General features: G+C 44.6%; 1 protein-coding gene across 1 annotated transcript; it reads left to right on the top strand.

Moving 5' to 3' along the window:
* The first annotated feature begins 19,926 nt into the window (after positions 1 to 19,926).
* Positions 19,927 to 61,241, top strand: fgl1 (fibrinogen-like 1). Its single transcript, XM_072570287.1, has 8 exons — positions 19,927 to 20,331; positions 20,473 to 20,551; positions 22,011 to 22,194; positions 33,978 to 34,137; positions 37,088 to 37,185; positions 51,337 to 51,425; positions 52,341 to 52,528; positions 58,172 to 61,241. Exons 2-8 carry the CDS (start codon positions 20,483 to 20,485, stop codon positions 58,332 to 58,334), a joined length of 951 nt encoding a protein of 316 aa, XP_072426388.1. The 5' UTR covers positions 19,927 to 20,331; positions 20,473 to 20,482; the 3' UTR covers positions 58,335 to 61,241.
* Positions 61,242 to 62,092: the final 851 nt, after the last annotated feature.

The following is a 62,092-nucleotide window of genomic DNA, read 5'->3' as shown; positions in this document are numbered from 1 at the left end:
TAGGCCGTTCTGAGCGCTGTCGTCCCGAGAAGGGGTAGTCGGGACGGGCTGTCCTAGAGGTGGTCGAAAGGTGTGTCAGACCAGCCGAGAGCCAGAAGGCACGTATGGGGCAGACTGAGATCCGGAAGGCTTGTGGGCTACCCTGCACGCTGTCGTCCCAGGGAAGGGGACGGGCTGTCCTAGAGGTGGCCGGAAGGTGTGCCAGGATAGCCCACTGGCCGGACGGCGCATCGGGGTGGGTGAGAGCCCAATGGTACGTAGGGGCAGACCGAGAGCCAGAAGGCGGGTAGCCGTCCTCAGCGCTGTCACCCCGGGCAGGTACCGGGGCGGGCTGCCCCAGAGGTGGTCGAAAGGTGCTGAGGGTGGTTAGTGAAGCCGGAGGGTGGGTAGGCTGTCCTGACCGCTGTCACCCCGGGCGGGTACCGGGGCGGGCTGCCCTAGAGGTGGTCGAAAGGTGTGTCAGGGCAGACCGAGAACTGGAAGGGGCATGGGGTGGACCGAGAGCCGGAAGGTACATAGGGCGGGCTGTCTTAGAGTGGCCGGAAGGTGGGAGGGACGGGGACTTGCTGGGTCTGTATTGTACACTGTTTATGTAACTGGGTTGGCTTTTTATGTACAAATGTCATTGTCGCTGACCTTTATATGTGGAACTGGGATTTGGGGTTTGTGCTCATCTCCCTGTAAACTGGTTGAGTGGTAGGGTTTGGTGCCTAGCTTTGCTGCTCCTCTCCCTTGTAACATTTACAGCTGTTTACAACAGCAATTTTAACTGTTTTTTGTAAACTGTGTTTTGTAATTTGGTTAATAAAATAAATTTTAAAAAAAATAAACAGGGGATTCAAGCCCGGGTGTCTTTGGAGAAGGAGCACGCGATGTCCACCGACACCCTGGAGTTGTGACTGGCCACTTGAGTGTTTCCTTCCCTTTGGAGACTGGATCATTCTGTGACTGTGCAAGGACTGTTCCTGTTGCTGCTTGGGGCCTGCCTCCCTGCTGCTGCCTGGGGCTTGCCTTGGGGCCCCTCCCCAGGACTTCCACCACCACCACCACTGCTGCTGTGGCCTGCGAAGAGGCCTGCCTCCACTGCTGCTGCTGCCCGAGGCCTGCCTCTGCCTTTGCTGCCTGGGACTCGCCTTGGGGCCCCTCCCCAGGACCTCCACCACCACCACTGCTGCTGCTGTTGTCTGAGGCCTGCCTTCCACCACCGCTGCCTGGGACTCGATTTTGGGGGCTGCCTGGGACTCGCCTTGGGGCCCCTGCCCAGGACCTCCACCACCACCACCACTGCTGCTGTTGCCTGAGGCCTACCTCCACCACTGCTGCCTTGGGCTCGGTTTTGGGGCTGCCTGGGACTTTCCTTGGGGACCCTCCCCAGCAGGCCTGCCCCCCCACTGCTGTGACTGGAGGAACTGCCTGGGACTTGCCGGAGGCCTGCCTTCCACCACTGCTGTTGCCTGAGGCCTGCTTCTACATCTGCTGCCTGGGACTCAATTTTGGGGCTGCCTGGGACTTGCCTTGGGGACCCTCCCCAACAGGTCTGCCCCACACCGCTGCGACCGAGGGCCTACCTGGGACTCGCCTGAGGCCTGCCTCCACCGCTGTTGTCACCTGAGGCAGGTCTCCACCGTCGCTGCCTGGGACCCTCCCTGCGACCTCCACCACTGCCGCTGCCAGAGTCCCGACTCCACCACCAGCAGCAGAGGATGGCGAGCCCGAAGGTCGCGGGGCCCAGCCGCACCTACGCCGGGGTAGCCGCTGCCTTAGGCTCGGCTGGCCCAGCCCCGGCTGCAAACCACACCCCCTTCAGGCACCTAACAAAACGCCTGGGGGTCAAGGCCTATCCCCACCCGGACATGAGCATCGAGGCCTGCAGCAAGGCCATGGCTAGTGTGGTCGGCCCACTGGCCATAGTCGCTGCAGCCCGGATGTACGGGAAGGCCGTGTTTTTCCTAAAGACCGAGCAGGCGGTCCACCTGGCCGTGGAGAGGGGGCTCGCTGTGGGCGGGACACATTTGCCCGTGGACCCTCTGGAGGTCACGGCCCAGAGGGTCGTGATCTCCAACGTCCCGCCCTTTATTGCCAGCGAGCTCCTTCTCCCCCACCTCACCACCTTGGGGGAGATCCGGTCAGGGATCCAGCCGCTCCTGCTCGGTCTCAAGGACCCCGCCCTCCGGCACATCTACTCCTTCCGACGCCAGGTGTTCATTTGCCTGGCCCGGGAGGAGGTCACGGAGGGCTCGTTTACCCTCCTCCACGAGGGCGCGGCCTACTGCGCCTTCTGGACGGCGGATGGCGTGCGGTGCCACCTGTGCCGCGAGGTGGGGCACGTCAGGAGAAACTGCCCCACCCAAAAGGCCGCCCAGCCCTCACCAACGGCTGCCGGTGGTGCCGCCGTGCCCACCCCCCCTCCCCCAAAGTCAACACCACAGGCCCCGGCACCGGAGCCTGAGCCGGAGGCTTCCGATCCTCCAGCCTCCGGCAGGGAGGGGGGTGAGCGTCCAGCCGGCCGGAAGGCGCTCAGGAAGGCGCGACGCGTCAGGCCCGCCCACGGGGAGACCACCCTATCCCCATCCCCGACACCCAGCCCACGACCTGCCCCGCCCCGGCACGACGATGCCCCTGCGGCCGTGCCAGCGTCGCCCCGGCACGGGAACCCTGACCCCCAAACCCCCGGACCCGTACCCGACCCTGACCCCACGTCTACCCCCTGCCCCGATGGAGAAACCCCTGGGGCTGCGACGCCTGCCCCAGGCCCTGCAACACCAGGCCCCGGGGACCCCGAGCCCTGCCCCGCCCAGCCACACCCTGGCACTAACCTGGGGGGGACCACTGCTGCCCAATCTTCCGCAGCCACCGTGTCTCCAGGCCCCGGAGAGGGAACTGGGCCCCTGCCCCGCCCGCTATCACCTGATAAACCAGGGGCGGGGCAGGAAGTGACACGGCTGACCCTCCCCACCCTGGCCACGCCCCCTGCCTTCCCCCAGCCAATCGTATTCCGGGAAAGGCTGGGGGGAGGGGCCTCAGGCCCCATGACCACCAAGGCGGGCGGGGAGGGGAAGGCCCATAAATCCCCCCCTGTCTCTCTGGGGAAGAGGGGCTGGCCCTTGGAGGGGAGAGACAGTCCTGCAGCGCTGCCCCTCTCCAGGGGACGGGCCCACGGGACCCACCAACGATCCCGCACCGCGGCCTGACCTGCCCAACAACGACGACGAGGGCCGCGGTGCGGGCGTCGACAAAGGACCCTTTACTGGGTCGCCGAGCGGCGGAGGGGAGGTAGGTGTTATCCCCGCTCCTCCCTCCCAGACTGTTTTTCCGGGAGCCTTGGCCCTGGGGGACGATCTTTTCCTGGGGGATGACCTTTTCCCCGAGGAGCCAGGCGTCCCGGTGTCGGGAGGAGAGCGGGGCCCCGAGCCTCCGCCGCCCGACGACCCGAACTCGAGGCGTTCCGGGACGGGGTGCGCCGAGGAAGGTACCGCCGGTGACCCTGGGGGTGGGGTCGCCGGGGGTTCGAGGCCTGTTGGCGGCGCCGGACCAGCCCCCATCCTCTCGGCGGGGGAGGGGTCGGCGACCGAGGGCGACCTCCCGGAGGAGGGTTCGGGATCGGTGGCGGACACCGGGGACGACGCGGACTCCGTCTGCAGTGACGTTTTTGAGTCCCAGGTGCCCCCCGCCGATCTCCCCCTCATCCCCCTCGAGGAACTCCGGGAATTTGTCGAGGAAACTCGAGGTCGCCGGGATAGAGCCCAACTGGCGCTCGACCGCTGGAGCTCTTTTGAGAAAGTTTATTGGTCGGCCCACGCTGCTTGCCAGGCGCCTGGGCTCGACGTCAACGAGCGAAAGCGAGTCAGGAACTTCCTGGGGGCACTCCTGGTGAGGGCGAGGGACTCCTGTGCCCCTCCCTCGTCCTCCCAGTAATTGTACTTGTTTTTTTAACTGTACTGGTGGTGGTAGCACAATGCTTCCGACATGGAGACTACTATAGCCAGCTTCAACATCAACGGCAGCAGGGAGTCACAGCGCAGATTCCAGACCCTCTCGGTCCTTCGGGACGGGAGGTATGCGGTGTGCTTCCTGCAAGAAACCCACACTACCCCGGGAGACGAAGCCACCTGGCTCCTGGAGTGGCGAGGGGGGGTCTACATGAGTCACCTCACCCGCAGATCTGGCGGGGTGGCTATCCTGTTGGCCCCGCATTTTCAGCCCGAGATCTTGGGGGTCAGGGAGCCGGTGCCAGGCCGTTTGCTTCACCTGACGGTTCGGCTGGGGGGCGCGGTGCTTCACTTGGTGAACGTATACGCTCCCCTGGCCGGGCCGAGGCAAGCGAGCTTCTTCGAAGAACTGTCCACTCATCTGGCTTCCATCGACGAGAACCAGTGCGTCGTCCTCGGGGGAGATTTTAACTGCGTCCTCGAGGGCAGGGACCACGGCGGTACCCGCACTGGCTGCGCGTCGGGGAAGAGGTTGGGGGACTTGGTCAAGTCCTTCGACCTGGTGGACGTCTGGCGGACTCTCCATCCCGACTCCATCGCCTTCACCTTCGTGAGGCCTGGGGTCGGAGCGTCCAGAATCGACCGCCTGTACGTTTCGCGGGCGTACGCCTCCTGTTTTCCGAAGGCCTCCACGCGGCAGGTGTCGTGCACGGACCATCACCTGGTGTGGGCGGGACTCCTTCCGTTCGGCGCCAGGCTCGGCTCCGCGTACTGGCACTTTAACAACCTGCTGCTGGAGGACGAGCGGTTCCGGGACTCGTTTCGTCGTTTCTGGGCCGGCTGGAGACGGAAGCGGGGAAGCTTCCCCTCCCTGAGGCTATGGTGGGACGTGGGCAAGGCTCACGTCCGCGTCTTCTGTCAGGAGTACGCGAGGGGGTCGACCAAGAGGCGGAAATCCAGGATCGTGGAGTTGGAGAGGGAGATGCTCGACCTGGAATCACGCCTCGGTCAGCCCGACGCGGACCCGGCCCTGCGCGGGGTGTACGAAGAGAAGAAGGCCGCGCTCCGGGACCTGCAGCTCGTCGGGGCTCGGGGCGCGTACGTGAGGTCGCGGATCCAGCTCCTGCAGGACCTGGACCGCGGCTCCCCCTTCTTCTACTCGCTGGAAAAAAGGCGCGGCACCCGTCAGCAGCTCCTTGTGCTGCTGGCCGACGACGGGTCCCTCGTCTCGAATCCGGAGGGCGTCAGGGCCCACGTCCGAGACTATTACACGGCTCTGTTCTCTCCGGATCCGTCCAGCGAGGACGCTCGCAGAGTTCTGTGGGAGGACCTGCCGCAGCTCGTCCCGGAGGACGCCAGAAGGCTCGACGCTCCCGTCACTTTAGAGGAGCTGACCGGCGCCCTCGACTGGCTCTCGAGGGGCAAAACCCCAGGGCTGGACGGGCTGACTGTGGAGTTCTTCAGGGCGTTCTGGGACGTCCTGGGGAACGACTACGCACAGGTCCTGGGGGAGTGTCTAAATGCCGGACAGCTGCCCCTTTCTTGGCGCAGGGCGGTCATCGTCCTGCTGCCGAAGAAGGGGGACCTTCGTTCTTTGAAGAACTGGCGTCCGGTTTCCCTCCTCAGCACGGACTACAAAATCTTCGCCAGGGTGTTGTCTTCTCGCCTGGCTTCCGTGCTGGCCCACATGATTCACCCGGACCAGTCCTACACGGTCCCGGGCCGGAGGATACACGACAACGTCCACCTGGTCCGGGACCTGATCCATTTCTGTCGACGGGCTGGTCTGCCGAGCGCCTTCCTGTCTCTCGACCAGGAGAAGGCGTTCGACAGGGTCGATCACGAGTACCTGCTCGGGACTCTGCGGGCGTTCGGGTTCGGGACGCAGTTCGTCGCCCGGATCTGACTTTTGTACGCCGCCGCAGAGTGTCTGGTTAAAGTTAACGGGTCCCTGACGGCGCCCTTTCGCTTCGGGAGAGGAGTGCGTCAAGGCTGCCCCCTGTCCGGCCAGCTGTATTCCCTGTGCGTGGAGCCTTTCCTGCGCCTCTTGCGGAGGAGGTTGTCGGGGCTGGTTCTGCGCGGCGCGGGCACGGGGGTGGTCCTCTCGGCCTACGCCGACGACGTGCTCCTCACTTTCACCGACCCGGCTGACCTGGGGAGGATGCGCGAGTGCCAGGCCGTGTACTCGGCGGCGTCTTCCGCCTGGATCAACTGGGCCAAGTGTTCCGGACTACTGGTCGGTCCGTGGCGGGTGGACCCTCTGCCGGAGGAGCTACGGGGGTTCAGCTGGAGCACCACCCATCTCCTCTACCTGGGGGTCTACCTCAGCCCGGCTGAGGAATCCTGGCCGGCCAACTGGCAGGAGCTGGAGGCCAAAGTCTCGGCTCGCCTAGGCCGCTGGACAGGACTGCTCCGAGTGCTATCTTACAGGAGTCGAGTGCTGGTCATAAACCAGCTGGTGGCCGCCATGCTGTGGTACCGGCTGGTCACTTTGGTCCCTCCTCCTGGCTTTGTCGCTGACATCCAGAGAACGTTGGTCGACTTCTTCTGGGACAAAAAGATGCACTGGGTCGCCGCGCAGGTTCTGAGTCTCCCTATCGAGGAGGGCGGTCAGTCGCTGGTGTGCGTCCGCACCCAGGTCGCGACGTTCTGCCTTCAGACCTTGCGGCGATACCTTTACGTCGAGCCTCCTCCTAGGTGGTACGCCCTGGCGACGTATTTTTTCCGCCAGGTGCGTAACCTCAACTACGACACGCAGCTCCTGTTCGTCGACCGTGACGGTTTGGAGGTCGCCCTCAAGGTGCTGCCTGTCTTTTACCAGGACCTGATCACTGTCTGGAACATGGTTGAATCGCGTCGCGCCTACCCTCCGGCTGGAGTAGCGGCTGTCGTCAGGGAGCCGTTGCTCAGGAATCCGCACCTCCGTACTCGCGGGTTCGAGTGGCTGTCGGAGGGGAGGGCCGTGGCAGCGAGGGCGACCAGGGTCGGGGACGTGCTGGGTGCCGGGGGCCTGGGCTGGACGCTGCCGCAGGACATAGCTAGCAGGGCAGCGGTAGACGTCCGGTACGTGGCCACTGCCATCCGACGCCTTAAAACGGCGGTGCTCGGACCCGACGTAGTGCACCAGTTGGAGGACGCTCAGGTGTGCGGTGGGATCCCGTCCGCGCTCACCCCGGCCCGGACGGAATTTCACATTGGCCCCAAGGTCCCGTACTTCCCGCGGGAGCCTGTGCCCCACAACCTGAGCCGCCTCCGGAATTTTAATTTTGTCCCTTTCAGGGATATAAAAAGGAAGGCCCTGTATCGACTGCTGCTGCACACCGTCCACCTCTTCTCCCTCATCCACCGTCCGCACACGCCTTGGCGTGCCCATTTGCCACCGGGCGGTGGGGATCCCCAGTGGAGGGCTCTCTACGCGGGAGTCCTCCCCCTTTCTCTCGGGGATCTGGGGTGGAGGGTGCTGCACGCAGCAGTCCCCTGCAACCGCAGATTGCGGTGGTTCACGGACTCCCAGCCCAACTGCTTGTTCTGTGGCGCTGTGGAGTCCGTGGACCATGTATACATTGGGTGTGGGCGTTTGCACTCCCTTTTTGATTTCCTCAAAAACCTTCTCCTCTGTTTCTGGCTGCACTTCAGTCCCACGCTCCTGATCTTCGGGCACCCGGTACGGAGGAGGGAGGGCAGGTCCGAGGACCTCCTCGTGGGTCTGCTCCTGGGCCTGGCCAACCTGGCCATCAACAGGTCCAGGCAGCGGGCCGTGGAGGGGGTCGTTAGGGCCGACTGCCTGCCCCTCTTCCGGGGTTACGTTAGAGCCCGGGTGTCCTTGGAGAAGGAGCACGCGGTGTCCACCGACACCCTGGAGTCGTTCAGGGAGAGGTGGGCGCCGCAGGGAGTGGAGTGCATCATTTCTCCCTCCAACTCTATTTTGATTTAGTCCCTACCCTCCCCTTCACTGTTTTGCTTACACAGCATTGCCCTGTGGTTTGAAGGGCAGTGCTTGTCACTGGCCACTCGGGTATTTTTCATATCTTCCTGGTGGTGGCAATTGAATAAAGAAAAAAAAAACAAAAAAAGAAAGAAAAAAAAATAAAGATTTGTGTACCTTGTGTCTTTCACTGTGTTTCACACCTGCACACAGACACACCATGGGTGCTGGGGAAAAAAATAAGCACTACCGCAGTTAGGCAGTAGTGTGGGGGTTAAATGAGAGAGAGAAAAAAAAAAATAAACAGGGGATTCAAGCCCGGGTGTCTTTGGAGAAGGAGCATGCGGTGTCTACTGACACCCTGGAGTTGTGACTGGCCACTCGAGTGTTTCCTTCCCTTCTGAAAGAAAAAAAAGAGAAAAAAAAAAAGATTTAAAAAAAAAATAAACATGAGCATCAAGGGCTCTGTTCACTATAGGAGCCGGCTCTGAGCCAGCGTGGGTCAGTGCTGTATATCAAGCATGGAGACATATAATGTGATTTGCTGACGGTATACCAGCCTCTGTGGAGTTATTTCAGTTTTAATATTTGGTAGGTATTACAGAGAAAGGGAGGGCTGGCGATTTTTCCACGGATCGAGATGGATTTAGAATGTGGAGCTTGCAGAGACAGTGAGCTGTCGGGGCAGAAGGTGGTTACAGAATCGAGAGCATGCTCAATGAAAAAAAAATAAACAGGGGATTCAAGCCCGGGTGTCCTTGGAGAAGGAGCACGCGGTGTCCACCAACACCCTGGAGTTGTGACTAAAAAAAAGAAGAAAAAAAAAGAAAAAGTAAAAGAAAAAAAAAACAGGGGATTCAGAATTGCCTCAGTTTAGGGACTGACTCTGAGCTGGCTGGTCAGAGCAGTGCATGCTTCACATGTAAATAAAGGATGACTTGGTTACAGAATATCAGCCTCTGTGCAGTTAGTTCACCATCACTCTTCATTGTCCCCTCTCCCAACCATCAATGACTCACCCCACAGTAACCAGTGTCCTCCAATGCACTATTTCTTCCCTCCACATTCTTAGTCCAGCCAGACTGATGAGCCAGTGCAATTGTCTGCTGCGGAGAGTGGTTGAGGCCAAGAGGTGTTAATTGTACTTCTTAGGATTAAAGGAATCAAAGGTATGTGCTCTAAAGTGCAGCATTGAAGTGCAAACCATATTGTAAGTAGATTGGAGATGGACCATGATGATGCATAAAAGGCTGGTACATACTCAATGCCCACACTCTTGCAAGTGGGGTGCAGCCAGTCATTCCCATCTGAGAAACTTTGAACTACTATCCAAGATAGGGTCCCTAAAGAGGAAACAGTGAGCTGGAGTTGCCAGGTACCGGCCCTGCCTTTAAGTTTTTTTGATCCACTCATTAGCAAGATTGTCATCCCACCGTTTACAAGTTTGTTGCAGAATTTAACATTTTCTGTCCAAATCAAGTACTATATTTCTGCCAATATCACCCTATGTTCCTGTTGATTGGCCAATGCCTACTTCATTCAAGGCTGGGGAGACTCTGCCCAAACTGTTTGAAATGATTTAATAGAACTTTTCAAACTATAAATATAGACAGATGGAGCAGAAGCAAGAAACCATTAGAGCTGGTAGCTGGGATGCTGTTCAGTGACAGAATAGTCTTAAGGGGCTGAGTGACCTATTTTTGTTCTGACGTTCCTATTCTATGTAGGAAATAGAAATCACACATCAAGCTTATTTTGTCTCTTTAAATTATGCCATATTTTTATTAAAGAAAGAGAAAAAAACGTAATGGTGAACAATATTGTTTCCAGTTTTAAAAATAGTAATATTTCTTCAATGCATCTCAATAATCCCATCTAAATTGAATAAATTGAACCGTATAAAAGAAGGGAGTCAGGGTTAATTCAGTATTTGATGATCTTGCCAGAGGCAATTGTCATGGTGCTAAAATTGGCCTCAGAAACCTAAGAGTGAAAGAATATTGACAAGGATTTTGGCACCTGATTATTTTCCAGGAACCCCTGCTGGAGGTGAGTACAGACGTCATGCCCATATAGGATTAGACTAATTTATAATGATCTCTGAGGTCATTGCCAAAGCTTAAGTTGCCACTTGAATGAGCTACTTGTGGAACCTAAAACTTAGGAAGGAGTAAGTAACATCTGGAGCAGGGTGAGGAAAGAAATTTGGCAAGGAAAAGACAATAAAAGCTGTTTTAAAAAAAATCGTATTCTTGATAGGGTAGAATATTTCTGTTTGTGAAGTTTGAATTTTTCAGTGAAGTTCTCCAATTGTTAATAATTTAAACAATAAATCTTTTTACATCCACTGTTTTTGAAATTGTACACTTTTATTTTTCTTCACATAGAATAAACCATCAAAAGAACAGAGGGTGAAGAGCAAGCAGAGTGACCTTGTCTGGGATGACATAAACATCAATGAAATACTCAAGTTAATTCAAAACAGCTGGCTCAAATTGTGGTCAGGAATAAGATGTTTTCTTTTCTAGTTAGAATGTAGCGTGAAGCCAGAATGGTGTTTTGCAGACTTTGCTGCAGAGTAAAGTTCATTGTAATAGCTTCCTGTTGAACAATACCTTGCGAAAGTACAAATAACAAAGAACTTCTTTAGAAAGATTAGCTAAAGGTATCAAAGAACACCTTTTCAAGAGGAGATTTTCATACTTTCTATTCATAAATCAAAACGTAACCTCAAAGAAACCCATTGTGTGGGGTCTAATGGTCAGAGTCAAATAACGCCAATAAATCAAAGATTTATTGATAAATCTGACAGATGTCAGTGGCTAGCTGCCCATGAACTGAGGCTGAATGGGTAACATTTCCAGTTTTGTATGTCAATCCCGGTATTGAGCATTAGCCAAAAGCTCATTATTAGGCAGACTCAGGTTACTGTGTTCTAAAGTTGCCTTGAGAAACAGTAATTGGAATTCAATAAAAAATGCCCAGCCAAGTACAACTCATTGAATCCAGCTGGAAACTAAAGTGATCAGATTTTAACAGAGTTTTCCATTGAAAAAAGCTGAAAAAGTAGCTCTTTATAAAATAGAATAAATGCTTATCAATTGTTTCTAGTGAGGTTTTTCAATGGATGTCCAGAAGGCATTTACTGTATATGAAGGAAAATGCATGACCTATCATTTGCAGATAGACAGTCTATGAGTTATACAATATACATGGTCACAAAGAAAAATCTAATTCATTCATAAAAACATGTTAACTCCAGTCAGTTCCATTTTGTCTGTCTTTGCACATGCATCTTTAAGTTTTGCGAGTATCCTATTTGTACATGTGTGCTGTCTTTCGCGGTTATTCTGATGTTTGCTTGATATGGGGTGGTGTTCCTGCTCTGTTTAGAATAATTCCCGTGGCAAATGTTATTTTGAGTAATTATTGTTGATCCGTTTCTGTTACTGAGAAACAATGGATCCTGTGACAGTTGTTCCACATCTTCTGAAGGTGATGAAATCACTTCTTTTTGATCCATTGCCTGCAGTGAAGGAAGTGCTTCTCTAGTTGTTTATATATGTTTTGGGGTGTGATAATACCCCCAGTCATTCATATTCACCATATGCAATAAAGGTGACAACTGCTGTCCACAGGTCCCAAGATGCCACATAACCCAACTTTTGTTGAGAGTGAAGATTTGCACCCTTATAGACTGTCCAGTTCTCAGTTCTGGTAATGATTTTGGTAGTAGTGGCTCAGTGGTTAGCACTGCGGCCTCATAACATCAGGGACCCAGGTTTAATTCCACCCTTGGGTGACTGACTGTGTGGGGTTTGTACATCCTCCCTGTGTCTGTCTGGGTTTGTTCCGGTACAGTCCCACAGTCCAAAGATGTGCAAGTTAGGTGGATTAGCCATACTAAATTGCCCAAGGTTTCCAGAAATATGCAAGCTATCTGGACTATCCATGGACTATTCCTGAAGAAGAGCTTATGCCTGAAACGTCGATTCTCCTGTTCCTTGGATGCTGCCTGACCTGCTGCACTTTTCCACCAATACATTTTCAGCTCTGATCTCCAGCATCTGCAGTCCTCACTTTCTCCTATCCATGGGAAATGCAGGGTTACAGGGATAGGATGAGTCTGGGAGTGTGGATTCGATGGGCTGAATGGTCTGCTTCCACACTGTATGGATATGACAACTTACTAGTTTTATCAAGGTAAAATTTATTATTTGATATTTCATCTTGATTTTGTTTATCACACCAATTAAGACCATAAGACATTGGAGCAGAAATTATGCCATTTGGCCCATCGAGTCTGCTCTGCCATTAAATCATAACTGATAGGTTTTTCAACCCCATTTTTCCACTTTCTCCCCATAACCTTTGATCTCCTTGGCAATCAAGAAAAACCTATCAGCTATGATTTAATGGCAGAGCAGACTAGATGGGCCAAATGGCATAATTTCTGCTCCAGTGTCTCTGCTGCCAATGGAAACATCTTTCCAACGTTGACTCTGTCCCAGAATCCTCATATATTCCTCTGGACCCGGTCCAGGAACAATACATTTTTCATGAGGTATGGGGCCAAAATTGCTCACAATTATGACTCCTAATTTAGAAATTTCTTTGCTATCAAAATGTTTTTGATGCCTTCAGTTGGTCTATTTCTCCACCCAAGGAGTGCCTTATTCAAGTCTGCACTGGATTTGCTCAATTTCTTTACAATCCCTTTGCTGATTTTCACTGCTGCCTTAGCCATTCCATTTGACTGAGAAAAATGTGGAGATGATGTGTGATATTGAATTTTGTAACCCTTAAAGAAGTCATTGAATTCTTTACTTGTGACTTGAGGGTTGTTGTCTCTTATCACAGTGCCTTGTTGTGATACTACCTGAAATGATTTCGAGACAAGTCATGTTCCAGCCTGAAACCTGGATTGATAAATCTTTCTTTTTTAACTCAGTGGTCTTTCACTGAACCAAAAACAGACAATGCTGCAGATTCAGGTTTAACAATAAAACTAACATTTATGACACAAGTGAAATGAAGATAAAATGGAATAAATCCAATTATTTACATATAACACAAATTTAAAGATTTCAAAACATACAGTAAAATACAACCCCAATACAATAATCATCAAAACACTCCTTTACAGTACTCACACCAGAGTTCCCTCCTGTCGTATCTATAGGGTTTAATTAAAATGTGGCTTCAATTCCCCATCTTAAGAAATCTGATCACCTCTTCCTTGATTTGTCATATAACTGAACTTAGATTTCTTTAGTTTCAGATAACTCTTTCAGCATTTTAACTAAACAATTCTAATCTAGAATTTTAAAACTGAATTCCTTACATTGAGGTAATCTCTTTCTTAACAATCCTAGCCTACCTCATTTCTCAGGGCCAAATGTTTTATATATCCAATTTCAGCCAAGACTTTTGCAAACTGCCCAAACAGAAGTGAAAGAGTGTTTTGTTCCAAACTTTAGGTGTTTCCCCTCAACCCCCACCTCCCCCCAATAAATCCCAAAATCTTCTATCTGAAATCTTAATGCACTACACTGTTTAATTTGTTCATTCGTGAACTTTCCCACTGTTACCAAACACCATTCCTCTCCAGAAAGTCTCTCTAATACCATGCATTAAAAGAAATCACTATAATCACCATGAAATTACTATAGGAATATTTACAAATCATTACAATCAGACATGTAGACCAAAACCTACATGTCACCATTTCAAAATCAAAAATAAATGATATTAAAATACAGATAAATCACAAACTAATCACAATCTTGAATGCTGTAATGCCTAAAATGTTCTTTCAAACACTCGAAAGCAATACTGATAGTTGGTCATACCAACTCCCAGGAGTCAGAAAATTAGCTAATGATGACAAGCTATCAGTCATTGTAAGAGGGAAGAAGTCTACTCCAAGTTTCAGCTGTGATCTATCTGGGATATCATGGATCATAGGCAACTCTATAGCTTAGTATCTGTTACAAACATTGTTCCGGCTGATGTGGTACTTAATCCAATTGCTTATATTTGGCTAGGCGAACACTTCACTCACATTCCACAAAATAGATTCAATTTCTTGTTAGCACATGTGGATACTCTTCAGTGTCTCTGTTAATTTTCTTAGGAATATTGAGTTAAATTTAATTCTTACCAGTTGCCATCTTGAACAACCACTTCATCTCTGTCTGCCCTGTTATAGATCAGGCCAGACCCCCTCAAATATTTTAAGAAGGTGGCCAAGACCCTTTCTCTTTCTTTAAAGGCAGATGTAAAGTGAGTGTTCCAGGTGTGATGCTGCAGCTGGTCAAACCGCTCAGCTTTAAGCAAAACAGAGTTTATTTAAATAATACAGTTTGAAACACGAACAAAAGAAAGCTAAATTTATAATAACTTAACTATGGGAAAACTTAACTGACTTGATACAGCAACTATTACTAATTAACTGTTCCAATACAGTAACATCTCATAAACACACCTTGGCAAAAAGGTAAATTCAAACACAGATTCTTACAAGCAGGAGGGAACAATATCCAAAGAGAGATTTCAGAAGAACGTCAGAGGAATTCTTTACTGAAGCTTGCAACTCCCCTGGACTTACATGTCTTGTGACTGCTACAGCTAAAACAAACTAGAAAAAACCTGAACTGAGAGAACTGGCCACTCCCCTTCCATTGTTAAACTAGACTCTCTGACACCTCTTCAGAAAAACCAAGGCTAAAATAACCTTTTTAAAGTGACGGCATCTTTATAGCCCAAAACTTTCTTATAGTGAAAGGTGTGTCCTAGATGTTTTTGGGCCATTCTTTCATCACTACTTCCTGCTACACTTGGGGAGTTGCATCTTATGCATAGTTTGCTTGATTTGAACAACACACTTGTCCAAGCAGGATATCAACACAAGTACAGAAAACACCTACATGGTCTCGACATGGCTGCAGCTCAGCTGATGAAGTTAGTGAAAATGAAAGGAGATCCCTGAAAATGAAAATCTCCTCTGACGCACAAGCTACAATTTATGTAAACATGTACCATTTGATTGTTGTTTATGCAACTTGCAGATTTCAATGTTTCATTCTCCTCAACATGATGTAGGTCAAAGGGTATATAAACTACTGAAGCCATCTTTGGAAGCAAATGGTTTACGCAGAATCTTTAACATAAGAACAAAATTTTCCAGTAACTTCCATAACACCCTTGTAGACTTCACTAACTTTAAACAATTCAGAGACCACCAACTATTCCCACAATTGCAGTTACAGCCAGTCGATAGTAATTATCATCTCATCTGAAGTGGGAAGGTGATTCATTTTGAAAGAATTGTTATGAGGTCCTTCTAACATTGAAGGTATACGCTGCTGCTTAAGACAGGATGGTAGCTGAAATGTTGAGTTCCAAAATAGCAGCATTGTTTGCAAAACATCCATCTAATTTTACATACATTCCTATTTCACAATCAAGCACTCTGCATACTTCTTGCCTACTCACTAATGCCGGGCACAACCAAAAATATTTGTTCATGCTAAAAACTTTGTAAGAGATGCCTGCAGCTGGCACCTGGTCATGGTAAAATCTTCTTTGGCTAGCTATACCTCTCCCAACCCTTCTTCTCATACAAGCACACAAACTTACTAATATTAATGGTGAAGGGTTAAACACAATTAAGTCTTTGGCAAAAAAGACTGATATTTGAGTAACAAGAAGTAGTTTATTACATTATAGTAAGAAAACAGGTTATATACCTGAAGACTCATTAACAACAGTAAGTAAGGGACATTATTATTTATTCAGAGGTGGTAACGAGATCTATCCTGCATAAACACTGTAGAACTGACTAGCAATAAGCTAGAATGACTGACCAGCCCTCCCTGAGATAGCTGTTTACGTATTACTGGATCAAGTTATTCCAAAGTTTCTGAATTAACATTTTGGGGCCAGTACTAAATTGCCCATAGTGTTAGGTGCAATAGTCAGAGGGAAATGGGTCTGGGTGGGTTACTCTTCAGAGGGTTGGTGTGGACTTGTTGGGCTGAACGGCCTATTTCCACACTGTCAGGAATCTAATCTAATTTAATCTAAACTGTTTTGTATGCCAACATAGAAGGAGAGGATTAGTCATACTGTTGCTGAACTGTTAATCCAGAGGCCCAGGTAATATTCTGGATACTGTGAGTAAATCACTGCAAGTTACCTTTAATTCATCTATTTATTAAAAAATCTCACAGTCAAGTACTGAGACAATTATTTAAATGTTATTACATGTAGCAACTAAAATAAGAGATGTCAAGTAAGCAAGTTAAATCCTACAACTCAATTTTCCTATGCCCTGATTAAAGATGGAATTTACCTATGATTCCAACCAACAACATCTGTCTTGGATGAGCCCAAGGTTCAGTCCTTGTGCAGTATTGTTCTTCAAAAAATTCTGCTGCTGAGTTGTTCTGCTGTTGGATTCTTTTACAAATTTTCATCCTTCAGGTCCATGATGCGATATTATTAATGATCCTTTAAATTCTTTCATCCAAAATATTGCAAATCTGCAGCTTGCCTTCCTCTGGCCTTAACTGTGTGTTTGAAGACACGGCTGTCCTGTGATTAACTTAAATTCTTCTGCAGGGCAATCATTTGTCCTTGTGACAGAGGTGGCCATTCATCAAGCAGCTGATAAAACGGTTTTCTTTATGTAGCTTTCCAGACATGGGTAATTGCTTTCAAATTCTGTCTAGGTTTATCCTTTCCCCTTAATAGTTTATTCCAGATGGAGTTATTGCTGCTTCGTAGTGTGCAACAGTTTACCTTTATTGATTCTTTCAATCTATGAACAGCTATTAAATTTCTGATGTTTACACTATCACATAGGGACCTGAGTTCAAATTCTGCAATTGCAGATGGAATTTGAATTCAATGAAAATCTAGAGTTAGGAGTTTAATGATGCCCATGAATTTGGAGCCCATCCAGATTGTTGAGAAAAACCTATCTGGTTCACTAATGTCCTTTAAGGAAGAAACTGCCATCCCAATCTGGTCTGGCCTACAAGTGACTCCAGATTCACAGAAATGGGGTGACTCTTAACTTTCCTCTGGGCATTCATGAGTGGGCAATAAATGCTGGCTGAGCCAGTGGTGGCCACATCCATGAATTTAAAAAATGTTGGAGGCAAAGCGCTATCCATAGCATCAAAGAATCAAGTGATATATATACAAATTTTCCAATCTACATCTCCAGGTAATATACTGGAATTTGGCTTTCTATACTGTTGTATCAATGCATTTCATTTTTCTACATTTTGATATAATATGTTTTTGATTCAGCTTTGAAATGGGCTCAAGTTGTCAAGTCAACTTTCAGGATAACAGGACAACATTGATGTGGCCTGAAGAACTGGAATCCAACTTCTGAGGGAACTGCCCAGCAGCTTTTAATTAACTAATTAGTTTTGTGCCAGTACAAAATGAACTTACATTCTCAACTTTGTCCCATTTTTCTAATTATGCAATGCAATTTGGCTTCTTTGCACTTTTTAAGTGTTTGTAAGTCTCCCTTCTGTAAATTCTTCATCCTGCATTTTTAATTTTATTTTCAGCTTTGTGAAATGCTTACCTGCAAAAATTTCAGTTATCAGGTTTTATTATTTGGGCATAGTGAACACTATTTCTCTTTGAACAGTTGTACCAAGCCACTGAGCAGTTGACTATGCTCTTCTTAATATGATATCACATGAAATTTGCTTCATGCCTGAAGGCAATTACCCAATTTAACAGCAAGATTGCTCACTGGAATTTGCATAATATTCTCACTTCATCACCTATCAAACTGGAATCAGACACTATGCATATTAGAGAGACTGCATGCAGAGAAAAATGAATAATTAGATTTAAGCAACTTATGGAAGATAAGGGGAAAATACCATGTATGAATCCATGAATATTTCTTGCAGCTTTATGAAATGACTTTTGACGGTGGAAAGATTTCATAAGATCAAATATATGACCCCATCCCTCTCCCTTGGTGACAATAAAAATAAGTCACCTTTATAAAATGCTTTTATTGTTGCAACCAACACAAAAATGCTCCACTGAAAGGTAATCAGACAAAATAATGCTGAGCCATGGAAGTCATTATTGGTAAAGGTGACCAAAAGATGCCCTAAAAATTAAAATAAAAGTAGAATTTGGTGAAGATACACAGCAAGTCAGGCAGTATTTATGGAAAGAGAAAGGGTTAACATTTCATGGATAAGACAAAGTCTCCAAAGAGATTAGATTCCCAACAGCATGGAAACTGGCCCTTCACCCTCCAAAGAACAACCTGCCCTATATTTACCCCAACTTGCCAATTTAGTATAGCCAATTCACCTGATTTGCACGTCATTGGATTGTGGGAGGAAATCAGAGTAAACCCAGACGGACACGAGGAAAATGTGCAAACTCCACAAAGATAGTTGCCCAAGGCAGGAATTGAACCAGGGTCCCTGGTAATGTGAGGCAGCAGTGCGAACCACTGAGCCACTGCGCTACCTGAAATGGAGATGACATTCATAAGATGAGGGTTGAAAGAAGCAGAGGTCTAGATACCCAGGTGGAGCATTTGTAGAAGTGGAAATGTTACAACGATAGGAAGAGCAGAGGCTATAAATAAATACAAAAATAAATATAATACTAAATTGGGATAGCTGGGGAACCTGGTAATAATTTATATTGAATAGACTTTGCAATTCAATATATAGCAATTTATTATCATGTGTATTTTCACAAAACGTACAGTGACAAGTTTTAAAAGTCACTCTACCATGGTGCCTAAATTAATGACAGAAGTCAATAACAATAAGAAGAATAGTAAAAGTTCATCACAGATAAATTAATAGCTCCTGGGTTCAGGGTACCCTGGAAAACCAGGCTGAAACTGTCACACAGGGCTGGACCAAGACTGCTACGCCATGCCAAGATTGCTCTGCCATACTGAGATGAGACCTCCATACAGGGTCTAGACCTCCAATGTTGGGCCACTGGAAACTGCCTGAAGGAAGAACGAGACCTCCAAGCCAAGATGAATCCTCCCCACCAGCATTAGACCTACAAGATGAGCTGCTGGCATACCCAGAAACCGCCAAAGAATACCTCTACCCCAGGGTAAGACTACCCTTCCTGTATAAGATCACCACACAAAAAGACCACCAACTGGGAAACCTCCCCACCAGGCACCAGGCCTATACTGCCTCTCTGGGTTGCTGGAAGCCACTTTTCACTGGGCCTTGGCTGGGAGAAGAAGCTTACCGCTGAAGTTATTAAAAGAAGGTAAGGTACCATAATAAATGGAAGCATGTCCATACTATTTATATAAAACCTTCTCTTTGTGTAATTCATATCGCACAACCAACATATTTCTTTGTACTGTTCTCTTTCATACCCAACATTTTTTACAGTGTGTGTAATTTATTTCATGAACCACAACTTGTGGTGGTGAATTTCCCTTTGCCTCAGCAATTTGAGTGGGTTTTTTTTCAGAAAGAGCAGGGTTGATGGTGAGTCAGAGTTGACAGGGTTAGGGGCAGGTTAGCAGAGTGATGAGATGGACAATCTCTCTTGACTTGTGGTAAAGGAGGAAGGCATGGACAGTATCGCATTCTACAGATTTTCCTAAGAATCATAGAATCAGGGAATTTAACAGGATGGAAGGATGCCATTGCGTCTGCACTGGCTCCCAGAACAGCTACTCAGCTAGTCCCACTCTCCTGCCCCTTCTCTGTAGCCCTCTAACTTGCATGAACTCTTACAAGAAGTTGTAAGCATTGTTAGAAGTTTGGCCTGCCAGTTTGCAAACCCAGTCATCTCATCCTAAGATGGTGGACAAGTTCATGTTACCATTCTGACATCATTGCTCGTGCCTGACTGTGGCAGAGAAGGTTCCCTGCCCTGGTCAGCCATTAGAAGGCAAGAGTGAGACCCTGCCCGTTATTGAGTTAAATACACTTTTAAAAATCCTCATTGGTACAAATTCCTCAAAATTATTTATTTTCATTCTCCTGCACTGAGCTATTTCTTAATTTTGTTCTAAATGTCATGATTTGGTCACAGATGTTCCCCTGTTTACCTCCGAAAGAAGATAACACCATCCCATTTGGTGAAGGACAGAGTACGGCCCCTAGCAGAAACTGCCAAGTCTTAATTCATTGCATGAAGTGTAAACCTAAATTGCGGTTTTTTCTTCTAAAAAACAATCTCATTAGCTCCAGCTATCTGTGCACTGGGATGTGTTCCTAATTCTGTTTTCCTTGTGGTCACCCTCGAGTTTCCTTGGCTTTGCTGATCCGTGTTTTCTTCTGACAACGGTCTTGGAAAAGATTCCTGCCCACTGAGTCACCAGAGATAAAATCAAAAACACTGAAAGCAGCTGAAGCTAAAACTCTTCACGTCCCCGCGCCTTGGAGCTCACAGGAGGAGTTCTGTTACTCCCATTCTCAGAACGAAGTAAGTGTTACATCTTTGTTCTTTGAATAGATATTCAGGATATTTTGATTGCTTCCATTTCATAATGTTGAAATCTTCGTCTCGTGATAATGTTGATCTGGGGCTAATATATTTCTCTCTTAATGTTGTGTTTACTCGCAGAAGTTCCAAAATGCAGCGAGTCTTGGTTTGTGCGTGTTCCCTCTTGGTCTGTATCTTGTTGCAGGACTGCAGCCGCGCGGTAAGTGAGCACAATGTGATGGGAAGTGGGTGTGCGTGCTACATTTCTCTTTTTCCAAGAGACTTCAAATTCAAGCATTGCAATCGGAACGCAAAGTACACCTCTCGCAAGTTATTTATTGTATTTATTGGTTAGTTCATAGAACGTCTATAATACAAAATCGCGGTTGCGTTGGAAAACCTTCCCACAACACAGGAAGAGAGAATGTGAATGAAAAAAAACCTGCCAGATGTTTTCTATTGTATTTCTGACCTCGGCCCTTCCTACACCGCCCATATCCCCCCATCCTTTTCCCATCTCACAATTTACGTGAACTTTGCACTTCTTATACACACTCCCGATAGCTTACTGCTTGCAGAAGCGGTGCTGACAAGAGAACTTGTTGAGGAATTTTAAGTACTTTGGGGATAAAGAGCTGTACAAGTGTCAATTTCGCTTTTAGGGATCAGTACGTCGCTGAAGGGAACCAATTTGGTTTCCGCTTACGTCGCTGTTTTGTTTACCCCAGGCTGCTATTTTGACAGAAAAATGCATGCATGATATCTTAAGAGTTGAGTGGGATTTGAAGTTTAGTACACTGATTCTGGCAATGCCCTATTCTTTTAAAAATTTAGTTTCCTCAGCCATACGTACCAGCAAAGGAATGGTCAATGTAAATTAGAAAGATTCCCCAATGATTCTCACCTCAATTCGACTTTTCCTGTTATCCCGGGAACCCATGTAATTACAGAGGGAGAACTTTGCAAAGTTAGCGAGGTTTACAGCTGTTTAATATTAAATTTAAATGCAGTATTATAGACAATTTAAAGAAATATCTAAAATATTCACTTTTTTTGCATTTATCATCTTTGAACTAATATTTTAATCAATTCAAGATTCAGAATTACAAAATGTTAGATAATCATAGCCGTGCAAATCACTTTGCTTATATCTGTCTCAAAATTAAAACTGAAGGAAAAAAATGACAAAAAATTGTTGTCCTTTCTGGCACTTTCAAATTTCAACTTTGCAATGAGAAGTGAACATATTTTGCAGCACACATCTACACATACCTGTGATGTGATGTGGCACCGCTTATGTTCTCAGATGTCAGCATGGTCTACTCTTGATATGTCAGCACTGTTACTTCTGTAAAAGTTCACTGATTTGGTAGTATAAACTAGTGCAAACATCTGGTGATGGTAGGAATTTACTGCAAGAAAGCTGGCCTTTGATTTAAAAGGAGTAGACAACATTCTAGGTTCTGGATTAGTGGTGCTGGAAGAGCACAGCAGTTCAGGCAGCATCCAACGAGCAGCGAAATCAACGTTTCGGGCAAAAGCCCTTCACCATCCAGAATATGTTTGTCTCCATCTACTTGATAATTTCCTAGGACAATTTGACCATAGAAATACCTCACAATTTTCTTGGGGGATTGTTTTGAAGGTATATATTCTGAAGAGCTTGTTTGATTCCATAGGCACCAGTTGACTGTCAACAGGAACAAGAACGACTGAGAGCTCAAGTGAAAGCTCTGGAATTACAGATTAAACAGCAGCAACTACAGATTCAGCGGCTCTTAAGTGAAAGGGAAAATGTGCATGACACTGGTGCTTCAGAAGATGATGCTACGAATGATCTCAGAGGAAGAAATCTCTTTGCAGGTCACATTTAATTTAGTTTTAACCCGAAGATTCTATAAGCATGAAGTTATGTTGGTAGTCACCAGGATGACACAAAAAGCTTAAAGTCACTGTGATTTTAAAAGAAATAGAAACTTTGAAAATAAGCAAACAGAAACATACTACAAAATGCACAAAGCAGTCAGATAACTAATGAGAATACCAGGATGTTTTACATCGAGTTCATCATCAGTTTAGTAACATTTGGGTACAGAATTAGCAACCAGTTTAACATTTCGTTGGATCATCTACTTAAATTATATTAAGATTGAAGAAATAAATACATTTTCTTTCAAAGTTTATTGAAACTCTTAGTCAGGTAAGTCTATTTATGAATGAACATATGCCTGTTACACATGGCAGCAGAACAGAACAGTTAACAGTATAAGTTAGTTAAGGCATAAGGGATATTGTTTATTATGAGCTGAGACATACCAGAACAAGGTGGTTATGTTGTGTTTGTAATAATCACTAGTATATTAGAGCTAGAGGACTGCATTCAGCAAAGGTCGCGCACATTACAGAAAGGATATAATCACAGAAGAAATTTATAATGAAAAAAAAAGAAGTGCAGATACTGGAAATCAGAATCAAAAACAGAAATTGCCAGGAAAATTCAGCCAGTCTGGCAGCATCTGTGGAGAGAAAGCATGGTTAACCTTCTGAAGAAGAGTCACTGGATCTGAAATATTAGCTCTGTTTTCTCTGCACAATTTATAATAAATTGCCAAGCCTGGAGAATGGTAGCTTGCTTAGGCTGCAGATGTTTTCTTTGGAGAAGTGGAGACTGAGAGGTGAATAAAATTCTGATCAGCCTGGAGAGACTGGATTGGAATGATCAATTCTCCTTAGCAAAGTGGTTAATAATGGGAGGCATAGTGAAGGTTGAAAGGGAATTGAAGAATTGGGGAAAAAAAACCAAGATGATTGTGAAGTCTGGAACTTAATGCCTGAGGGATTGTGATAGCAAAAACACTTTTTTTTAAGAACTGCTTTAATATGCTGTAAGGTTCAAAGCTACAGACCAAGAGCTGGAATGTAGGAGTTGCCTGAGACCTCTTTTGCAACAGACAAATGCAATTGGTCAATGTTTCTCTGTTTCCAAATGTTAACCTGCAAACTGCTGTAAGTTGAAAGAATGAAAACCTTCCCACTGGATATTCTTAATACAAGTCAGATTGCATTTTTCCCACCATGCTAGCCAAAAATTATTTCTAAGATCCTCCAATATCTAAGTAACATCTTGCTTGTAAGAGACATGGAGACTGGATTTAAAGCTTTTGACATAGCAATAAAAATTCAACGCATATATAAATAAAATTTCATGCCAATTGTAGAGAAATATTAAATATTGAATGCTACAAGGTATCAGGTCTAAGGTCACATGTAGCAATGGTAGTGTAATGATAGTGTTACTAAGACTAGTAATCCCAATGTCCCAGAATATTACATCAAAGACAGTACAGGAGTTCATGGAATTCAAATTTAATCAATTACTCCATCTGGAATAAAAAAGACTCCTAATGATGATCATGAAACTATTAAATGGTTGGAATGAAAGTCTGGGATCATTGCATAACCAGTGTACTCCAGACTCACAATATATTGGATTCTCAGTCATCCTTTGAAATTGGCTAGCAAGACAATTCACATCAAACTGTGACAGAAAAGTCAAATAAGGAGAGTAAAGTTATATGGACCACCTATCATCAAACTATGCACCAACAATAGCAAATGCAAACACCTGCCCGTTGCCCCTTGAAGAAGTAGTTTCAGACCAACACAGATAGATTGAGTGGGCAAGAATCTGGTAGGTGGAATACAATGTGGGAAAATGTGAAGTTGTTTAATTTGGTTGGAAAACTGAGAACCAAGTCACTATTTAAATTGAGAGTTACTGCTGAATTCTGAGATGCAGAGGAATTTAGATGTTCTTATGCCCAAATCACAAAAAAATTAGCATGCAGGTACAGCATGTTACAAAAAGGTGAATGGGATGCTATCCTTCAGTACAAGAGAAACTTAACATAATTGTGAGAATGTTATGCTTCAATAATACAGGGCATCGGTAAAGTTATATCTAAAATACTTTGTGGCATTTTATTCGCCTTATTTAAGGAAAGATGTTAATACATAGGAAACAATTTCAAAGAAGTTTACCAGATTGATACCTGGATTAAGTGGTTTGTCTTATGAGGATTGGTTGGACAGACTGGTGTTATTTCTACTGGATTTTAGAAGAAGGAGAGATGACTTCTTTTAAATGTATAAGATCCTGAATCGTCTTGACAAGGTGGATATGGAAAGATGTTTTCTCTTGTGGGTGAGTCCTGAAGCATTGTTTTAAAATTAGGGGTCCCCTTCTCAGGCCACATGAGAGTAGAATATTTTTCTCTCAGAGGATTGTGCAACTTCAGAATTCTCTGCCTCAGAATGTGGTGAAGAGAGGGTCATAAAATAAAATATTTTTAAGGCCGAGTTAGATTGATTCCTGTTCGGAAAGGGAAAGAAGGATATTGGGGCAGATGGAATGTGGCATTTGAAAATTAAATGGTGTAATTAAGTGCCAGAACAAGCTTGAGGGTCTCATTCTGCTCCCACTTTGTATGGTCACATGTACTTACTGCTGATTCTCATCATGTTAAACACCATTGGAAGGACAATAAACATAACATCATGACTGACTGTACTGGCCAAGTTCTGAAAGACATACCTGCCAGAATTCAGGCCAGCAGCAGGCAGGAAGGAAAAATCTGCTGTCCTCCCCTTCACCAATCTGCCCATCTATATTCATGACAGACATGAAAGTAATGACGACAACACCGTTCTTGAGCAGTCAAAGCCCCTGTCTTCACACTGATGACATCACATTGAACGTTTCAGTTCTTCACGATTATTGGGTCAAAAATTCCGTTGCATCATCACCTAACCATGGGATCAACCCTGGTTTCAATGAGAACTGTAGTAAAGCATATCAGGAGAAGCATCAGTAAAAGCCACTACACAGGATTACATGTATGCTGAACAGCGAAAGCAGCACACAAACAAAATCCTGAAATAAATCAAAATTCTACAGTTCAACCACATTCAATTGAGACTGGTGGTGAACAGTTAACTAACCAGAGGAGGAAGAGTTGCCAAAAACATCCCATTCTAAATGAAGGGGGAGCCCATCAGTGCAAAGGACAAGACTAAAGCCTTGGAACCATTTACCTCGAAGAGTGTCAGATAGACATTCCATCCCAGCATCAACAGGAGATCTCACTCATTTCAGATGTCAGTCTTTAAACAATTTGATTGACTTTATGTAAATTAAGAAATGATGGAGGACATTGGATATTGCAATGGTCATGGGAGCCAACAGCATCCGAGCTGTGGTAAGAAACATTGCAGAACTTCAGAATTAGCTGTGCCCTGAGCCAAGCTGTTCCAGTGCAACTACAACACAGCAATCTACCTGACAATGTGAAAAGTTGCCTAGTTAGGTTTTCTGTCTACAAAAAGGAGGACCCATCAAATCCAGAAAATTACCATCCCATCAGTCCTTTTCTGATCACCAGCAAAGTGCTGACTAGTGTAATTAATACTGTAATTAGCCAGGCTTCAAGAAAGGGGGTGCACAATGTGTCAACCACCAAGGTCAATACTTCAAGAGGATCTATGCTCAACCAGTCAGAACAAGGTCATCCCTGCTCACCAGAAGAACAAAATTTGTGAGGAGTTTCTCTTCTCATCAAAGATTCTGTATCTCTCATGCTCTTCCTATCAGAGTTCATCTATCTCCCACATTTATTACTGCTAGGCTCACATGAGACAGAACCAGCTTACAATTACAGTAGCAACCCGGAAGGTAAATTATCATGATGAGCAAATCACTGGATTTTCTGTTATTGGCGTGGGCCTTAGGGTGCTGTATATGGATCTGGTACTGGGAGTTTGCTGTTAGCTGAGTTCACAGGGAACATCTGTACAGGGGTGGAAGGAGGAGACTTCAAGGGGTGGTGGATGGAAAGAAAGGAGGAGGCTGTTGGGAAAAGGAGAAGAAGGAAGCTGTCATGTAGGAGCGAAGAAGGAGACTGTTATGTGCTGGGGGAAGGGGAAGAAGGAAGCTGGAAAAGGGTGGGCAGAAGAGGAGGCTGCAAAGAAAGAACAATCAGTAATGGAACACTCAACTACCTAGGAGCCAGAAAGGCTTAAAATCACTAAAGTAATTAACTGCTTGAAAAATAAAAGTGGAATCTCTAAACAGCATAAGATCAGGAGATAATATTTGGGTAATATTTATTGGATGCTATTTTAATTAGCTCTGTTATTTATTAAATTTAATTCTATGGTTAAGACATGAGATGCAGTAAAAAAGATTGCAATTGCCTGGTTAAAATATTCCAACGTTTGGGATATGTGATGGAGCAGCTTTAGTTATGACCTCACCAGTTTGCAGAAGCAGTGTTAAGGGTGATGGTTTTATTTGTGCAAAAGTGTCTGTGAGTTGTTTTAACAAAAATACTTTTATTGCAAAATTATGCCTGTTCTCTTTGCCAATTTAAACACTCTTGTCTAGAAAATCACTGCCTTCTTTGTGTGTTATTGTTCTAAGTGTGAGTCAAGTACAGAAAATATTGTTATTATCTAACTGCATCACCAAATAAATGAATTCATGAGACATAAGCACCTGTAAGTAAGAAGTAGCCTCGCAAATTATAAGAAAAATCTCACAAAGAGCCCTCGTAAAATATGATTCTGCAAAAAGCCACATTCAAAAAATTGATTGCATAATATAAATGACCATGTGTGCAATTGTCTAACAAAAAGATGGTGAAGTAGGTCCTACAAAATCCTGAACTTTCAATGGGAATTATAAATAAAGTTAAAAATCACGCAACACCAGGTTATAGTTCCACAGGTTTAGTTGGAAGCACTAGCTTTCGGACACTGCTCCTTCATCAGGTGGTTGTGGAGTATAAGATTGTAAGGAACAGAATTTATAACCAAAGTTTACAGTGTGGTGTAACTGAAATTATATATTGAAAAAGACCTTGATTGCTTGTTAAGTCTCTCATTTGTTAGAATGACCATGTTGGATTCAGTTCTTTCATATCTAAATCCCAAAACTTTCTTAAAAGTTACATTCTTAAGTGAACTTAAACAATTGGTGTCATGTCGGCCTAGATAAGGTATTGAAGGTTCTGGATTAGTGGTGCTGGAAGAGCACAGCAGTTCAGGCAGCATCCAAGTAGCTTCGAAATCGACATTTCGGGCAAAAGCCCTTCATCAGGAATAAAGGCAGTGAGCCTGAAGCGTGGAGAGATAAGCGAGAGGAGGGTGGGGGTGGGGAGAAAGCAGCATAGAGTAAGAGCTTCAGGGCAGAGGAAATGACCTGGGAGTTGCAGTGGGAGAGGGACTCCCTGAGATTCTTGTAGAGAGAGGAGGAAAACATCTTCAAGGCAGGCATCCTTGCAAGAGGATTCGCAGTAGGGTTAAAATCAATGAGGTAAAAACAATGACTGCAGATGCTGGAAATCAGATTCTGGATTAGTGGTGCTGGAAGAGCACAGCAGTTCAGGCAGCAACCAAGTAGCTTCGAAATCGACGTTTCAGGCAAAAGCCCTTCATCAGGAATAAAGGCAGTGAGTCTGAAGCGTGGAGAAATAAGCTAGAGGAGGGTGGGGGTGGGGAGAAAGCAGCTACTTGGTTGCTGCCTGAACTGCTGTGCTCTTCCAACACCACTAATCCAGAATCTGATTTCCAGCATCTGCAGTCATTGTTTTTACCTCTAAGGTATTGAAGGTGTTAGCTCCCTGTGAGGCTGTCTGTGTCACAATGGTCAGACTGATTCTAATATAAAAAATGGATTTACAAAATCTTGCATGTATTCATGCAGTTTTTCAGCAAAGTAAAATGTCATTCTGCAGATTCACCCCACAAACTTATATATATATGTGTGTGTGTGTATGTCGGGGTGGGGGGAGGTTATGGGTGTCTGTGGGAGAGTGTGTATATGTGAGTGTAATCACTCACATATACAGATTTATAAAGGGGTATAAATCTGTGAGAGGGTGCGTGTGTAAGTGTGGGATGTATGAGGGTCTGCATGAGTGTGTGTCGGTAGGAGTGTGTGTATGTGTGTGTACAGGAGTGTGTGTGTGTCGGTGTGTCAGTGTGTAGGAGTTTGTGTGTGTCGGAGTGTATGTGTAGGAGTTTGTGTCCATGAATCCATGTAAGATTCTGTAAATCCATTTTTTAGATTAGAATCAGTCTGACCATTGTGGCACAGACACTCTCACACAGGGAAGTTCACACCTTCAATACATTATCTGGGCCAACATAACACCAATTGTTAAAGTTCACTTCAGAATATTACTTTTTAAAAAGGTTTTGCGATTTACATATGAAAGAACTGAAACCAACATGATCATTCTATCAGATGAGAGACTTAACAAACAATCCAGGTCTTTTTCAATATATGCTTTCAGTTCCATGACATTGTAAACTTCTGCTACAAGTTCTATGTCTTACAATCTTATACGCTACAACTACCTGATGAAGGAGCAGCGCTCCAAAAGCTACTGCTTCCAATTAAACCTGTTGAACTATAACCTGGTGTTGTGTGATTTTTAACTTTATACACCCCAGTCTAACACTGGCATCTCTAAATAATTATAAATAAATGATCACACAACATGATCACACGTTGGAAATGATCATACAATCACCTGATGAAGGAGCGTTGCTCCGAAAGCTAGTGTACTTCCAATTGAACCTGTTGGACTATATTCTGGATTAGTGGTGCTGGAAGAGCACAGCAGTTCAGGCACCATCCAAGGAGCTTCGAAATCGACGTTTCGGGCAAAAAGCCTTTCATCAGGAATAAAGGCAGTGAGCCTGAGGTGTGGAGAGATAAGCTAGAGGAGGGTAGGGGTGGGGAGAAAGTAGCATAGAGTACAATGGGTGAGTGGGGGAGGGGATGAAGGTGATAGGTCAGGGAGGAGAGGGTGGAGTGAGGGTGGAAAAGGAGATAGGCAGGTAGGACAAGCCCAGACAAGACATGGGGACAGTGCTGAGCTGGAAGTTTAGAACTAGGGTGAGGTGGGGGAAGGGGAAATGAGGAAACTGTTGAAGTCCACATTGATGCCCTGGGGTTGAAGTGTTCTGAGGCGGAAGATGAGGCGTTCTTCCTCCAAGCGTCTGGTGGTGAGGGAGCGGCGGTGAAGGAGGCCCAGGATCTCCATGTCCTCAGCAGAGTGGGAGGGGGAGTTGAAATGTTGGGCCACGGGGTGGTTTGGTTGATTGGTGCGGGTGTCCCGGAAATGTTCCCTAAAGCGCTCTGCTAGGAGGCACCCTGTCTCCCCAATGTAGAGGAGACCGCATCGGGAGCAACGGATACAATAAATGATATTAGTGGATGTGCAAGTAAAATTTTGGATGTGGAAGGCTCCTTTAGGGCCTTGGATAGAGGTGAGGGAGGAGGTGTGGGCGCAGGTTTTACAGTTCCTGCAGTGGCAGGGGAAAGTGCCAGGATGGGAGGGTGGGTTGTAGGGGGGAGTGGACCTGACCAGGTAGTCGTGGAGGGAACGGTCTTTGTGGAAGGCGGAAAGGGGTGGGGAGAGAAATATATCCCTGGTGGTGGGGTCTGTTTGGAGGTGGCGGAAATGTCGGCGGATAATTTGGTTTATGCGAAGGTTGGTATGGTGGAAGGCGTTCCGTCCTCGTTACGGTTGGAGGGGTGGGGTCTTAGGACGGAGGTGCAGGATGTAGACGAGATGCGTTGGAGGGCATCTTTAACCACGTGGGAAGGGAAATTGCGGTCTCTAAAGAAGGAGGCCATCTGGTGTGTTCTGTGGTGGAACTGGTCCTCCTGGGAGCAGATCCAGCGGAGGCGGAGGAATTGGGAATACGGGATGGCATTTTTGCAAGAGGTAGGGTGGGAGAGGTGTAATCCAGGTAACTGTGGGAGTCGGTGGGTTTGTAAAAAATGTCAGTGTCAAGTCGGTTGTCATTAATGGAAAAGGAGGTCCAGGAAGGGGAGGGAGGTGTCAGAGATGGTCCAGGGAAATTTAAGGTCAGGGTGGAATGTGTTGGTGAAGTTGATGAATTGCTCAACCTCCTCGCGGGAGGTTCAATGTAGCGGAGGAAGAGGTGGGGAGTGGTGTCGGTGTAATTACGGAAGATCAACTGCTCTACGTAGCCAACAAAGAGACAGGCATAGCTGGGGCCCATACGTGTGCCCATGGCTACCCCTTTGGTCAGGAGGAAGTGGGAGGATTCAAAGGAGAAATTGTTAAGGGTGAGGACCAGTTCGACCAAACGAATGAGAGTGTCGGTGGAAGGGTACTGTTGGGGACGTCTGGAGAGGAAAAAACGGAGGGCTTGGAGGCCCTGGTCATGGTGGATGGAGGTGTAGAGGGATTGGATATCCATGGTGAAGATGAGGCGTTGGGGGCTGGGGAAACGGAAGTCTTGGAGGAGGTGGAGGGCGTGGGTGGTGTCTCGAACGTATGTGGGGAGTTCCTGGACTAGGGGGGATAGGACAGTGTTGAAGTAGGTAGAGATGAGTTCAGTGGGGCAGGAGCATGCTGAGACAATGGGTCGGCCAGGGTGGTCAGGCTTGTGGATCTTGGGAAGGAGGTAGAACCGGGCAGTGTGGGGTTCCCGGACTATGAGGTTGGAAGCTGTGGGTGGGAGATCTCCTGAGGTGATGAGGTTCTGTATGGTCTGGGAGATGATGGTTTGGTGATGGGGGGTGGGGTCATGGTCGAGGGAGCAGTAGGAAGAGGTGTCCTCGAGTTGACGTTTGGCTTCAGCGGTGTAGAGGTCAGTGCGCCAGACTACCACTGCGCCCCCTTTATCTGCTGGCTTGATGGTGATGTTGGGATTGGAGCAGAGGGATTGGAGGGCTGCGCGTTGTGAGTGGGGGAGGGAGGTAGACAGGTTGAGGTGGTTAATGTCCCAGCGGCTGTTGGAAATGAAGAGGTCGAGGGCAGGTAATAGGCCAGCGCGGGGTGTCCAGGTGGATGCAGTGTGTTGGAGGTGGGCGAAGGCGTCCTCGGAAGGTGGGCGGGAGTCCTGATTGTGAAAGTAAGCTCGGAGGCGGAGGCGACAGAAGAATTGTTCGACGTCATGGCGTGTATTAAATTCATTGATGCGTGGACGGAGGGGAATGAAGGTGAGTCCTTTGCTGAGGACTGATCGTTCGTCCTCAGTGAGGGGGAGATCTGGGGGGATGGTGAAAACTCGGCAGGGCTGGGAGCTAGGATCTGATGTGGGTGTAGAGCTGGGATTGGGGGCGGAACCTGTAACTGGAGTGGGTGTGATGGTGGGGGGAATGGGGGTGGAGTCATGAGCAGGGGTAATGTTCCGCTCGAGGTTCTGGGGGGTGGGGATAGTGACAGTGGGGTCTGTGAGGGGCATGTCAGCAGAATGCAGGTGAGTAGCGCTGATGGGGGCGGAAGTGGTGGTGACCATGGCAGTAGGGGTGGTGGAAGTCACTGAGCATGTGTGATTTTTAACATTATAAATAAAAGCTTGGAGTGAAAAAGTAAAGACGTTTTGCTGACCTTATATAAACAGTTCGACTCCACTGTGACTGTGGAATCCAATTTGAGGCACTGGGAGAATGTTATGGCTCTATACAGAATTCAGAAGAGATCTACTAGAATGCCTACAGGAATAGAGATTACAGAGAAGCTGAGTTGGTTCTTCCGAGGGCCAAGAGGTCTGTGTAGATTTGCTGGAGACATATGAAATTATGACAGTACAGAGTAGACAGCATTTCGAATGGGTGATGGATCGATAATCAGATGGCCCAGATTCAATTTATTTACATTTATTGAGAAATGAACCAAATGAAATAGATGGAAGAGATTTTACAGAAGCATTGGTTAGAATTTAGAATACACACCTTCCAACTATTGTGATAATTACAGTTTCAATGAGTGTTATAAAAGGAATTGTGATGAATATTTGCAGAAGAGGAAATTAAAAATAAATGGAACAAGGTAGTCGTGAGATTAACTGAATTTCTCTTTGAAAGAACTATGGAAGTCTTGGTGGGTTAAAGAGCTTCCTACGCTGTTACATGACTGTATTCTATTAGATCCAAAACATGGTGCATCACAGAAGTTGTTAAGGATTAAAGGGGACCAATATGGGAGAGATCCAAGGCGCCTGGAAATAGAAGAAGCACCAGATCCCATGATTTCTGTCTCTGCCATTGCTATAAACTGGTGCTTACTCATCATTAATGTTGCTCAATGAAGTTTGGTCTGGATTCCATCAAGGTGACCTTATAAGAGCTTTGGTGAAGATTAAACTCCAAAGGTGGGTTCAAATGACATCTTTTGACTTTTGACCAATTATAGCAGTTAGGATCTCTCGCAAATTTGAAGTCAATGGGGTTTTGAGCAGAACTCTTGACTGATTGTCGTTATACCTAACACAAAAGAAGATGGTTGTAATTGTTGAAGGTTAATCATCTCAGCACCAGGGCTTCTCTGCAGGAGTCCTTGGGAGAAGTCCCAGCATTTGCAACTCCTTTACCAATGACCTTCTGCCCATCAGAAGGTCAGAATTGAGAGTTTCTCCTGTTGATAGTACATTGTTTGATATCATTCGCAATTCCTCAGATACTGAAACAGTTTAGCCCACATGCAGCAAGACTACCTACAAGGCACAAGTCAGGAATGTGTTACTCTCCACTTGCCTCCATGACTACAGCTCCATCAACACTCAAGTTGCTAATGAAGAGAAATCAGACTGCTTTATTGGCATTCCATTTACAACCTTAAACATTAATTCCCTGTACCATGGAAGACAGTGACTGCAGTGTACATGATCTACAACATCTCACCAACACGTCTTCAAGTATATCTTCCAATGCATAACCTGTACCACCAAGAGGGATAAAGGCAGCAAATGCATGTGAACATCATCAATTATAAGTTCTCCTCGAAACCATACACCATCCAGACTACGAATCATATCACCGTATCTTCATTATCGCTGGGTAAAAATTCTGGAACTCTCTTTCTCTAATGACACTGTGTACTGTTACACAAGAAATCCAGAAGTATAGGGAATGGGAAATGGTGAAATTTAAATTCATTTCATGAAATATGGATTAAAAAGCTAATTGCAGTTTTGTGATTACGATTACTATCACTGGTGTAAAAACCCATTTGATTCACAAACGTCCTTCAGGAAAGGAGGCTTCCCATCCCTACCTGATCTGGCCTACATGTCATTGACCCTTAACTGGCCCCTGATATGGCACCAGCAAGTCACTTAGTTCAAGGGTGATTAGTCATGGGCAACAATGCTGGCCTTAATGGTCTTGCCCATACCCTGTGAAAGAATAACTTTTTTTAAAAAAAGTTCATTTATTTGCCCTTATCTCATTTATGATTAAAGAAAATAATAAGCTACTTAGGCTTTTGAGCATGTATTATCCCAAACCACTGTAGTCAGGTTCACACCCTAAACAGCCATAACCCTTTGCAGGTTATCCTCAATGGAGTTGTGATTAAAATAGATTATTACTTCCCTCTCAGGAATGAATCGTATCTAATTCTCCTACTGGAAGATTTTCTTTGCTCTTGCCACCTCTTCACTGTGTTTTTTTTTACCAACTGCATCTGTTCTAATTGTCTTTCATGTTGCCTATTTTCTATCCTTCTCCCTGTTCCCCTACACTCATTCTTCTATCCTTCAACCTCCTCCTCAGGAGTAATGCGAACTGATAAAATTCTGAAATTTTATTTTCCATAAAGACTGTGCAGAGATCTACAACAATGGAAATAGACAGAGTATGTTTTATAGAATTCAACCATTGTCATCACCCACAAGCTTCAAGGTATACTGTGATATGAGAGATGGTGGTGGCTGGACAGTCATCCAAAGACGGACTGATGGCAGTGAAAACTTCGACAGGTTTGGTCTAATTTTAAATGTTACATAACACATCTTGAATGTATTTTGAATGAATTAATCTGTTGAGAAAAAGATTTCAAAACAATAATTAAGTACTAAATGTGCAGCTGTACACTGCATTCAATGAGCAGGGGACAATGCTTATAATCCTGCTGAGTCTATCCTTTAGAAAACGCTCACATATCATTGACCCTTGTTTTGGTAGAAACTTTCAGAATTCTTTCCATAATATGGTCATTCAATTTTCCATCAAAATTTCAACCTGATGTTGCTGTTCTCAGAAGTTAATATTTTTATGTTGCTAAATGAGCTGAATCTTTCATAGTTCATAGGAGTACAATTTTTCTTACAATGTGTTGCTTTGACGTACAATGTGTTGGTTTGCTCTTGAACAAATTACAACTGTTTTTGTGAAAGGATGTAAGCATTTGAAGTTTACTGAAAATTTAATTGACACTAAAATTTGGTACTCAAAATGTAGGGCTGGATTTTATGGGGTCCCTTGTGACAGAAACCTGCTCTGAAAAGTCAGACAGGGGTCTTCTGACTGACGAAACATAATTACAGAACGTTCTCACACAGAGAGGTAGCTGCCCTGTAGACATTTAATGTTTGTCATCTGGAAGAAGCCTTTTCCCAGAGTTGAAATTTTACTTGGTCAGCACGAAAGGTCCATCAATTATAGGATTACTGCATGAAGAACTGGAGCTAATGCAAGCTGGGCTACAAAATTGCTGGTATCGCTAGGGAGAAGGTGGCAGATCCAAAGGGATGAGGAGGATAGGGAACTCAGTTTGAAAGGCCTGGAGGTGGCGTATTAAGTAGGGGAGGTGGTTACATGCAATCCCCAAAGGATTTCCTTGTCCAACACCAGCCATGCAATGAAAGCGGTTAGATTGGATTTCCTCCTGCCACGAGTAAAGAACAATGGGAGTGGGATGAGGCACTTAATTGGCCATGAGTTAACCATAAAATGGCTGATGCACCCACAAGCCCTGTACAATATCTCAGGTTCTGGTTGGGCAGGCAATTAGAAGGCATGGCTATGAACTGTATTTTACAAGCTACCTTGACTTCAAATATATTGGCAGGAGAGCGTAATTTTAAAAAACCCATAGAATCACTTGTTAACATGCACAAAATTACTTTTCATTGAAGTATAACAATTAAATAATTACAACCTCCGTAAAGATATAATTTCTGTGGATCTTGCAGCAAATATCACAATGGGAAAATCCTCTGCCAAATAATCAGAGTTTTTAATAATAAAGAACATGTCACATTATTACATTTCACTTCCACCCTGTCGGTATGATACGAGATTTGTGCTTTATGACTGAAAGTCAGAAACAAATGAAGAAAACTTTGTTGAACAGTAAACAAATGTTGTCTGATTTGATCTTAAAGAACATCATTCATCCATTTTTATCAGTTGCTTTTTGAAAGTAATCCATTCAAATTTATGCTGCTGAACTCAGATCATCATTTGAATAGTACAATTCCTTTATGATTGCTGAGTCAAAATCCTGGAACATCATATCTAACAACTTTACCACATGGACTGGAGAAGTTCAGGAAGATAGTTCACTGTCATCACCACGTTCTCCAAGCCAACAGTTCCACATTCTGTAAAGATAAGGCTATTTAAAAAAAAAGGTGCCTCTGAAACAGGAAATTACACATAATAGAGATTAGAAATATTAGAAGATTAGAAATAAAGGAACATGCAGACCATTGTGAGCTATCAACTCAGTCCCAGTGAAAATATACATCTTAATATATGTAGTAAAGGGTGTGGTTTCAGCCAGTGAAATATATATTACTTACATTGACGGAACAATTCAATAAAAACAGATGACTGTACACATCTGATTGCTTAATCTGCCTGTGAATCTTGTTTAGTCCTTAGAATGGCAAAACTCAAAAAGGCCAATCAAAATCCCCTTTTCTGGGTGTATTGACATTTTTAAATGCACTGGTATTAATTACTTTATTTACTTTGAAGTATAAATTGATGTGAAAACATCAGCCCAGTTTAATAATTGTACCTATATATTTGAATCAGCTTGCTCACCCTAGTGGCACAATCTAATGCTTCTAGATAACTTCTTCTAACATTGAAAACCAGAAGAAATGAATAAATAGAAGTTCATTTTTTTCCAATATTTTTTACTGATTAATTTTTATTGAATGCTGAAATATTCTTGTACGTCAAATAGGTGACACCTCAAATTATATTTGGCTCCTTTATTTCTTCTGAAAGTGTTAATCATTGCCGCTAATGAAGCCCCTTGCAACACAACACCACAGCACTCTTGAAGATAACTACTTGTCACACTCTGCCCAACCCCCACCACCTCTGCCAGGAGAAATGATAGGGGCAATGTAAATAGCCCAGAATTGTGAACAGTCCAAAGTCCCAGCAGAAGTGTTTCTTCCTTAAATTCCTACCTCCCTTCGGAATTTACGTTCCCAAGCCTATGATTCATTTTAAAAATTGTGTTTATAACTTCTAGAAGGTTACTTTTAAACATAATTATTCAATTGATAAGGTGTTTCCATTTCTAATGAATTATAGATATTCAGGATGATTAATAATGAACGTTGGTGTATATTTCATAGTGGATGTGCTCACATCAAATTAATAATACATGCATATTCTTGTTAAGCTTGAAGAAATCCAAGACCATTAATGACAGCTCATATTGTTGAGCTTATCAGCAGTTGGATATGTAATTGTGCTTTGTACTAAATCATTTTTCCCAATTTACATGAGGTATGGTTTATGGTCCTGAGCATGTAGAAACCAATTAATCCTGTTTGAAAGTATCCTCAGATGAGATATTCATCAATGGCTTCCATTCCTGGTTACTTTTTTCTTATACATGCTTTTGTATTTAATTCTAAAAAAAAATGAAATATAATAGATTGCTTCTTTTATTAAATCAAGAGTCTGGTCTGATTACAAAGAAGGTTTTGGAAACTTTCAATCTGCCAATGGAGAATACTGGATTGGAAATGATAACTTGAATCATCTGACATCACAGGGTAAGTATTCCAATATCTTCGCTGTACCAATTTCTAGCTGAAATATAAATTGATCTGACAGGTTACAATAGCTGCAATGACCTCCTGCCAACTTTTTCATGAGAACAGAAACAAATTTAATGTCTTCAGAGTTCAAAGAAAAATGAAGATTCTGCACAAAAGATGCCTCTTTGACCCTTCGTCCCATTATTGCTGAAAGATTGAGAGGCACTTAGAAGTTTAAAACTTTATTTTTAAAACAGATTGTGCAGAAAAGCTGGAACCACTAATGCTGTAGTCAGTGCACAGTCAAGCACCAGCTCCAAATATTTGAAGATCTTGTCTCTGAAAAGTTTGCTTTGGTCAGAGTGGGGCAGGTGAAAACTCTTGCCAGCCTAGTTTGTCCCCTAAAGCTCTCCAATGCAACATTCAGCCCATCATACTGTAAAATTATAATGTGTTGAGTGTTCAAATGTTTTCATCACAGTGGTGGGAAATAGCTTCATACCTAATTCATTCTTTTTCAGCATTTCTAAATTGTCAGATTCCTTAACATCCTTAGGTTCACTTTCTTTTCACATTATGAAGGATATTAATGCATCACAAGAAAATAACTTTCAAAAATATCCTTTGTCTTTTTCTATACTTTTTTCAATCTTGGTCATTGTACCAAAATGATTAAATTATATTAATATTGAAACAAATATCCATCGTCCATTTTCAAAATTATTTTTGTGATGTGGGTTTCACTGGCCAAACTGGCATTTTTTTTGCTTGTTTTTACTTGCCTTAAGGAAGTGATGATTGATCCGAATCAGTGCAATCCAGCAGTTTGATGCAACTTTATTTCAGGAAGTAGCTAAAAACAAACCATGTTGGTGTGGGACTGGAGTCACTTACAAGCCAGACAGAAAGCCTATTTCCTTCTATGAAGACCATAAGGCATAGGAGTGAAAATAAGGCCATTTGGCCCATCAAGTCCACTCCGCCATTCAATCATTGCTGATGTGCATTTCAACTCCACTTACCTGCACTCTCCCCATAGCCCTTAATTCCTTGTGAGATCAAGAATTTAGCAATATCTACCTTGAAGACATTTAACGTCCCGGTCTCCACTGCACTCTGTGGCAATGTGTTCCACAGGCCCACCTCTCTCCAGTTGAAGAAATGTCTCCTCATTTCCGTTCTAGATTGACTTCCTCTAATTCTAAGGCTGTGCCCACGGGTCCTAGTCTCCTCAACTAACAGAAACAAATTCCCAGCATCCACCCTTTCTAAGCCATGCATTACTTTGTAAGTTTCTATCAGATCTCCCTTCAACCTTCTAAAGTCTAATGAATACAGTCTCAGGATCCTCAGCCATTCATTGTATGTTAGGCCTACCAATCCAGGGATCATCCATGTGAATCTCCACTGGACACGCTCCAGTGCCAGTATGCCCTTCCTGAGGTGTGAGGCCCAAAATTGAACACAGTATTCGAAATGTGGCCTAACTAGAGCTTTATGAAGTCTCAGTAACACATCGCTGCTTTTATGTTCTAACCCTCGAGATAAATTACAACATTACATTTGCTTTCTGAACCACGGACTCAACCTGCAAGTCAACCTTAGAGAATCTTGGATGAGCACTCCCAGATCCCTTTGTACTTTGGCTTTATGAATTTTCTCACCATTTAGTAAATAGTCCGTCCCTGTATTTTTTTTGAAGTGCAAGACCTCGCATTTGCTCACGTTGAATTTCATCAGTCATTTCCTGGACCACTCTCCGAAACTGTCTAAATCTTTCTGCAGCCTCCCCACTTCCTCAGTACTACCTGCCTGTCTGCCTAACTTCATATCATCGGCGAACTTCGCCAGAACACCCCCAGTCTCTTCATCCAGATCATTAATATATAAAGTGAACAGCTGCGGCTCCAACACTGAACCCTGCGGGACACCACTGGTCACAAACTGCCTTTCCGAAAAAGAACCTTTTATTCCAACTCTCTGCCTTCTGTCAGACAGCCAATCCTCAATCCATGTCAGTAGCTCACCTTATACACCATGGGCCCTCACCTTACTCAGCAGCCTCCCATGAGGCATCTTATCAAAAGCCTTTTGGAAGTCTAGATAGATAACATCTACTGGGTTTCCCTGGTCTAACCTACTTGTTACCTCTTCAAAGAATTCTAACAGGTTTGTCAGGCATGACCTCCCCTTACTAAATCCATGCTGTCTTGTTCTAATCCAACCCTGCACTAGCAAGAACTTAGAAATCCCATCCTTAACAATGGATTTTAGAATTTTACCTACAACCAAGGTTAGGCTAATCAGCCTATAATTTTCCATCTTTTGTCTTGATCCTTTCTTGAACAAGGGGGTTACAACAGCAACTTTCCAATCATCCGGGACTTTCCATGACTCCAGTGATTTTTGAAAGATCACAACCAATGCCTCCACTATTTCTTCAGCCACCTCCCTCAGAACTCTAGGATGTAGCCCATCAGGGCCAAGAGATTTCTCAACTTTTAGACCTTTTTGCTTTTCTAGCATTTTCTCTTTTGTAATGGCTACCACACTCAACTCTGTCCCTGACTCTCCTTAATTGTTGGGATATTACTCACGTCTTCCACTGTGAAGACTGACACAAAGTATTTATTAAGTTCTTCAGCTATTTCTTTATCTCCCAGCACTAGCCTTCCTGCATCAATTTAGAGCGGCCTAATTTCTACATTTGCCCTCGTTTGCTTCTTATATATTGAAAGAAACATTTATTATCATTTCTAATATTACTGGCTAGCTTACCTTCATATTTGATTCTCTCCTTCCTTATTTCTCTCTTTGTTATCCACAGTTTGTTTTTATAGATTTTCCAATCTTCTGATTTCTCAATGCCCTTGGCCACTTTATAGGCTCTCTCTTTTTCGCTGATACATTTCTTGATGTCTTTTGTCAGCCATGGCTGTCTAACCCCCTCCTGGATAATCTTTCTTTTCTTTGGAATGAACCTCTGCACTATGTTCTCAATTACATCCAGAAACTCCTGCCATTATTGCTCTATTGTCTTCCCCACTAGGTTCTGCTTCCAGTCAATTTTCATCAGTTCCTTTCTCATGCCCCTCTCATGCACCTTTATTTAACTATAACACCATTACATCCAATTTTGCCTTCTCTCTTTCAGATTGCAGACTAAACTCTACCAATTATGATCAATGCCTCCAAGGTATTCCCTTACTTTAAGATTTTTCATAAAGTCTGGCTCATTACAGAGCACTAAGTCCAGAACAGCCTGCTTCCTTGCGGGCTCCATCACAAGCTGTTCCAAAAACCCATCCTGTAAGCATTCCATGAATTCCCTTTCTTTGGATCCACCAGCAACATTGTTCATTCAGTCCATTTACATATTGAAGTTCCCCATGATCACTGTGACCTTGCCTTTCTGACATGCCCTATCCAGTTCCTGGTACATCTTGCGCCCCTGGTCCTGACCACTGCTGGGAGGTCTGTACATATGGTTTTTTTGCCTTTGTGGTTCCTCATCTCCACCCAAACAGACTCCCCATCATCTGATCCTAGTTCATTCAGTACCATAGATTTAATTTCATTCTTAACTAACAAGGCAACCCCACTCCACTGCCCACATCCCTGTCCTTTCAATAAGTTGTAAATCCTTGGATGTTTAACTGCCAGTCCTGAACCCCCTGCAATCATTCATGATGATTTGTGCCGTTAATTCATCAACTTTGTTTTGAATATTACGAGCATTCAGGTAAAGCACCTTAATGCTAATTTTCTTATCCTCATGATTTCCATCGTCTCTTGTAATATGTCCTAAGTTATCCTTCCCTTTTGCTTCATTCCTTGTCTGCCTTGAACTTAAACCCTGCACATATGCTAACCTGCTGCTTATCTTTCTCCTTGACTCCATACTCCCTGTTGCTTTTCCTTTCCCTTCTCCGGACTCACAAGTTTAAAGTCCTAGTGACCACCCTATTTATCCTTTTTGCCAGAACATTGGTTCCAGATCAGTTCAGCTGGAGACCGTCCCATCGGTGGAGACCGATTCTAAAACTGATGCCAATGTCCCATGAAATGGAATCCCTCTTTCCCACACCAATCTCTCAGCCACATGTTTACTTCCCTAATTTTTTTATCCCTATGCCAATTAGTACATGGCTCAGGCAGTAATCCAGAGATTATGACCCTCGAGGACCTGTTATTCAATTTCTTTCCTAGTACATGATACTTCCCAAACAGGTCCTCCTTCCTAGCCTTACCTATGTTGTTAGTACCAACGTGGGCCACAACAACTGGATCTTCTCCCTCCCACTCCAGTATCCTTTCAAGCTGGTCAGAGATGTCCTGCACCCTGGCACTGGGCAGGCAACACATCGTGCAGGACTCCCGATCCAGCTCTGTCCCCCTAATTATAGAATCCCGTCTAACAACTACTTATCTTTTTGCTCCCCCCTCTTGAATGGCCTTCTGCACCATGGTGCCATGGTCAGCTGGCTCATCCTGTCCACAGCCCTTTTCCTCATCCATATAGGGAGCAAAAATCTCATACCTGTTGAACAAGGTCAAGGGCTGAGGCTCCTCCACTCCTGAATTCAGAATCCTCTTACCTACCTCACTTACATGAAGATCATTATTAAACCAGTTGGCTTTTAATGCAAACTGACAGCTTCATGAACACTTTTGCTGAATGCATTTTTATTTTTAGATAGACTTTAATACCAAGTTACAACAATGTGTTACAAAAATGTGTTACAAAAATTTGAGTTCTGGATTATTAGTAGAGTGATATAGTCATGACATATCCACTCCCCTGCAGTCTGTAGCAACACTGGGCACCAGGACACAAAGGCACATTTTACATGTTTTTGGGTTGTAAATAAAGAAAAAAAACATAGAAACATAGAAAACAGTACCAGGAGTAGGCCACTTGGTCCTTCAAGTGTTTAGATTAGACTGGTGCTGGAAAAGCACAGCAGGTCAGGCAGCATCCAAGGAGTAGGAAAATTGACATTCCGGGCAAAAGACCTTCATCAGGAATAGAGGCACAGAGTCTCCAGGGTGGAAAGAAAAATGAGGGCGGGGGGGGGGTGCTGGGGAGAAGGTAGCAAAGAGTACACTAGGTGAATGGTGTTGGGGATGGAGGTGATAGGTCAGAGAGGGGGTGGGGAGAAGGTAGCAAAGCGTTCTATAGGTGAATGGGGGTGATGGGACAGAGGGGAGGGTGGAGCGGATACGTGGGAAGGGAGATTGGCAGGTAGGACAGGTCATGAGGACCGTACTGAGCTGGAAGGTTGGAACTGGGGTAAGGTGGGGGGGGGGGGGGCGCGGGGGTGGGGAGAGGTGGGGAGGGGAAATGAGGAGACTGGTGAAGTCCACATTGATGCCCTAGGGTTGAAGTGGTCCGAGGCAGAAGATGAGGCGTCAGGTGGTGAGGGAGAGGCAGTGGAGGAGGCCCAGAACCTGCATGTCCTCGGCCAAGTGGGAGGGGGAGTTGAAATGTTGGGCCACGGGGCGGTGTGGTTGATTGGTGCGGGTGTCCCGGAGATGTTCCCTAAAGCGCTCTGCGAGGAGGCGTCCAGTCTCCCCAATGTAGAGGAGACCGCATCGGGAGCAATGGATACAATAAGTGACATTGATGGATGTGCAGGTGCCCACTTGGTCCTTCAAGCCTGGTCTGTAATTCAGTATGATCATAGCTGATCATCCAACTCAACATACTGTTCATTCTTTCTCCCTGTACCCTTTGATCCCTTTAGTCCTATGAACTATATCTAACTCCTTGAAACTTGCAATGTTTTGGCCTCAAGCCCTTTCTAGGGCATAGAATTCCATAGGCTCACTGACTCTTGGTGAAGAAATTTCTCCTCACCCAGGTACTAAATGGACACCTCAAATGCCTAGACTATGACCCTGGTTCTGGACTCCCTGGTCATCAGAAACATTTTTCCTGCATTTACCCTGTCTAATCTATATGAATTTTAAAAGTTTCAATGAGACACCCCCCTCATTCTTCTAAATTTCAGTGAGTATAGTCCTAGCAAATCCAGTCCTAATTTGGAAAGTACGTTCTGCAATGTGGACTAAACTTTTGCCCCTGATTATAATTCACCCATCTGTATCCGTTTAGACAATAACATACCTTGGGCAAAAAGCCAGCACTATGCATAGATCAGAAGCTCAGGTGTTTCTGTGAACTCTGGTTGATATTCACCACTGAATTTCATTTATATGTCTTTGCAGGGGAAAATTCAACACCCAAGGAAGTTACAGTATATCTGCCAAAATTTTGGGCTTGGGAAATGGAAGGGCAAATTGGGAAGGATCGAGACCTGTAGGGTTTTTGTTTCTCTGCACCAAACCAAAAGGTTTAAACCTTGTTGATTAGCACCTCTGTATCTTCAGGGAAAGGCTTTACTGGGTGTGCCTCTCATTATGCCACTAAAATAACTCAGTGGTCAGATATTAATCACAGGAGTCCAATTTAGATTTATTCACAACAAGTTATTTGAATCAAATGAGTGCCTTTGTCATCAAAAGAAACATAAATACTCAATCCACTGCAAGACAGGAACAGTACAACAAACACAGTTGCTCACTTTTAACTTGCAATTATTCCCAGCATCCCATTTCCTTTCCACCTAAAGTGATAATTAATAAACAAAAGATGACATTTATTTCCCACTGCTGCCAGAAACTATGTAGATTGGGACTCAATATATATATTAATGATTTTCTTTCAATATTTTCATTCATTTTCTATTTAAAGCATTTTACTTATATGAATGTAGGAACAGGAGTTGATCTATCCAACTATCATGTTGGTTCCATATCCCAAAATACACCTTGTGTTATATCTCACAGTCAGTTAATCTATATACCTTTAACAGACACAGTATGTAAACATACCTTTAAGAGACACGTGCAGGATATCATCATAGCATGTGACCTGAGGATGTAAAGATCTCAGACTCCATCTCAGCTGTGGTCATTTGAAACATGGCATTCTGATGGAAAAAGACTACTGCTTGTAAACAAACAGCTCAATGTTAGTGCAGACACTGAAGTTTCTATGAATGTAATATTTGTATATATTGGTGAGCTGTAAAAATCATCTATTGGATTTTTCAATATTGTGGGATCCCTGACCCAGTTACAAGGATAACATAAGCATCACTACATCAGTTAAAGACACCGTGCTAGATGCAAAATGTACATCACCCTTGGCAATCAAAAATTTTATAAATTGCCAATTTAAAATCATGTATAATCCATTATAATTATTGGAGGACATTGGAGATACTTGGCTTGGGAGAGGGCCAAGAAGTTGATAAAAGCTGCAAATAGGTCTGGGGATTATGATGAGTACTTCATCTCCACACATTCCTTGTGATGCAACCATAAAGACATACATGTTGTTCTGCTATGACATGCGTTTCGTTACTGCAAATTTGTTGTAATGTGATTGACGGACTGGGGACACTGTTTCTAAAGCACGAACATTTAAAACATGTGTTGGCTGCAACATAATTACATCACCAACACTTTAAGCGCTGTTTTGAAAGTGCAATTTTTCTAAAATGTGAGGTTTCACAAGAACACAACCATTGTGTTATAGAAGAACTACCTGTAATAAATAAAAGCAGGCTTAGGCCATTTGGCCCCTTTAGATTGCTTGACCAACTTCACACTGCCTGTTAATTTGCAGAATTCCTCGATACAGCTCAAGCCAAATGTGCTATTGGTTACATGCATGCCTCACCAGGCACTCAAATTTATGCTACACTTCAAGTTAGCTTGCAACTCACTTGCATCTTATTTGCTGGAATAGTTTGTTCAGTGATTCTGAATAGGAAGAAGAGTAAATTGTGATGTGACAGTGCAGTGGCATGTTCCCAAATGTTCTGACAATGACACTACACTGCAATCCCTGTTGGAAATGGCAGACAGGAAGAGAGAAGTTTTCTGGTTGTAAGTTTGCTTGCTGCGCTAGCAGATTTGTTTTCAGACTTTTCAGCACGGTGAAGTGCTGGTGTTATGTCACACTTTCTGTTTATGTGTCTTGGTCTCTTAAGGTGGGTAATATCATTTCCGGTTCTTTTTCTCAGAGGATGGTAGATGGGGTCTAAATTGATGTTTTTGTTGATGGAGTTCCGATTTGAATGCCAGGCTGTAAGAATTCCCGTGCGTGTCTCTGTTTGGGCTATCCTATGATGGATGTGTTGTCCCAGTCAAAGTGACGTCCTTCTTTGTCTGTATGTAAGGATAATCGTGATAGTGGGTCATGTCTTCTGGCGACTAGTTGGTGTTCGTGTACACTGTATAGAAACAGAGATCAGTGTAGTGATTGTAACAAGTTCAACCAGGTGGACGTCATAGAACATGTGTTCCCTGATTGGTGCTGTTCACCTGGGCTGATCAGGGAGCACTGGCTGACTGATAAAAACTTGGGTGTCAGACATCCTGTTCACTCTGCAAGCTGACTTTGAGGGAGTTGGATCAGTATCCAAGGAGCAAGAGAATCGACGTTTCGGGCATAAGCCCTTCTTCAGGAATGAGGAAAGTGTGTCCAGCAGGCTAAGATAAAAGGTAGGGAGGAGGGACTTGGGGGATGGGCGTTGGAAATGCGATAGGTGGAAGGAGGTCAAGGTGAGGGTGATAGGCTGGAGTGGGGTGGGGGCGGAGAGGTCAGGAAGAAAATTGCAGGTTAGGAAGGTGGTGCTGAGTTCGAGGGATTTGACTGAGACAAGGTAGGGGGAGGGGAAATGAGGAAACTGGATAAATCTGAGTTCATCCCTTGTGGTTGGAGGGTTCCTAGATGGAAGGTGAGGCGCTCTTCCTCCAACTGTCGTGTTGCTATGGTCTGGCGATGGAGGAGTCCAAGGACCTGCATGTCCTTGGTGGAGTGGGAGGGGGAGTTAAAGTGTTGAGCCATGGGGTGGTTGGGTTTGTTGGTCGGTCCTCCATCACAAAGGACTCAAAGCCCTCCGTTTCTTCCTTTCCCGCCGAACCAACCGGTACCCTTCCACTGACACCCTCCTTTGACTGACTGAACTGGTCCTCACCCTGAACAACTTCTCTTTCCAATCCTCCCACTTCCTCCAAACCAAAGGAGTAGCCATGGGCACCCATATTTGGAACAGTCCATCTTCCGCAGCTACACAGGCACCACCCCCACCTTTTCCTCCACTACATCGATGACTGTATCGGCGCTGCCTCGTGCTCCCATGAGGAGGTTGAACAGTTCATCCACTTTACCAACACCTTCCACCCCGACCTCAAATTCACCAGGACCGTCTCAGACTCCTCCCTCCCCTTCCTAGACCTTTCCATTTCCATCTCGGGCGACCGAATCAACACGGACATTTACTATAAACCGACCGACACCCACAGCTACCTAGACTACACCTCCTCCCACCCTGTAAAAACGCCATCCCATATTTCCAATTCCTTTGTCTCCGCCGCATCTGCTCCCAGGAGGACCAGTTCCAATACTGTACAACCCAGATGGCCTCCTTCTTCAAAGACCGCAATTTCCCCCCAGATGTGGTCGACAATGCCCTCCACCGCATCTCTTCCACTTCCCGCTCCTCCGCCCTTGAGCCCCGCCCCTCCAACCGCCACCAGGACAGAACCCCACTGGTCCTCACCTACCACCCCACCAACCTCCATATACAGCGTATCATCTGCCGTCATTTCCGCCACCTCCAAACGGACCCCACCACCAGGGATATATTTCCCTTCCCTCCCATATCAGTGTTCCGAAAAGACCACTCCCTCCGTAACTCCCTCGTCAGGTCCACACCCCCCACCAACCCAACCTCCACTCCCGGCACCTTCCCCTGCACCCGCAAGAAATGCAAAACTTGCGCCCACACCTCCCCCCTTACCTCCCTCCAAGGCCCCAAGGGACACTTCCATATCCGCCACAAATTCACCTGCACCTCCACACACATCAGTTATTGCATCCGCTGCACCCGATGTGGCCTCCTCTATATTGGGGAGACAGGCCGCCTACTTGCAGAACGTTTCAGAGAACACCTCTGGGACACCCGGACCAACCAACCCAACCACCCCGTGGCTCAACACTTCAACTCCCCCTCCCACTCCACCAAGGACATGCAGGTCCTTGGACTCCTCCACCGCCAGATCATAGCAACATGACGGTTGGAGGAAGAGCGCCTCATCTTCCGCCTAGGAACCCTCCAACCACAAGGGATGAACTCAGATTTATCCAGTTTCCTCATTTCCCCTCCCCCTACCTTGTCTCAGTCAAATCCCTCGAACTCAGCACCACCTTCCTAACCTGCAATCTTCTTCCTGACCTCTCCGCCCCCACCCCACTCCGGCCTATCACCCTCACCTTGACCTCCTTCCACCTATCGCATTTCCAACGCCCCTCCCCAAAGTCCCTCCTCCCTACCTTTTATCTTAGCCTGCTGGACACAACTTTCCTCATTCCTGAAGAAGGGCTTATGCCAGAAACGTCGATTCTCCTGCTCCTTGGATGCTACCTGACCAGCTGCGCTTTTCCAGCAACACATTTTCAGCTCTGATCTCCAGCATCTGCAGTCCTCACTTTCTCCTCGGAGCTGGATCAGTATCAAGGACTTTCTATTTGTAAGTAAAGGATGATCTGGTGTTGAGATACCATTACAGGGGGAGGTTGAAGCTGTCATCCTGATAGAGGACACTAGGTTTAAGCACCATACTTTCTATGAAACCTAACAAACCCCTTTTGAATGTTGGTGTTCATAACTATGGTGACAGCAATCTGTTCATGGTAGTTCCAAGCTGAGCTTGGAGGAGAGTAGTTGGATCTCCCACTGCAGCATCCAGATATTGGCTGGTTTCTGCAATGAAAGATAAGTCATTGCCAATTGACTTTGCACAATGGATGCATCCACAAGTGGTTACAGGGTCACGATTACGACACTGGAGAGCATGAACCTAAGCTTGGTGCAAAACCCTCAAACAAGATTGTGCTGGATTTCTCCATGTTCCTAAATATTGTACACAGAAAGGCCTGTCAATGCATGAAGCAATCAATGGGTACAAATATCAGCCTTTCTTTTTATGCCATCCCATTAAAACCCTTCACAAATTCCTTTGCCACAGAACTCATGGGTGACCTTTCCCTCTTTTCTCACTGCCTTTCAGAAGGCAGTGAGACAGAATATCTATGACAGTTGATGTCATGCGTCAAGCTGTAAGGAGCTGGATGTGAAAAAATAAAATAATTCAATAATTGCAGGCAAGTGATCAAGGTCAGTGAACATGTGTTCAAATGCATTTCTTACAACTATACCTCCTACCTCTCCCACTGCTCATTGGATCAATCTCTCAGCTACTAATCTCTTCAATCATAACCTACGTAATCTTCAAAGCTTTACCTCATGCTCACATATGTAGCAAGCCTCTCGTCCACCTCACATCTTGCATACACTACCAGTTATTCAACATTGACAAGACCAAACTTATCACATTCACTGGTGCTTTCCTCTCTCAAAGAGTTAGAAGGCATGTAATAAAGGCAGCAGAATGTAAACAGGTCCAGCAACATGTACATTTCATAGAGGAGATGGTGCTCAACAGATCAGACCATCCACTGCTGAAGCCACAGCCAATGAGAGTTAAATCCCTTGAGTTGACTGTATTTTCACATTCCAGGTACCTTCACCCCACAGTAACTTCTAATTTGCAAACTTCAAATGGTTTGAGCACTTCTTGCTCCCCACGTGTCCCACCCCCCAACCCACCTTACCTCACCACAAACTCTCAGATACCAAAGGACTGATACCTGGCAGTGCAATGGAGGAATAGCAACTGATAAAAGACCAACAAGACACTCATGGTGAAGAAAAATCATCACTTGATTTTACGTTTGGAGTCGCCAGGTCAGATACTGTCTCTGTACTGATTTAGAGAATAAGATTGAGATGGACCCTGCATATGGTAAGACACATTATACAAGTAGTTTGCAGCAGATAGTACAAGAGTAGAGTAGGTGCCAGTTCACTAGAACAAAAATTGGTGCTATCTTAAGTTTCTGTATTGTAGTGCCCGAGAATTTCATGAACCACAAATGTTGGCAGCACCAACTTGAAAAACAGAACTCAAAATGTTGAAAATCAGTTATACAGCTTGAACACATGAATTCAGAACAGTAAGATGGAGAGAAAAATCACTAAACTCTTACCAGACCAACTCTCAGGCTGCTGTCTCCTTGGAGAGAGAGATGACTGAAGGTGATTTCACCTGAGGGTCACCACACCTGAGGTCAGGGAACAATTTGAGAAGGAAAACCCTTCACTGTAACCTCAGCCAGTGTGGAAATTGAACCCATGCTCTTAGCGCCACTCTGTATTGCAGACTAGCTGTCCAGCCAACTGAACCAACATAGCCGTGCAACCACTTGGTGCAGTGGTTGGAATCTTGTAAAATCTCTGATATTCTGGAAAGATTCCAGCAGCTTCGAAAACCACAAATTCAAGAGAGAGTCAGGAAACCTCATGCTGGTTATCTAAGAGGTGTTATTTACAAAATGCTGGAATCCATGATGAACGAGACAGTTGTTAGCACGCTTAGAACATCATAATAATCAGGCAGAGTCATAGTTTCATTAAATGAATTTTGTTCAGATAAATTTATTGAAGTTCTTTGAGAATGTTAACCAGCAAAGGTGGATAGAGGGTAACTAGTGCATCTAGTAATTTTGGATTCACTAAGATGCCACATAAAACAATACTGCACAAGATGTGACTTCATAATATTGGGCTGATATACCAGCATGGATAAAGGATAACTATTCCAGTATAACTCGGACTGCTAAAGGTATCAATGCTGGGACCTCAACAATTTATGAAATGCAGTGGTGAATTTGATGAAGGGAAACACAGTATTGTAGATAAGTTTTTTGAATCATATCAAGTTAGGTATGAAAGAAAGGGGTTTCAAAGAGCCTATATCAACAGTGGTAAGGTGGAGATTGTTGAAAGTGTCAAGTTCCTGTGAGTGATGATTACCAACAATCTGTTCTGGTCCACCCATGGTCAAGAAGGGCCAACAATGCCTTTACTTCCTTAGGAAGCTAAAGAAAATCAGCATGTACATAAATATTCGTAACAATTTTCATAGATGTACCATAGAATGCATTCTATCTGGATGCATTCACAGCTTGGTATGGCAACTGCTCTTCCTAGGACGGTAAGAAACTACAGAGAGTTGTGAACGCGGCCCATCGTGCAATCCAACCTTCTATCCATTGACTCCATCTATACATCCTCACTGCTTTGGGAAGGCAGCCAACATAATCAAACTCCCCTCCCACCTTGGTTATTACCTTTTCCAACCTCTTCCATCAGGCAGAAGATACAAAAACACACAGACCAACAGATGCTGTTATCAGACCTCTGAATGGATCTCTCAAATTTTAAACTTAACCATTGATCCCACTCTTTGTGCATCTTCTCTGCAGCCATAACATTGTATTCTTCACTCTGTTCTGTTATCCCAATGCATTTTGTATGGTATGATCTGCCTGTACCCCACACACAATTTTATGTTGTACCTAGCTACATGTGACAATAATAAATCAAATCAAATTAAATAATATGGGAAAATTTGAGGTTGAAAGACTGCAGAATGCTACCATACAAATATTTGAGTATCTTTGTACATGAATCATAATGTTTGCCTGGAGGTACAGTAAATTATTAGAAAGGCAAATGGAATTTAGGACTTTATTGCAAGTTGGATTGAGTATAAAAGTGGGAAGTTTGGCTACAGCTGTGCAGGGAACAGGTCAGGCTGCATTTCGAGTACAGCAGCTTGGTGTTGACTGTAGGAAGGATACACAATAACTTTGCACCCAAAGCAACTTACAGAAGGTTCATTAGTCTGGTTCTTGGGATGAAGGCGCTGTCTCATGAAGAAGGGCTGAGTGGGTTCGACTTCTGCTCAGTGGAGTTTCTAAAAATGAGAGGTGATCTTATGAAACCTATAAGATTCCAAGGGGGCTTGGCAGGGTAGATCCTTGAAGGATATTTCCTTTTATGGAGGAATCTAGAAGTGGGGGCACAGTTTAACCACAAACAACCAAGGTCATTCAGGATTGTCATTTGACAAACTAACCCGACAAATAGATGAAAACTTAAATTTTTCATATTTTTCTATCAGGAGACTATAATTTGAAAATTGATCTTACTGACTGGGATGGCGAAAAACGTAATGCCCAATATAGAAGTTTCAGAGTGCAAAATGAGCAGGTGAGGACTATTAAGTGACTGAGCTAATCAAATTTATAATTGTATCTTTTGGTCTTTGCTTTGCTGTAATTCATATTGTTGTACCTGTTTGCATGAGTGCACTGGAAATATGTTTTTAAATTCAAGGGAAAATAACCAAATCTTTTAACAAACTTCGAGAAGGAATAAGTGATGTTAAGTAATTGAAACAGAAACCTTGTCAAAAATGTTGCAGCTCTTTTTGTGGATTCAAGGAACTCGGATATTGTCCAACTAATACGCCATTTCATGTAATGGTTAAACAAATAAGGCAACAATTTACATACATAAAATGCCGTCAAATTTGAAAAACTCTCTTCCAATCTAATTACCTTTTCTCCAGAGCAGCACTATGCTCCCTCAGAGGCAAATCACAGCCCTGCTCAATCTTCTTCTTCATTTACTGGAGGGATGCAATGATCACGTCTTTCAGTCCACTCCATGTGTGAGCTGCCTGGGGACATCAAAGTGTCAGCAATTTTCAGATGTCAATCAAAATAGGCCCATGTCAGGTGAACTTTCAGCCTACTCTTTCAATGGCAAGGATCATTCTCTGCATCCAATTCTTGACAGCGTGTGAACAAAATTATTTTTCGGTCAGGTGGTCAGCCTGACAACTTAGTTTTGTCTGTCCTGATATAACCTTGCAATCTGCAGACACACATTGTACCAAATGTACTCTTGTTGAATTGTCTCCTTTTTTTAATCCTTGTCCTGAGAAACAGCATTCACTAAACCAAGAAGTCTAACTCATGGGCCAACAGTGGCACACCAGAACACAGTGGTCTCACATGGCAAAAGGTAGAACTTTGATACCATCCTGAATGATGGACGCTGCTTTGGAGGAACACCAATTAAAACAAACCCACATGTACATTGCTTATTTTTCCTTCACAGAATTCATACCAGTTAACCTTTGGTGACTATTCTGGAAATGCAGGAAACTCACTGAGTGGTACGTTTCATCCAGAAGTTGCATGGTGGGCCAATCACAATGGCATGAGGTTCAGCACAAAGGACAGAGATAATGACCGCTATGAGGGAAACTGTGCAAGGGAAGACAAAGCTGGTTGGTGGTATAACAGGTTTGTGAAAGATTAGTCATTTTTCTTGCTGAATGCATTTGTCGATAGTTCATATATTACTGGCGTTAGAGCTAGACCAGAATGTGAAAGACTTTACTGTCACTCATTTTTAAACAGGATAATTTCTATCCATTAAACCAGCAATGACAATTAGATTAGATTAGATTAGATTACTTACAGTGTGGAAACAGGCCCTTCGGCCCAACAAGTCCACACCGCCCCGCCGAAGCGCAACCCGTTACCTAATACTACGGGCAATTTAGCATGGCCAATTCACCTGACCTGCACATCTTTGGAGTGTGGGAGGAAACCGGAGCACCCGGAGGAAACCCACGCAGACACGGGGAGAATGTGCAAACTCCACACAGAGAGTCGCCTGAGGCGGGAATTGAACCTGGGTCTCTGGCGCTGTGAGGCAGCAGTGCTAACCACTGTGCCACCGTGCCGCCCACACTACATTCGCAGGTAATTTTGCAATTGACAAATAGGGGAGTCACTCAAACTGAGCCTTTTATTTGAAACTGTGGAGCTTAAAAATGTGTTGCTGGAAACGTGCAGCAGGTCAGGCAGCAAAGAAACAGGAGAATCGACGTTTCGGGCATAAGCCCTTCTTCAGGAATCTGTGAAATTTGAAACTGTGGAGTCGAACATCTACATGTAGGCTAAATGTTCCTTCCTCCATTTTGTACCCTCACAGTAGAATGCATGAAATTAAATGTAACTTTCTCCAGGAAATGATACCAGAGATATTCAGCCAGATAAAGGTGTCTGCAGGATATGAGGCACTGACATGATTTTAACTGCTGTTTAGTTTCTGAATTATCATCCATGCAAGGTAAAAACACAAAGTTCCTGAAAACCACTCAAAGAGCGAATTATTGATCAGAACATTTATTGCTGCTTGAAATAAGGCCAAGTACAATTGAATTTGTAATGCCAAACAGAAACAATGATGTTTCAAGGATTAAAGCACCACAACAATTTAGACCATAACAGCATAATATATAGGAGCAGAATTCTCCTATGTAGAATTAGGCCATTTGGCCCATCGAATCTACTCCACCATTGGCTGATATCTTTCTCAATGCCATTCTGCTGCCTTCTTCCCACATAACCCTTAATCCCCTTACTAATCAAGAACCTATCTACCTCTGTCTTAAATACACTCAATGATGTGGCCTCCCAAGACTTCTGCAACAATGAGTTCCACAGGTTAACCACACTCTGGCTGAGTTAAAAAGAGTCATCCCTTCACTCTGAGGTTGTGCCCATGTGTTCTAGTCTCTCCTACGAGTGGAACCATCTTCTTCATCTATCCAGGCCCCACAGTATTCTGTAAGTTCCAATGAGATCCACCCTTATCCTTCTAAACTTCACTGAGTACAGACCCAAAGTCCTCAACTGCTCCTCATATGACATCCCCAGAATCATTCTTGTCAACCTCCTCTTGACCCGTCCAATGCCAGCACACCCTTCCTTGGATATGGGGCCCAGAACTGCTCACAATATTCCAAATGCAGTCTGACGAAAGTCTTGTACAGCCTCAGTAGTATCTCTGTTCTTGTATTCTAACCCCATTAAAATGAATGCGAGCATTGTATTTGTCTTCCTAACTGCCAACTGAACCTACATGTCAACCTTAAGAGAATCCTGAACAAAGACTTTTTGTACTTCAGATTTCTGAAACCTTTCCCCATCTAGAAAATGATCTTTCTACCAAAATGCATAACCTCACACTTACCCACATTTTATTCCATCTGCCACTTCTTTGCCCACTCTTATAGCCAAAGTCCTGCTGTAGCCTCCCTGCTACCTCAACATTATTTGTCCCTCTATCTACTTTTGATGTCATTTGCAAATTTAGCAACAGTACCCTCAGTTCCTTCATCCAGATCATTAATACATAACATGAACACTGATCCCTGCAGAACCCCACTATTCACTAGTTGTCAACCTGAAAAAAAAATCCCTTTACCCCACTCTCTGCCTTCTGCCAGTCAGCCATATCTCTATCCATGCTAGTACCTTGCTCATAACACCATGGGCTCTTATTTTATTTGGCAGTTTCCAGTATGGTTCCTTGTCAAAGGCTTTCTTGAAATCCAAATAGATGATGTCCATTGGCTCTGTCTAACTTGCATGTTATTTCCTCAAAGAATTCTCACAGATTTGTCATGCATGATCTCCCCTTTATGAAGCTGTTCTGATTCAGCCTATTTTACCAGGCACTTCCAATTACTCTGAAATATTCTCCTTAATACTGGATCTTAAAATTTTCTCACAACTGAAGTCAGGCTAACTGGTCTATAATTTTCTGATTTCTGCCTCTCTCCCTTCTTAAACTTTACTTTAGCCATTGTCTAGTCAGCTGGAACCCTCCCTGAATCCTGAAAGATAACCAGCAATACTTCAAGAATCTTGTCAACTATCTTTTTTAGAACTCTAGGGTGTAGTCCATTGGGTCAGGCAGCATCCAAGAGGCAGGAGAATTGACATTTTGGGCATAACCCCTTCATCAGGAATGAGGCTTGTGGGCCGGGGGCTGGGGGGGGGGGGGGGGGGGGGGGGGGTGGAGCTGAAAGATCAATGGAATGGGAGTGGGGTTGTCTCAGCTACCTTCGCACCCCCCAACCCCACCTCCATCCCCATCCCATTTATCTCTCAGTCCTCCAGCCGACAAGCCTCATTCCTGATGAAGGGCTTATGCCCAAAACATCAATTCTCTTACTCCTCGGATGCTGCCTGACCTGCTGTGCTTTTCCAGCACCACACTCTCGACTCTGGTCTCCGGCATCTGCAGTCCTCACTTTCTCCTAATTGATTTCAACCCGATTGTGAAGGCTCTTCCAAGGATGCCTACCTTGAAGAAGTTATCCTCCTCGCTCTACAAGGATCTCAGCGCCCGTCTCTCACTGCTCCACAGGTCATCTACTCTGCCCTGAAGTTTTTCAGCCATGTCCTGAAGATCAGGGGAGACAGGACACCTACTTGTGGATTATTTCAGAGAATATCTCTGGGGACACCCACACGAACCAACCCCCACCACCCTGTGGTGGAACACTTCAACTCCCCCCTCTCACTCTGCCAAGGACATGCAGGTCCTGGGCCTCCTCCATCGCCGAACCTTTAGGACCTTAGGGCCTGAAGGACATAAGCCCTTCATCAGGAATGAGACTTGTCGGCTGGAGGGCTGAGAGATAAATGGGATGGGGGTGGGGTTGGGGGGTGCGAAGATGGTAGGGTGTGAGACAACCCCACCCCCATCCCATTGATCTTTCAACCCCTCCCCGGCCCACAAGCCTCATATTCCGCCTTGGACCCTGCAATCACACGGGATAAATGTGGATTTCACCAGTTTCCTAATTTCCCCCTTTCCCCACATTATCCCAGTCCCAAGCTCTCCTGACCTGTCCATCACCTTCCCATCAATGCTCCACCCTCCTCTCTGACCCATCACCTTCTTCCTCACCTTAACCTACCTATCACATTCTCAGCTACCTTGCCATCCAATCCCACCTCCCTCCTCCCAATTATCCCTCAGTCCCCCAGCTCACAAGCCTCATTCCTGATGAAGGAAATTGACGTTTTGCCCGAAACGTCAATTCTCCTGCTCCTTGGATGCTGCCTGACTTGCTGTGCTTTTCCAGCACCACACTCTCAATGCTGATCTCCCACATTCTGCAGTCCTCACTTCCTCTGTGTAGTTCATTGGTCTGGGTGATTTATCCACCTTCAGACCTTTCAGCTTTCCCAGTACCTTCTCCTTCATGATGGATGAATTTTACTTCTCAATGGACGCAGCTGGGCACTGCACCTATCTTTAAAAATATTAAAGTAAACTTTAGAAGTCCCAACATTCATTAGCAAAAATTCTGCTTTCTAATGTCGTGTCAGTTGCAATATATGTAAAAGTATTACCATTGGAAAAAATGATATTCAGTGTGATTTCAGCAAATGAGTTAATCTAGTGGTTATGGGACAGAGCAGGAGGACACTAAGGAGGAAAGATAAATCTGGGATCGATTTTGAGTCCAGATTAGAGACAGTGAGCTGCTCAAACAGGAAGCTTGAAACCAATCCCAGAATGGGTCTTGGACATTATTTCAATAACTTGAGTGAGTTGATGGTGTGATGGTTTAGTGGTCTGTGACTTGGAGGCACAAGACCATTTTTGAATACGAACATTTTATACGGCCACAGGATTATCAGGTTTTAGGAACTGAGCTCCACTTAAATCATTTGAGAACATCTGTAATCAGACTAATTCCACTCTATAGAGCACTTTGTGATATGGACTGCAGGATTTAGGAAGCTCCTTGTATATTGGTTTCTCTGGTGTCAAAAGGCCATGTATAAAGCTGACAAAAGAAAGCTATCGCATCAGCTCAATGTTAATTCCTTGCTTTTCGCTTGCACTCATGACCAACCTACTCCAGGAAAATGTTTAATGGTCATTGAGAAAATTCAATGTCATATCCGATTGACAGTGAAAATTTCTAAACATTTGCTCTTCGGATGCAAGAGCTCTTCGGACAGGTAAGATAAGAGGAACAGCTCTTGGCTCCAATGCACTTTTGGTAGCTGTTGTCAATCATAAGCAGACCTCCTCCAGTCTTTGTCTCCACCTCCTAGGATGCTGCACCTCCACACACATGTTTTTGGAAAAAGAAAAAACTATTTGCTTTGCTGTCAACAACTCTCAGCTAATTGCCAGAACCATGAACATATACACAGGGAAATCTGGAGGATGAGGAATAGGTTGGTGAGGCAAATCAGATTACTCCATATTTGTGTCGGCTCCAATAAAGGTGTGCAGTAGCAGAGGAGTAGAAACAAAGACTGGAGGAGATCTGCTCATGGATCCAGGAGCTGTTCCTTCTGCCTCACCAGTCTGGTCGGCATCAGAAGAACAAATGTTAAGAAATACTCGCTATCAATGGGATATGATACTTGGACTTGCATACATGGACTTCTAACACTAGAGAAGCCAATACATAGGGAACTTGCTAAGACCTGCAGTCCATATCACAAAGTGCTCTGCAGACTGGAATTAATCTGTTTACAGATGTTCTCAAACAGTGACAGTGGAACCCAGTTCCAAAAACTTGACAACCTTTAGGCCATATAAAATGCTCATAATCAAAAATGATCTTGTGCATCCAAGTCACAGGCTTCCCTCCACCTGCTAAAATATCACTGAATAAGAGTGGTGCTGGTAAAGCACAGCAGGTCAGGCAGCATCCAAGGAACAGAAAAATCGACACCATCTCCAACCATCCAGTATTCATAAGTGCAATTGTCACAATAACAAAAGATTTATAGAGAAAAAAGAATGGGAGAAAGAATAGTAACAAACAGAGCAACCTATTATAATCACAGATAGATTTAGGAAATAAAATAAGATATAATGGAAATTATGCTACATTCTACTATTAGTATAAACTAAATTATTATAAGCAGTAATTTATTCACCATTAAGTTTTAAGGCTGCAACTTAGATATGGTAGTCTGTGTTACTTTGAAATACAGACTGTCTGCACTAGCATTAATCAGGGAAATATATTAAAAGAAGTTACTGTCATGAAATGTCAATTTCTTTAATATTTCCACTTGTTAAATGATTTTTCATTTTGAATTTTGCAGATGTCACTCTGCTAACCTGAATGGATATTATTACATGAGAGGACCTTTCTCTTCAAAAACAGATGATGGAATTGTTTGGTATACTTGGCATGGATGGTGGTATTCATTAAAGTCTACAGTTATGAAGATACGACCTTCTGAATTTGTACCAAGCAGAGAATGAGTGTTCCTATCCTTCTTGAAATTAGTGTAAGTGTATTATTGTATCGCAATGTTTTCTATAACAATACCTTCTTCAGTAGGACTTTGTATTGCACACTTATTCCTTTGCCAGGTTCAGGATGAACATTATTTGGGAACAAATAATGTGGTCCATTTGTGTTTTTCCTTTGGCAACTCTTATATCATGTTTGGATTGTAACAAGGAGTGAAAGTGGCTCACTACTCATAAGTGAATTGATTGTGGGGCTTCAGTGCATTTTACATTATCCTAGCAGGATGCAAACAGTATATTATTACAATTTAACTGAAATAGCTTTCAAGTATATTTGAAGTCAAAACAATCAGTGCCATTTAGTTATTTAATCTGGGCATGAATTTTGTTCTCAGCATTCAGGTTCATCAATTATGCTATTATGACTTAAAGATCATGGAAACTTTCTTACATTCTGCTCCCATGCATTTGTGTTAAATTCAAATCCTCAAACTTTTGAAGATTGCACATCTTGTACTTAACAAAGCTACTAAACACTCATTCGCATAGCTGCTCTGTTCCAGCACATGGAAATTCTTTGCCTCTGACTACACCTTACATGAGTGATGGTGGGCTGAAGAGAGCCACCAACTTCAATTACTGATGGTCGGCTTTCAAGTTTCTTACTCCTAACCCCTCCATTAATCAGTGACACTGGGGCAGAAAAGTTAAAGGATCCCACTGATGAGTTTGCAGCAGGAGGAGCTGGGAGAATTCCTTGAGTGCCCTTCCCACCATCCATCCACCCTATCCCCCAAACCTCTCCACAGATTTAATGGGATGGTGGGGAAGTGGGAAGAGTTGTAGTGTCCCATCCACCTTCACCCCAGTTACTAGCAACTTAAATCCAACTTCTAGCCGAGCCACGATGAGAAAACCGGTGGGAGGAAGTCAAACAGCGGTGGGGTGGAAGGCTCAGCAGATGGGACAGTTCCTGGCCTTTTGGACCCAGTCACCAAATCACCACCTATACACCAGCACCTCCCCCCCCCCCCCCCCCCCCCCCACCCCCCCCAAAACAACTCTATTCATTGCACTTGCTCCTCACAGCATCTCTCTAGTTACCATTGCAAACAGTATATTGAATGTGGGCAGCTGGCAGTTCTGTCACACTCTGGAGTTTCAGTAGAGGCCACCTGTCCAGGCTGAAATCTCACCTCCAGTCCATGAAGTGTCAAAGACATGCGGAGTTACATTTTCTTTGCCCCACTACCTGAACAATTCTGCCCTAACAGTTCATTTTATGAGATGGTTTTCTTTCCTCCATGGAAAGAGATTCAATTGGCAGATAGTGAGGACTGTGTGTGCTGGACAGTCAGAGTCGATAAAATGTGGAGCAACTAACCACAGACATATACTACAAGCCCACCGACTCCCAAAGCTACCTAAACTCACCTCCTCCCACCCTACTCCCTGTAAAAATGTCATCCCTTATTCCCAATTCCTCCACCTCTGCTGCATCAGTTCCCAGGATGACCAATTCCACCTCAGAAAATCCCAGATGGCCTCCTTCTTCCACAATCACAATTTCCCTTCCCACGTGGTTGACAATACCCTCCAGCGTATCTCCTCCTCTTCACACACCACCACCCTTGAACCCCACCCCTCCCAACGCAACAAGGACAGAACTCCCCTGGTCCTCACCTTCACTCCACCAATCTCCACATACAATGCATCATCCTCTGCCACTTTCGCATATCTCTAAATAGACCCCAACACCAGACATATATTTCCCTCCCCATCCCTATCAGTGTGCCGAAAACACCATTCCCTCTGCGATTCCCTTGTCAGTCCACACTCCCCACCAGCCCACACCTGGCACCTTTCCCTGCCACTGCAGGGAGTGCAAAACCTGCATCCACACCACTCCCCATCCAAGGCCCCAAGGGATCCTTCCACTTCAGTCATAAATTCACCTGTACCTCTACCAATGTCATCTACTGCATCCATTGCACCCACTGTGATCTCCTCTACATCGGGGAGACAGAACACCTTCTTCTAGATTGTTTCAGAGGAACATATCTGGGACACCCACACCCACCAACCCCACCACCCACTCCATCAAGGACATGCAGGTCCTTGGCCTCCTCTACCACCAAACCGTTACCAACCAATGCCTGGATGAAGAACGCCTCATATTTCGTCTTGGGAACCTGCAGCTTCATTTCCCCTCCCCCCACATTATCCCGGTCCCAAGCCTCCAACTTGGCACCACCCTCCGGTCCGTCCATCACTGCCCCCCCCTCTGAAATATCACATTCTCCCTCACCTACATCCACCAATCGCTTTCCCAGCTACCTTCCCCCAACCCCAACCCCTCATTCTTGATGAAAGGCTTATGCCCAAAACGTTGATTCTCCTGCTTCTTGGATGCTGCCTTACCTGCTGTGCTTTCCTAGCACCACACTCTTAACGCTGATCTCCAGCATCTGCAGTCCTCACTTTCTCCTAGCAAGCACAAGAGACACAGGGGACTCCTGTATTACCTCACTGGTTTCCTTAGTTTGTCTGGTAATAGGCATTCCCTCTCCACCTGAATGAATCTAATCTGTGGTGTGACAACCTCCCTCTATATGTGTTATCCATGTAATTCTCTGCCTCACAGAAACACAACAGTGTCTCCTGCTGCTGGTCAAGTTCAGAAACCAAGTGCTCAAGGTTGTGCAAGCAGTGACATTTCCTTCAGATGTGTTTGTTTGGGACATAATAATGTCCATGACTTTACACATACCATGGGAGAAACATTCCACTTTCCTCATTGATTTAGCATCTCGTAACTCTTAAAACTATTTGTTATCCTTAGGATAAGCATAAACTTTATTAATTTTTTGTATTGAGTAAAACTGAAGGAAATAAAGTTATTTTCTTTTCTTTTGACTTTATTTAATTTGACCTTCCTTTTGCTCATGTTCCTTCCTGAAATCCTATTCTTTACAAATTATACTTTGTTCTAAGTTTTTAGCTATTTAGACTACTCCTTAAGAGCAGCTTCTAAACATCCAATAAACTCAGATTTCCTGTGACAGCACTCTTGAATTTTGTTTTCCACACTTAGTCTCTCTTGGTACTGTGTTCAGAACAACGTGACTCCCTGCTCTGCATGCTTTTTTAAAATTCACTGCCACTTCTTTCAGTATCGTGCTCAGAATGAAGTTGCTCCTTTCCCTCTTTGTAAACTGGCTGCCTCCTCTCTTGCTGCTGTGTTCAGAATTAAATCAAATCTACAGCACAGAGCCAACCAGTCAGCCAAACCGGGCAGTGGAGAGATCAGCTCCTGACAAGACTTTTCCCAATCTGTCTACCCCTTCCCACTATCTGACATGATAATGTTAGAGACCCACAGTAATGTGGTTGACTCTTAACTGCTCTCTGAAATGGCCTAGCAAGCCACTCAGTTGTATTAATCACTACAAAGACTTAAGAAAAAAAATTAAACTGGTTGGTCCATCCAGCATTGATCTAGACCTGGAAAAGACAATAAAAGTGCAGATGCTGGAATCCAAGGTAGACAAGCAGGAGGCTGGAAGAACACAGCAAGCCAGGCAGCATCAGGAGGTGGAGAAGTCAATGTTTCGAGTATATCCCTTCTTCAGGACTGTAAAAGGGTTAGAGTCTGATTTGCTGTGTTCTTCCAGCCCCCTGCTTGACTACCAGAAAAGACAATGGCAGGAACAGCCCGGTTGACTCTGTAAAGACTATTTAGTAAAATCTGGGGACGAATGCCAACA

The sequence above is a fragment of the Chiloscyllium punctatum genome, chromosome 1, assembly GCF_047496795.1.
Source record: "Chiloscyllium punctatum isolate Juve2018m chromosome 1, sChiPun1.3, whole genome shotgun sequence".
Lineage (NCBI taxonomy): Eukaryota > Metazoa > Chordata > Chondrichthyes > Orectolobiformes > Hemiscylliidae > Chiloscyllium > Chiloscyllium punctatum.
Note: the sequence above shows the minus strand (reverse complement) of the source record. Positions and strands in the feature narration are given on the sequence as shown.

Coding starts and splice junctions, on each gene's coding strand:
- fgl1 (XM_072570287.1), top strand. CDS start 20,483: ATGCAGCGAGTCTTGGTTTGTGCGTGTTCCCTCTTGGTCTGTATCTTG. Junction 22,195..33,977: donor AGGAAGAAATCTCTTTGCAG/GTCACATTTAAT, acceptor TTTTCCATAAAG/ACTGTGCAGAGATCTACAAC. Junction 37,186..51,336: donor GAATCATCTGACATCACAGG/GTAAGTATTCCA, acceptor TTTTTCTATCAG/GAGACTATAATTTGAAAATT.